This window comes from Coptis chinensis, chromosome 4, assembly GCF_015680905.1.
Source record: "Coptis chinensis isolate HL-2020 chromosome 4, ASM1568090v1, whole genome shotgun sequence".
In the NCBI taxonomy this organism is placed as follows: domain Eukaryota; kingdom Viridiplantae; phylum Streptophyta; class Magnoliopsida; order Ranunculales; family Ranunculaceae; genus Coptis; species Coptis chinensis.
Window position 1 is genome coordinate 5822957 of NC_141459.1, and position 60948 is coordinate 5883904.

General features: G+C 34.0%; 1 protein-coding gene, 2 long non-coding RNA genes and 1 pseudogene across 9 annotated transcripts; 3 read left to right on the plus strand and 1 right to left on the minus strand.

The window, feature by feature from the left end:
* Nucleotides 1-7421: 7421 nt before the first annotated feature.
* LOC147501445 (uncharacterized) lies at nucleotides 7422-19569 on the minus strand. The gene is made up of 2 exons (XR_015219814.1): nucleotides 19235-19569; nucleotides 7422-8453 (listed from the first exon to the last, which is right to left on the minus strand). It is a non-coding gene; the product is annotated as an uncharacterized LOC147501445 (long non-coding RNA).
* A 3151-nt stretch (nucleotides 19570-22720) lies between these two features.
* On the plus strand, nucleotides 22721-24493 carry LOC147501446 (putative acetyltransferase At3g50280 pseudogene; annotated as a pseudogene). Its single transcript, XR_015219815.1, has one exon. The product of XR_015219815.1 is annotated as a putative acetyltransferase At3g50280 pseudogene (transcript).
* Nucleotides 24494-37508: 13015 nt separating this feature from the next.
* LOC147501447 (uncharacterized) lies at nucleotides 37509-41005 on the plus strand. The gene is made up of 2 exons (XR_015219816.1): nucleotides 37509-37589; nucleotides 40696-41005. It is a non-coding gene; the product is annotated as an uncharacterized LOC147501447 (long non-coding RNA).
* A 5215-nt stretch (nucleotides 41006-46220) lies between these two features.
* LOC147501448 (F-box/FBD/LRR-repeat protein At1g13570-like) lies at nucleotides 46221-57920 on the plus strand. Of its 6 annotated transcripts, none has more exons than XM_086606506.1 (7): nucleotides 46221-46447; nucleotides 47412-48228; nucleotides 48352-48461; nucleotides 54620-54699; nucleotides 55959-56850; nucleotides 57125-57280; nucleotides 57370-57920. In XM_086606506.1, exons 5-7 carry the CDS (start codon nucleotides 55963-55965, stop codon nucleotides 57688-57690), a joined length of 1365 nt encoding a protein of 454 aa, XP_086462632.1. In that variant the 5' UTR covers nucleotides 46221-46447; nucleotides 47412-48228; nucleotides 48352-48461; nucleotides 54620-54699; nucleotides 55959-55962; the 3' UTR covers nucleotides 57691-57920. The 6 variants fall into 6 exon arrangements, with proteins under 6 accessions (XP_086462632.1, XP_086462631.1, XP_086462629.1 ...); XM_086606505.1 differs by having other exon boundaries at nucleotides 54624-54699; XM_086606503.1 differs by lacking the exon at nucleotides 54620-54699.
* The last annotated feature ends 3028 nt before the right edge of the window (nucleotides 57921-60948 follow it).

Genomic DNA, 60948 nt, shown 5'->3' on the forward strand with positions numbered 1-60948 from the left:
TGAACATGTTTAGTGACAATCAAGCCACCCTTCATCTCTCTCAAAATCCAGTTTTTCATGAACGAACGAAGCACATCGAATTGGACTGTCATTTCATACGCGACAAGATACAAGCCAAGTTACTATCTCCTACATTCGTTCCATCCTCAGATCAGGTGGCTGACGCCATCACTAAACCTCTCGGCAAGGATACCTTTCTGAGATTAATTCACAAGTTGGGAGTTCTTGACATTCACTCTCCAACTTGAGGGGGAGTATTAGAAGTTGTTCTTCACGTTATAGTGCAGAGCGCGCACGCGCTCTATTCAAAACACAATTAGAGAGCGCTCGATCCTCATGCTTAACAATCTTCTAGTAGATAGAGCGTGCCCGGCCTCAACCAGAGTGCACCCGCACCTCGAGTCAAATACACCGCACCGTTTGTTTTGTTCCTATTTAGAAACTTGTAATCTCTATATAAACAATTGTAATCTCCTTAGAAATTAATCAAGTAAATATTCTCAAATCTCTCTCTCTCCCTAATTTATCACTAAATATGTATACACTAAATATGTTTAATACTAGCAAACTTGGTTTGGAGATGTATAATTATTGTTTTTTTTTTAACATTGTTTATCAATTGATGAAACAATCACATGCACACAATATGGAATCAATGAAATTGAATAACCTTTTGCATGTTTTGAGGAGAGATCTTCATCAAACATGGCCGAGAAGATGAATCAATCTAGACAGATTGTCAAGATTTTAATCTCTAAACATTGGGAAAAGAGGATCCCAGTAGAAGTCGGGCATTGTATTTTCAGTCTTTGATTGATTATTGAATGCTGAATTCTACAAATTACATCACTTAAATGATGTGAAAGAGAAATGGTCAGAATATTCAAGCAATGGTCATAATTATTCAAGCAGAAAAATCAACTGAGTTCGAGCAACTGAGCTCACAAGTAGGTGCTAGAAGAATGTCTTCAGAATGAAATCAATAATAAGTGCATAAGTACCAAAATAATATGTTGTCAAATGAATGCCATATAGCAATATGGCACATAATAAATAAGTTCTTCCATTCCTGAACCACATGGAAACATGGAAACTGGCTTCAAAGATGATACTCCAGCCATTGTCAACAAAAATCAGCTCATTCTAACCCTTTCTAAACTAATAGAAGAGTCAAAGTTGGGAATTTCTAAAGCACAAAATCTGACACAACATGTCAACATTCCATAGAGATAAAATTATGCAAGTGAGCTGATTTTTTGTGAATGAGTATAGTGCAGCAGGCATCTTCATGAGTAATCAGCCCATAATTCTTTTACATGGAAACTTGACTCAAAGCTTCTTAAGACATTGAGGATTGTTTGTTTAACCCATCCTTGAGCCGTTCTGGCAAAAGGTCAAAAACATAGTATGAAAGCACAGTAATAGTGAAATTGAAGCGAGCTATTTGTTGTACCCCTGTTACCAGTACATTGTATTGAAGATCTAGTGTAATGCAGAATTTGGTAATATCCACGAGATGCATGTTATATTGTTAATAGTGTCTTATCGTTGCAAGAAGACGGGTAGCTCAATTTTGGCTACTAGAACATACCCTTAAAACACACACCGATTTTCCTTTAGTTTTACATATTAGTTCCACATATTAAGGGCTCACCCATAATGACAATTGAGTATGGTGTGATATAAGTGGTCAAGGAATCATGGATTCATGGTATTTCTATTGTTGCTCCTAGAAGCATGCTCATATATAAGGAATCCTGTAACTTGCATATTCTCTATTAAATGGTTTCTCAATGCCAAGGCATGAATGTCAATATCAAAACACATTGAAGTAGTACCACTATTGAACTTATTAGAAGATCAATGTTTTCAAAGTGGCATCCACGCAATGAAGAAGGTTGCGAATTCCCAATAAGCTATTAATCTCCATGAAAATCAATTTTATCTGAATGATCATTGGTTTCTCAATACCATGACACGAACATCAATATCAAAAGAGCAAAAAGCACATTGAAACTAATTAGGAGCACCACAAATATAATTTAATAGTATTATTTTTAAGTGGCATGTGTTTTCCGAAGTAATTAGACATGCTACGTACACTCTGCTTTTGGATGAACAAATTGTTCTCAATACATATACTCGGCCAAGATTATTTTCTAAGGCATATACTCGGCCAAGATGTTCTCAATATATATATATAATTCTGCTGTAAAAGTTAAATTTACATGTATTTATTTAATTATGACTCAAGTGGCATAGCCATTATGTAAAAGTTAAATTTATTATGTATTCTAGCCATTCTAGATTATAGACTAGAATGGCTATGCCACTTGAGTCATAATTAAATAAATACATGTAAATTTAACTTTTACAGCAGAATTATATATATATATATATATATATATATATATATATATATATATATATATATATATATATATATATATATATATATAGCCATTCTAGTCTATAATACAAAACAGCTAAGTTTTCAAGCAAGTTATAAATACTTTATAAAGGCTTAAGTGGTGGTTCTTATTTTCTCGGGATTTGTGCTAAAAATACTTAGAGAGTCATATTTAGTATATACTACTAAAAACAGGTTAAACCAAAGTAGACCTTCCGAATTAAAACTCTTCCTACCAAATAAGGAAAGCTAAACCCAACAAAAAAGGCTTTTACGAGTAAACATTTTATTTCATTTTCTAAAAATTCGACTACTTACAAAGAAATTTGATTTGATCGGTTTCTTACGAAAAGAAAAAACCTTCTCTTCAGGTGTGCTATGTTTTTTTTTTCTTTAGTTTGTTTGGATTTCTTTTATCTTTTTTGATAGGCTATAGTTTCCTCATTCAAGAACCTCAAGCTTGATGTCTAAAGGTTATCATCTTGGTTTAACTTTGAAACTTTGTTCTATGTATCATTTTTAATCCTTCTTTGTGTCCTTGGATGGAGGGTTCTTGCTTGCAGAGAGTACTCATTGATGGAGTAAGAATGGCCACTAACTCTAAAACTTGAAGCATTAAGCATTAAGCATGAAGACTAAAACCTTAATTAATTAGGATATGTTTTTAAGCAAGTTATAAGGACTTAAGTGGTGGTCTTGATTTTCTCAGGATTTGTGCTAAAAATACTTTGAGAGTCATATTTAGTATATACTACTAAAAACAGGTTAAACCAAAGCAGTCCTTCCGGATTGAAACTCTTCCTACCCAAAAAGGAAAGCTAAACCCAACAAAAAAGGTTTTTACGAGTAAACATTTTATTTCCTTCTCTAAAAATTTGACTACTTACAAAGAAATTTGATTCGATTGGTTTCTTACGAAAAGAAAAACCTTCTCTTCAGGTGCGCTATGTTTTTTTTCTTTAGTTTGTTTGGATTTCTTTTATCTTTTTTGATAGGCTATAGTTTCCTCATTCAAGAACCTCAAGTTTGATGTCTAAAGGTTATCATCCGGGTTTAACTTTGAAACTTTGTTCTATGTTTCATTTTTAATCCTTATGTGTCCCTAGATGGAGGGTCTTGCTTGTAGAGAGTACTCATTGATGGAGTAAGAATGGCCACTAACTCTGAAGCGTGAAGCATTAAGCATTAATCATGAAGACTAAACCTTAATTAATTAGGATATGTTTTTTTTTATGAGTTTCATCACCTTTATTTTTTTGTTTTTGAAGTTTGAGTTCGCACAAATCAAGCTCTTTCAAACTCTTGGTGAGTAAGAATTTCCTTTTTTAATTTTTTATGTGCCAAAAAGTTAGAGAGAAGCCAATTTTGCAGTCAGATTTGAGAGTGTCCGGGGGGATATATGCCATAGATGGTATAGTAAGCATGGGTAGGGCGAAAGACGAGCCACCATATGCTACTAGAGTGCCATGTGTAGCATTGCAACGCCTCAAAATAACTTGGTTTTTTTTAAGTTGTTATATTAGATTGCCAAGGAGAAAACAGTTTTGGCATAATCTAATGGTGAAGTACGTAAGCTTAACAATTGCCTCTAGTGAACTCTTCAATCTTCATTCATCAAAGGTAGTCAATACTTTTTTTCTGAAATCACCTCATTCAATGAAGTGGGTCTTGAGTTCTATATATTCATCCATTTTTCTTCAATGGTCATGTCCCCTCTCCCACTCAAAAGCTAAAAAGCTAAGAACCTTATTAAAAACATATACACTATTAAAAATAATGGCGTGGTCTCAAAACTCAATGATAGCCAAAAGTATTTGGTCTCCCTCAAAACTCGGGGATAGTATAATGACTTAGGTAATGGAGTTACTAGAGTATGTTGCTTCTCCTACAAAGTTCAACTAGTGAAGTAATCAACTAATGATATATAGATAGACCCCCTCTCCCTCAAAGCAGGAGCTTTTTTTATAATTTAATTTATTATTTCATTGTTAAATATGTTGAATTGTTTGTATTCTCTAATCTCTACCTTTTCCTTTCTGTTATAATTTAATTTAATTTAACTTTCTCTTTTAAATCATGGAAATACGTGATGGATAATGGAGTAATAATTGCTTCATATATACAAATAAACTAACCACAATTACCAAGTCCACTAATGCCATCCACAATTTTCCTCAAACCCAGTTAACACGCACACCTAACTAAGCTCCAAGACAATTAAAGTACAAACAAAACCATACTTTAAATATCAAATAAATACATCCACAATCGACCATATGAAAGTAAGGCATTTATATAATTGGGAAGCGAGGAGCTAAGTTAGCATTTGTGAGTGCAAGTTAAGTATATGCTTTGGTCATTTAAATAAGTCAAAATCGAGTTTAGTTAGAAAAAATATCCCACAAATGTTTCTAAGGAATTTGTGGATGTTTAGAGGTGTCTTTGAGGAAAGAGTGGCGTAGCCACGGGTTATAGCTAGTCTACTTTACAACTCGATTTCCTAACTCGCAGCTGGGATTTGATTTCAGGGGGTATAAATCGACGGTCACAATGCCCTGAGTGAGATTAGAGTCTTAATTAATTGTGGAAATAAACGAAAAACCCTTCCTTCTCCATATATAGTTACAAAACCCTTCGGGTGCTCCAAATTCTCCCCATTGAAGCCCTTTAATTTTCTTAAACCCTTACTAATCAATCAATCAAATCAGAAAGAATAACATGATCAGTCTCTCTCCACCAAGCACCTACCCAACAAAACACGATCTAACACCCTCTCTCTCTCTCTCTCTTAATCGTTTTGAAGGAGAAGGCCAGAGGGCGCTATCTACGTTAAAAACTTTCAAATAGGCAAGAGTCATCCTCTCTTCCCAATTTTAATATTACTCTGAGAGTGTGAGCTTCTGTTAATGGAGGTCTTAATTCAAACTTATGTGGTTCAGTGAACTTAGAAAGTGTAGTTCCTTTATTTGTTACTATGTCTTTTTTGTGTTTTTATTATTCACTTTTGATTAGTTTGGTGATAAATCTAATTAGACACCATGGGAACAAGCAGATTCAAAGCAAATCTATTGTTTATGGACGGGAACAATAATGCAGCTGCTGACACCAAGGAAGTGACTCAGATCAGATAACTACTCATGATATGGTATATGGGTTTGTACACATACATTTTACTTCGTGCAGAGTGGATTGTCTAGTTAACTATTACCCGAGGTATTAATTTAACATTTTAGTTTGGAATACCTTTAATCCTCAATGTTTTATTTGATTACCACCTAACAGATGTAGACAACAAAAGTTCGAGGTGAAAAGAATGCTTTCAAAGCTTGATTTTTTTGAGGAAGCTATTCAAAGATAAGTTCTCTAACCCTTTTACTCTATAGTTTTCATTTCTTTTTCTTTTATAAAAGTTTGTTTAATGTGGGGTCTCTACACTATTTGCAATGTTATATGAAGTTTCTGATAAATACGAGACTAAATATGTTTAATACAAGGAAACTTGGTTTGGAGATGTATAGTTTCCTCATTATCGTTTGTTTTTTGTTAACATTGTTTATCAATTGATGAAAAGTCTCAAACTAGCCTTCGACAATCACATGCACACAATATGGAATCAATGAAATTGAATAACCTTTTGCATGTTTTGAGGAGAGATCTTCATCATCCATGGCCGAGAAGATGAATCAATCTAGACATATTGTCAAGATTTTAATCCCTAAACATTGGGAAAAGAGGATCTATCCTAGCAGAAGTCGGGCATTGTATTTTTAGTTTTTGATTGATTATTGAATGTTGAATTTTGCAAATTACGTCACTTAAATGATGCGAAGAGAAATGGTCATAATTATTCAAGCAGTGGTCATAATTATTCAAGCAGAACAATCAGCTGAGTTCGAGCAACTGAGCTCACAAGTAGCTCAAATTGGTGCTAGAAGTATGTCTTCAGAATGAAATCAATAATAAGTGGCCAAACTCTCTCTCTCTCTCTCTCTCTCTCTCTCTCTCTCTCTCTCTCTCTCTCTCTCTCTCTCTCTCTCTCTCTCTCTAAAGTTTTGTGGGTGAGCAACTCAATTGAGAAAAATATCACTGAAGTAATGGAATCCCCATTTTTTTTTTTGGGTTTTTTGAGATCAAGTGAGCTCCACAAAATCTTAACCAGGTATCATTCTTCTTCGTTCTCCACTTTATATGTTTTCCCATTCCAATAATTCTACTATAGTTATGACTTATGAACGACTAATTATTTTTATCAAATTTAATTGGTATTGTACTTGGTCTGATCCTCTATAGTTGATGTATGAGTAGGCTTCTCCTTTCGATTTTGGTTGATAAGAGTAATTCGAAGGTAACAGTTTGGGTAACCTTATTCCTTATTGCTTTATCAAATTTTAATTTCGAACTTTACAGCTTAAATTGTATGTTGGTCGCAAGATGTGAGTTTTGTTTGATCGAGGGTTTAAGTGCAAAAGCAATTTGTTATGTGAGGTTTGTCTTTCTGTAGTTACATATCCAAAAGCCTATTTTCATTTTTTGTTTGTCACCTTAGTCTAAATCAGTGTGACTTATATCTTTGTTGTCGCCTTACTTTATTATGTTCTCCCTTCAAAATAAAACTAATTTAAAAAAAAAAAAACAATTAATTAAACTCTTAATGCAAAATAGAGCAAAAACAAACAAAGTATAGGCAAACAAAGAAAAAATTATTGATTTGGGTACTGAACTATAGCGGATTTTACAAAATGGGTATTGTATTATTTTTTTTTGCAAAATAGGATACCGTAGATTTCAAATATTGCTAAAATGGGTACCATCTATATATATTGTAAAGTATGTATACATATTTGATGATTTATCATACATAATGTGTACACATGGCAACTTAGTTTCCACATAAGTAGCGCATGCACCAAATCAAATGCCTAAGTCCAAAAGTTAACTAAAACCCACTAATAACAAATCAAACAAACAAGCCCAAACTTTATAACACTCAAACATAATTGCTACAGTTCGCACATTATTGGTAGTTGGTTCATGTGTTTAGCCTATCTTAGCTTCATTCCAATTCTTATGCATCATTCTCCCAATGTTTAGGTACTAAAGGCAAAAGATTGGGGAGAGGTGTTCCAAAACATTCATTACCTGAAATCTATTGAGATTCAGGACATTGAAGGTTGTACAACGGAACTAAAGTTCATTGAGTTTGTGCTAAAAGCAGTAGTTTTGCTAGAGGAATTGACAGTCACTACCTACAAGGTATGCTCACTTCATAAAGAGAAAGAGCTGGAGAAGCTTAGAAAGAAGATGCAGTCTATACCTCCAGCGTCAGCAGGTGTCAGAATTCTTTTCCAGTTAAAAACTTCATCTTATGATGCTTGAGCTTGACTAAATTCCTATACCTTTGGAGTGTTGATATGTTAATTTGGTTGATACCCCATGGATTCGTCGCTTTCTCTTTCGGGAAAGGTTGTTCAAAAGAGAAAACTCAACTGTTGGGGGAGATGAAGGTGATGAGGATACCGTGCTCCCCACAACAAGTTAGAAAGGTGCATCCGGTTTTATCTGATCTAGATCAGATTAAAAGTTAGTTGGGTTGGGCCGGTTTGAGTGTTATAAAGTTTGGACGGGTTTGATTTGTTATCAGTGGGCTTTAGTTAACTTTTGGGCTTAGGCCTTTGATTTGGTGCATGCGCTACTTACGTGGAGACTGAGTTGCCATGTGTACGCATTATGTTTCCAAATCATCAAATCCGTATGCCAAATCATCAAATACGTATACATACTTCACAGAATACATAGACGGTACCCATTTTAGCAATACTTCTAATCTACGGTACCCTATTTAGCAAAAAAAATAATATAGTACCCATAATGTAAAATCCACTATAGTTCAGTACCTATATCAATAATTTTTTTTGGCAAACAAATAAAATGAGAGATTTTCCATTACATTCCCCGGAGAAGGCTCATGACCATTCCAAAAGACGTAAGTCTGAATTACATCCAAGGCTCCATCTTCGGCTTTCTCAATAAGATCTGGCCACATCTGCAAAATCCCAACAACAAATCCATAATACAAAATACAAAATACAAAATACAAAAATAGTAATAACAATAAATTGAGACTACTCAATAAACTGCAAAAACTCAGGCACCCTTTTGTTATAATTCAACACATTAGCATTCATACCTAAGGAGTACTTTGAGGGTAGTGAATAGAACCAGAAAAAGAATTCTTCTTTCACCATTTATAATTATAGCTTTACTATCATAGCTAACAGAAGCAGTAACACTTATATGTTTACTTGAATGCAAATCACACTTATATGTTTACTTGAATGCAAGTTTTGTTAACAGGCTTTTAATGTGCACATTATTTTAATCCTCATGTATGGATTATATTTTGGGCATGGTTTTCTAACACATTTTTCCTCAGTTTCCTAAAGAGGTGATCTGTTATAAAACCACACTTTTTGTTCTTATCAAGTTTCTTGCTGTAATGTTAGGTTTGTCGTTGTGGCTTATGCAATTTGAAATGGGTGAATTTATGAAAATCTTCTTTGTTAATTTTAGATATATTTGAAAGTCTTAAACTATAACATGTGATCTTCTAGCAAAATACGTCATATCATGTACTTTTTCAATTCATCACCAGAAGTTATTTTTTGGTAGAATTTGCATGTTTTTTCTCGACATGTAAGAACTCATTATACACTTTTCTAGTTTCTTTTTTTACCATAGAGGAGTTAGTTCTATTTTTGCTCAACACTGAAAGGATGTTGGTGGTTTTGATCGCTAGAAGCTTTATTTAGAACATAATGCGATATTAAGCTGTTTGTCATTAAGAATGTTTCGCAGGCTGTTGGAGAAGTTGAAATCGTGAGGTCCTCTTTAAAGCAGGTCATATTTGTGTTTTTTTTTCCATCTTAGAATTATGTGATAGGTGCTAAGCTATTTTTTTTTAAATGGATTTATAGGCCATATTAAGTTTTAGCTGGTCTGGGACTCAAATTCAAGTACATATAAGTATGGCCTAATTTCTTTATAAGGACGCCTGGACAATATGACAAGACAAATCGTAACTCAAATGTCATGATCTTTTTTGTTTCAAGGAATTGGACACTCGAAGTAGGTTGCCTATATTGTTTGAGATGAGATGTGTGATCTCTTTACTATATACTAATGCTATATAGATTCTATGGTCCTGGAATCTGGATTAGGTGCATCTTCATAGAACTTTTCAAGCATGTATCTTAGCAGACGTCTAACTACCGAGTTAACTTCTATTTGATACTTACTATTTACCCTCTCGGAAGATTTCTAGCAATATCAATTTTTGGGTAGCATGATTCAGGAATTTGCAATATAGTAACATGTCCTCTTTCATATTTGAAACTGAAACTGGTGGAAGTGTAGGTCATTACATGGTTCTTTGTGCTTCTTTTCCTCCTTACGTACCATTGCAATGTATCATTAGTCACACACAAAACCTTTTAGTTGTTGAATGTAGCTAATTATTTAATGTATGAGTTCTCTACGTGTGTAATTAGATATATTAGTATTTCTTCCTAGCTGGTGCTATTTAGCCGTTGACCTTATTTAAAATACTAAGAAATGGTGTTCATCCTGCAGTGGAAGAGGTGCTTCAATAAGCATCCTTCAATCCATTTGTTTTGTGTATGGTTTTTGTGAAGGATGTATTGAACGATTAAAATTTTACCCACTTTTCTCTTATATAGCCAGTGATACTATATATTTGGTATGAATTTGGTCGTTGTAATGGCTTGTTTTTTCTCATTTCTATTAGTTTTTTCTTATGTCCGGCTTATACTCTCAAATAGGAACTCAAATTGTTGATTTTTAAGGTAAGTTTCAGGTTTGAGCAGATGTTGTATGTGGACCAACAAAGGTGGTGTTGACGATCTTAAATGGTTCTTATGAAGAGTAGGTTATGGCGCTTATGAAAGAAATGTACTATCCCATTTCTCTATTTGTTACATGTTTTTAGAATTACTATCCCACCTTTTTTTTTTTACTTTAAGTGTAAGTGCAATCCTTTTGACGAGTAAGAATCTTTTTGACACATAAGTGTAACTATAATGAAGTCATTATCATCCATAAGCAAAAAAATCCTTCTTTACTACTATACTTTAAGATGCTCACCTAAACCTTTATGTTAACTTTATTGTAACTATTCTTCTTTTATGTTATGTTTCTGGCCATGGCGCTTTTACTGAACTCATATGAGTATACATTTGAAAATTGTTGGTATGGAATTAAGTCTGCACCACCAATGTCTTTTTGTAATTGCTATAAGTGTTTTAATCCCAATTTAATTTTTTAATTAGAAGCTAGCGTCAAGCAAAAGTGAATCTTTTCATGATGATTTAAATCATTTCAAGTAATGTGCTTCAAGACTTAATATTGTTACCATGACATTATTTTGTTGGGTGTCCATGAGCAATGCATGAGGATATACTTTTTTGTTTATAATTTGTTTCGATGACGTTGTAAACATATTTAAAAACTCTGTTTTTTCGATAAAATTTATGAAACTCTATTATTGGCTAATGTTCTTGCTTTTCGCTGGGGAGGGGGGGGGGGGGGGGATATTGGACTAGAGTTGGAATAGAGCTAGAAATACTTTTCAAGCATAGAGATATGGTGTAAGATGTTTGTAAGGTGCTTCTTTGCCAAGATCTTTGGTGTAATTTTGGTCTACATTTCTTTTCAAGTAATTTGTAAATATTTTTATGTGCTCTTTTTCCAAAACCTGAGGTCTACATTTATCTAAGATGTTTTTTTATGAAATCCGTGCCGAAGGCATGGGCATTAACTAGTCTATTATAACAAAACAAAATGGCAATGCAAAGGGTGGTCGGGATCGCATAAAGATTTGAGTTAGATGTGCGTGGGGATTTGCGTGGATCTCTTTTGAGTTTTGAAACATTTTTTTTTTAATGGTAATTTAAAATGGATTTAATAGAGATTAAGACGTTTCCATAGAGGTTAAGTAAATATTTGGGTTATAATTAAACATTGGATGCGATCTTCCATATTTGTGTTAACAAAACTATTATTGGTTATAATTAACCAACTTTCCCATTTGGTACTACTCTTTCCATTTCCTATTTGGCTCGTTAGTACTCATAACGAGCTAACATTGTGCCAGTTTGTTATGAAAAACCGAGCTAACCAACCGTGCTAACTAGGTCTGATTCGTATTAGTTATTCCATTTCTACTATCATTCTCTCTATGATGGCAGTCTATTGCCAAAACCATGTAGATGGGGGGATATGGATTGTTGCATTAGATAAGAACAAACCTATAGTACTAAGGCTAAGTCCAATAGTTTGGTGTGGCAAAATACCAAACTACAATAGCACGGTGTATAGTGTTAGCGGGATAGCGAACCCAGTCCCCAATGGTTTTTTTTAGCTGCCAATGGTAGAGGCGTACAGCAGAAAACCCAAAAAAAATTAGCCCATGCCTATCCGCCACTGGTAATGGATTAGCTAGCTTATTTTCAGACTTAAATTATTATTGTTGTTGTACGTGCGCTTGTGTTTTATAAATAAACTAGTGCTTTATCTTACGCTGCTTAGAAAGAACCTTCTAAAAATTCAGGAGTTTACAGCTATGCCGCACTCTAAAATCCACTCATAAAAGCATAGTTAGAGATAGCAGTTTATGATTCTGGAGATTATATCTAGGTTCTAGTTAAACTCCCTGGTTATAGGGGCTTATAATAGTAATAGTACTGGAAAGGAAAAGGAGTCTTGTATATCTACAAGAAAGATTATATGTTAGTACTCCTAGTACTCTCTTATTCGAGATGAGAATAGGCCCAACTTCGCCTTTGCATCGATAGCAAAGGAAACCGGCACTTAAACTAGATATCCCTCGGCCGGAGACTCGGGATGAAATGACTCTTATGATAGTTAGATGGCGAAGAGTTAGAACGTGGCTAATCCGCTTTCTCCCATTTCTCTCTACTCTATCTATGAGCGAAGGAGCTAAGCCGGTTAAGTAGAAACTACTAAGATCGAGACCTGAATAGATCTTTGAAGATCAAGGAAGAAAGACCTTATCAAGCAAAGATAACGCCGGCTTCCTCACGGTTTCACACTATCCAGAGTGACCAACATAGTTCTGGTACCCAAGAAACTACGGGACAACCTACTCTATACAATCACAAATATGAAGCTATAAACAAAAAGAAGAAAAAGGGTAAGCCGAAGAGGATAAAACCCCCTCCTTAAGCGCTAAGTCTGCTGCTATGGCAGCTAAAGCGCGGGTGAACTCTAATTCTAAACAAGCTCCTGCCCCACCTAGCTGGCATTTTAGATACATTAAAAGCCTATTTAGTCCTGCTCATGGGTAAAGACAACACACAGGGGTTAAACATGTGATTATGCCTATCTAAATGAAGTTCTTGGTTCTGATCCTGGGCTATTCATTATATTCGACTAGGACTAGTTAGAAGGGAATCTAAGTCAGCTTTCTTAGCTGCTAAAGCATGGGTCCTAATCTAAACAAGCTCCAGTCCCGCTGATGCTAGCTGGGTTTTGAAGCGAATGAAATGCTAGTTTAGCACCGCTTATGGGTAAATTTTTTTTTTAGTAGTGATGTGAGAAGGTTACACTCATAAATCTTGCAGCCATATCATGAATAGCCGCTTTGATGTTCAGGAAGTAACATGCATGGTGCTCTTTCTTTGAATCATGGTCCTATCTCAATTGTTGTTTTGAATCATGCTTTATGGTACTATTATAACATTTATGAGGAAACACATATTTAGCGCACTTTACATCTTCTAACCTTGTTATACATGAAAGATTAGGGGCATTTTTGTTTAGTTTTAGAACTATAAATGTGCATAAATCAACATTTTTTTCCCCTTATTTTTTGCTTTCATCATACTTGTATGAAGTTCACAAGGTATTCAATTTCTTCTGTATGCTATATATGTCAATTCCTTTATGTCCCGTTATGTTTGTGTTTGTCATGCAAATTTTTGCAAGCATGGCATCATGCATATACACAATACACACTGATTCACTCCTCTTGTTGCGTGTTTTAGGTAATGATCGAGGAGAGCCTAGGGGATCCCAAGCTTCGAGGAGTTCAGCTCCTCCAAAGATCTTACCCATTGAAATGCCAGCAATATCTTTGGATGAACTGAAGAGGTTGACTTCTAACTTTGGGACAAAGGCTTTAGTTGGAGAAGGGTCTTATAATTGAGTTTTCTTTGCGACCCCAAGTACTGGTGAGTCTGCAGCTGTAAAGAAGCTAGATCCCGATAACACACAAGAGCCAGATTCTGATTTTGCCGCTCAGGTGACTTGAGTAATAAAATGAAATATGTATAGCTCTTTGAAGGGGCAGTATATGAGGTTTAAGCCTGATTCACTGTCTTTAAGCCTGATTCATTGTCTTGACTTTAAAATTTGTTGGCTGCAGTTATCAACAGTTTCTAGACTAAAGCATGAGCATTTTGTGGAATTGTTGGGCTACTGTTTGGAGGCAAATAATCGAATTTTGATATATCAAGATATGCAACGAAGGGTTCTTTACATGACATTCTACATGGTATATCTAATCGTTCCCTATAAGTTGGACTTGTTAGCTTTTATCGATCATATATGTGATGACTTACTATTTTTGTTCTCATTTTCATCTCTTTGAACTTAAATTGCTAAGTCACTAATTTCTTTATGTAGGAAGGAAGGGAGTCTGAGGGGGCTACACGCCCCTCGTTCTCATTTGGAACCAAAGAGTCAACCTTTCACATCACTTCTCACATGTTAAGTCACTAATTCATGTTGAGTGTAACCTTCTCACATCACTTGGTTTCTTACTTTTTTTTTTGCTTGGTAATTTCTTACGTTCTTTCCTTTGCATATTAGGTAAAGGGTTATTTGTGTATACAGATCAGATATCCTATAGTGGTGTACGTTTGGGGCTTAACCAACATGATTCTCTGTTATAGTAGCGTTGCTCGTAACTCTTTCATTTAGTAGTTATATGATTATATTTTTAGTTTATTTATTAAACAAACTAACACATTCTTCTTTACATTGTTTTTTAGGTTATAAGTGAGATAGCATGGTAGCTCAATTAAGTTTGTTTGAGATAGATCAGTTGATTAGCAATTTGTTGGATGGGTTATGTAAATTGCATTATTGTTGGATTATGACTTGATTTTGAATCAAGTGTTTGAGTTATTTAATTTTTTTTCTTTGTGAATAAATCATGTAATATGAACAAGTTCTTGGAATGATTTATGTTGGTAGTAAAAGTATGATTCTTGTTTCCGTAATGGACTTGAGTTGTCAAGGTGTATGAATGCATTGGGTTTATAGGAATTTCAAATTTACAGGAATTTTCAGATTTACAGGAAAAAAAAAATGAAGAAGTTATGACGGCTTCCAAAGAACTGTCGTGTTACATACCAATTCTTGACAGTTTTTCATGTTAATTTATTGACACTTTTGTTTCTCATGGTGATGCTTAAATAAAAACAATCATAAAGAAGGTTTATTTCTTGACGCTTTTTTTTAGTAAAACTATAACGGTTAAGTAAAACATGTCACGCAAAAGGATCTAATTATGACATTTATAAATGAATTTTTGGCATATTAAGTTCGAGCATTAATGTCAGCTTCTTCAGAATCGTCATCAAAATTATGACGCTTTTGGTTAATTTTTATGACGGGCTCTATAATGACGGTAGTTTTTTTAATGAAAAAATGTCATTAAACCTGTTCCATGACGGCTAAAAGCCGTCATCACAAGTCATTTTTTAGTAGTGGCCGTTATGGGCATGATCCGATTAAAATTTTTAGTCTTATTCTTCATAATTTTTCTCCACCATATATTTCTATTACCTTATGCAATATTGCAATATTTATTTAAAGTTCCAAAATAAGATATGTCAAATACATATGTAATATTACGATATTTTTTTACATAATTAAAATATGGTTTCTATCTAAAGGAAAATCCCCCTTTACAAATTTGGATTTCAAATCATTCATTATGTCTTTTGGATTTGTGTACCTTGTTTTTGTGTTTAGCAAAAAAAATTATTTAATATTTATATAACGAAAATTATGATCTAATTATAAAAAAAAACTCGATTCATCGGGTTGAAATTGAGCTTATTGGTTCGGAACGGATCGGATCCGGAATCAAAAAAAAGTTTTCGGTTCAGTTCTAGTTCTCTAACTCAAATATCCATTCGGGTCGGGTCCGGTTCTGAGTCTGTATTGTTGAAAAGCGGATCGGTTTTGGATTTGCATATATCCGGACCGATCCAACCCATTGCTAGCCCTACTGATGTCTGCTTGATGTTTTGTAATCATTAGATTTCTTCTTTTTTCTTTCAGTGTTTGGGATGTTGTAAATGACTTGGTTTCTTTTGCTTTAATTCCCTCTTGCATATATATAAAGCTGCCAAGTTTACTTATTCATTGTTGAGTCTGCAAGAAGTTATCAACTATAAATATATAATATTGCTATATATTTGTTATACAACTCTTGATTTTACACATGAATATGCTAGTTGACATGTTTGTCGTATTGAGATTTTCTTATTACTTCATATTTTGTTCATCGCAGACAACTGGTCATTCATTATCTAGGCGACTAATGGTATCATGTTCTGTACAAACGTGTGAGCTGCAAAGCATGGGGGGAAGAGTGGTTGCCATTGGAAGAATGTTTGGTGATCGAGAGGATGTACCTGAGAATGCATATCGGATTATAGTGGACAAGATCCTAGAATTTAATGCTGAGTTGTTTGGTGCTAGAGGAAAGACCTTTAGTGACATTGACATGGGATCTTCTATTACATGGCCTAAAGCCTTTACTAATGTAATCTAAACTACTTTCTTAAGTTATATGAAAGACTTGGTTATGTACAAAGTTTAGGATTTGTTCAAGTTGTTGGATGGGATTTTTTTGTTAAAGTTTCAAGTATCCAATGAAAATATTTTGCTTTGATTTAGGTTCTTGTTATGTTTTATATTTTGTTACTGTTCTTCAATTATAGCTTTATAGGAATATATTTTGTTTCTATTAGGTACAAAAAAAAATGCTAAATAAATAAATGACAGCAAGAAGCACTAAAACATTTCGCCCATAAACAACGGCTTGACTCTGTTGTTCTATTCCAAATATAGGTGGGACGAATTTAAAGGGAAACATGTGCTGACGACCGTCGTTATTTTAAAAGTGTTAAAAGCCGTCGTTGTTTTTTAAACTTTACAAGTGTCCCGGGCCGTTGTATATAAAAAACTACAGTGATTTTTGTGACGGCCGTAACAACGGAATATATCACATGTTTTCTTCTTAAACAACAGCTATCGGTCGTTGTTTCTCAAATCATTAAGTGTTTTAATAAAAGAAGCACATATGCAAGGGATAGAAACATATTAACAGTGCTTGAAGAAGGAGAATAGTCCCATGATTTGTTTGAATTTTAGTGGAGTTGTTACGCATAATTTAACTAAGGAGATGAAAGTGGAAGGCCTTTGGGGTTGAGGGAGATGTAAGGCCCTTGTTTGTTTTTTTTTCAGTTTCGGTTTAAGCAGCACTACGTGGATGTGAGTACCCTGTTGATGCGTATGACAAAGAATGATTAAGTAGAATCCATAATCTATATGAACATCATGTGAACATGTGTAATAAAATCGTAGTGGTTACCTTAGAATCCATAAATAAAAATTCATATTAGTAGACTTTACAAAATTAGATTGGCAGCGGTCTAATTTAGTAGAGTTTACACACCATGGTTACAAAACTGCCAATCTTAAATTGGTTAATACTCGAGCGCATTTCAAGCTTACATCTCGTGATTTAATATATTTCAAAATCATACATAATATAGATGAAGACTTGTCAAATGTGTATTTAATGTATTAAGTAAACACTTTAAATGTTATTTATGAGACCTTTCAAATGTCCCCATTACCTCATAGGTGTCAAAAAATGTTCAATGTATGTATTGAACACAAAATATTTTTTCTCTATTAATTTTTTTATTAATTAAAATATTAATTATGGTTAGGAATGCAATGTATGCATTGAACACAAATTATTTTTAATTAATTGAAATATTAATTACATTAGGCATCTAATGTATGCATTGAATTTGTATTTAAAAACCCTCTTTATGCAAATCCCCACGCACATCTAACTCAGATCCCCACGCGATCCCAACCACTCTTTGTCTACCCATTTTGTTTTATTATAATAGATTTAGATTCCCATATCTAGAAATTCAACAGTTAAAGATTGCATGCATATATGGTAAAAAGAAGAGAGAAACAACTCACCTGTTGTTATAAAAATTGAAGCTACATATGCATGGGATTGCTAATGTTGGCTTTAGCCTTTCGATTTGTCCTTTTGTAATATCAACTACATTGGACGTGAGTGCAAAAGAGGTTTGGACTTCATAGAGAAGTTATGTAATAAGGTAGTAAGTAAAGAAGAGTGAGGATATTGGGGTTTGCAGAGGTCATGCGTTTTTGAAAGTTTTAAGCATTGGAAGTGTTTTACAATTTTTGGAGAGGATTGAATTAGAATGAACTGAATTATAGGTTCCATTAAAAGCCCAATTGTTATGAACCCAACCGTTTCACTAATACTGAACCCCCATACACAACGTGCACCTTCTCATCTGCCCATTGATTGACATCATCATGTGTTTACCCTCTGTAACATTTAAATATAAGTTTAATCAACCTGTATCCAAACAAATAATGTGTGAAGACTCAATCTCGACTGTTTCTGTACGACATTTTTTCTAAAATCCAAGAGTTCCGAGTATTTATTGTGTCATTTATCACACCCTTCTCAAATCATTAAGTGTTTTAATAAAAGAAGCCTATATGCAAGGGATAGAAACATATTAACAGTGCTTGAAGAAAGAGAAGAGTCCCATGATTTGATTGAATTTTAGTGGAGTTGTTACGCATAAATTTAACGAAGGAGATGAAGGTGGAAGGCCTTTGGGGTTGAGGGAGATGTAAGGCCCTAGTTTTTGTTCAGTTTCGGTTTAAGCAGCACTACGTGGATGTGAGTACCCAGTTGATGCGTATGACAAAGAATGATTAAGTAGAATCCATAATCTATATGAACATCATGTGAACATGTGTAATAAAGTCGTAGTGGTTACCTTAGAATCCACAAATAAATTTTTTTATTAGTAGACTTTACAAATTAGATTGGCAGCGCTCTAATTTAGTAGACTTTACACACCATGGTTACAAACTGCCAATCTTAAATTGGTTAATACTCGAGCGTATTTCAAGCTTACATCTCGGGATTTAATATATTTCAAAATCATACATAATATAGATGAAGACTTGTCAAATGTGTATTTAATGTATTAAGTAAACACTTTAAATGTTATTTAGGAGACCTTTCAAATGTCCCCATTACCCCATAGGTGTCAAAAAATATTCAATGTATGTATTGAACACAAAATATTTTTTCTCTATTAAATTTTTATTAATTAAAATATTAATTACGGTTAGGAATCCAATGTATAAGCAACGTACGCATTGAACACAAATTATTTTTAATTAATTGAAATATTGATTACATTAGGCATCTAATGTATGCATTGAATTTGTATTTGAAAACCCTCTTTATGCAAATCCCCACGCTCATCTAACTCAGATCTCCACGCGATCCCGACCCCTCGTTGTCTACCCATTTTGTTTTATTGTAATAGATTTAGATTCCCATATCTAGAAATTCGACAATTAAAGATTGCATGCATATATGGTAAAAAGAAGAGAGAAACAACTCACCTGTTGTTATAAAAATTGAAGCTACATATGCATAGGATTGTTAATGTTGGCGTTAGCCTTTCAATTTGTCCTCTTCGTAATATCAACTACATTGGATGTGAGTGGAAGAGAGGTTTGGACTTCGGAGAGAAGTTATGTAATAAGGTAGTAAAGAAGAGAGAGGATATTGGGGTTTGCAGAGGTCATGCGTTTTTTAAGGTTTTAAGCATTGGAAGTGTTTTGCAATTTTTGGATGGGATTGAATTAGAATGAACTGAATGATAGGTTTCATTAAAAGCCCAATTGTTATGAAACCAACTGTTTCACTAATACTGAATCCCCATACACAACGTGCACCTTCTCATCTGCCCACTGATTGACATCATCGTGCGTTTTACCCTCTGTAACATTTAAATATGAGTTTAATCAACCTGTATCCAAACAAATAATGTGTGAAGACTCAATCTCGACTGTTTCTGTACGGCATTTTTTCTAAAACCCAAGAGTTTCGAGTATTTATTGTGTCATTTATCACACCCTTCTCAAATCATTAAGTGTTTTAATAAAAGAAGCCCATCTATGCAAGGGATAGAAACATATTAACAGTGCTTGAAGAAGGAGAAGAGTCCCATGATTTGTTTGAATTTTAGTGGAGTTGTTACACATAAATTTAACTAAGGAGATGAAGGTGGAAGGCCTTTGGGTTGAGGGAGATGTAAGGCCCTAGTTTTTTTTTAGTTTCGGTTTAAGCAGCACTACGTGGATGTGAGTACCCTGTTGATGCGTATGACAAAGAATGATTAAGTAGAATCCATAATCTATATGAACATCATGTGAACATGTGTAATAAAGTCGTAGTGGTTACCTTAGAATCCATAAATAAAAATTCCTATTAGTAGACTTTACAAATTAGATTGGCAGCGATCTAATTTAGTAGACTTTACACACCATGGTTACAAATAGGGCTGGCAATGGGTCGGGTAAGAATCGATACCCGATCCTGTCCGAACCAATAAAAGCGGGTCTGGGACAGGTAGTTAGCATATTGGACAGGTTCTGGGTCTTGAAAATCAGAACTGGACTTTTATTGGATTGGTTCTGGATTAAGTATGTACCGAACCGTTATGGGCCTGATCCGATTAAAATTTTTAGTCTTATTCTTCTTAATTTTCCTCCACCATATATTTCTATTACCTTATGCAACATTACAATATTTAAAGTTCCAAAATAAAATATGCAAAATACATATGTAATATTACGATATTTTTTTACATAATAAAAATATGGTTTCTATCTAAAGGAAAATCCTCTCTTACAAATTTGGATTTCAAATCATTCATTATGCCTTTTTGATTTGTGTACCTTGTTTTTGTGTTTAGCAAAAAAAAAATTATTTAATATTTATATATCGAAAATTAGGATCCAATTATTAAAAACTCGGTTCACCGGATTGAAATTGAGCTTATTGGTTCGAAACGGATCGGATTCGGAATCAAAAAAAAGTTTTCGGTTCGGTTCTGGTTCTCTAACTCAAATATCCATTCGGGTCGGGTCCGATTCTAGGTCTATATTGTTGAAAAGTGTTTCGGTTTTGGATTTGCATATATCCGAACCTAACCGAACCAACCCATTGTCAGCCCTAGTTACAAACTGCCAATCTTAAATTGGTTAATACTCGAGCATATTTCAAGCTTACATCTCGGGGTTTAATATATTTCAAAATCATACATAATATAGATGAAGACTTGTCAAAGGTGTATTTAATGTGTTAAGTAAACACTTTAAATGTTATTTAGGAGACCTTTCAAATGTCCCCATTACCCCATAGGTGTCAAAAAATGTTCAATGTATGTATTGACCACAATATATTTTTTCTGTATTAAATTTTTATTAATTAAAATATTAATTACGGTTAGAAATCCAATGTATAAGCAATGTATACATTGAACACAAATTATTTTTAATTAATTGAAATATTGATTACATTAGGCATCTAGTGTATGCATTGAATTTGTATTTAAAAACCCTCTTTATGCAAATCCCTACACACATCTAACTCAGATCCCCACGCGATCCCGACCACTCTATGTCTACCCATTTGGTTTTATTATAATAGATTTAGATTCCCAGATCTAGAAATTTGACAGTTAAAGATGGCATGCATGCATATATGGTAAAAAGAAGAGAGTAACTAACTCACCTATTGTTATAAAAATTGAAGCTACATATGCATGGGATTGCTAATGTTGGCTTTAGCCTTTCGATTTGTCTTCTTCGTAATATCAACTACATTGGACGTGAGTGCAAGAGGGGTTTGGACTTCAGAGAGAAGTTATGTAATAAGGTAGTAAAGAAGAGAGAGGATATTGGGGTTTGTAGAGGTCATGCGTTTTTTAAGGTTTTAAGCATTGGAAGTGTTTTCCAATTTTTGGAGGGGATTGAATTAGAATGAACTGAATGAAAGCTTTAATTAAAAACCCAATTGTTATGAACCCAACCGTTTCACTAATACTGAACCCCCATACACAACGTGCACCTTCTCATCTGTTGTGCGTTTACCCTCTGTAACATTTAAATATGAGTTTAATCAATCTGTATCCAATAAATAATGTGTGAAGACTCAATCACACCCTTCTCAAATCATTAAGTGTTTTAATAAAAGAAGCCCATGCAAGGGATAGAAACATATTTATAGTGCTTGAAGAAGGAGAAGAGCTCCATGATTTGTTTAAATTTTAGTGGAGTTGTTACGCATAAATTTAACTAAGGAGATGAAGGTGGAAGGCCTTTGTGGTTGAGGGAGATGTAAGGCCTTAGTTTTTTTTCAGTTTCGGTTTAAGCATCACTACATGGATGTGAGTACCCTGTTGATGCGTATTACAAGGAATGATTAAGTAGAATCCATAATCCATATGAACATCATGTGAACATGTGTAATAAAGTCGTAGTGGTTATCTTAGAATCTCTTAAATAAAAATTCATATTAGTAGACTTTACAAATTAGATTGGCAGCGGTCTAATTTAGTAGACTTTACACACCATGGTTACAAACTGCCAATCTTAATTTGGTTAATACTGGAGCGTATTCCAAGCTTACATCTTGGGGTTTAATATATTTCAAAATCATACATAATATAGATGAAGACTTGTCAAAAGTGTATTTAATGTGTTAAGTAAACACTTTAAATGTTATTTATGAGACCTTTCAAATGTCCACATTACCCCATAGGTGTCAAAAAACGTTCAATGTATGAATTGAACACAAAATATTTTTTCTCTATTAAATTTTTATTAATTAAAATATTAATTACGGTTAGGAATCCAATGTATAACCAATGTATGCATTGAACACAAATTATTTTTAATTAATTGAAATATTGATTACATTAGGCATCTAATATATGCATTGAATTTGTATTTAAAAACCCTCTTTATACAAATCCCCACACACATCTAACTCAGATTCCCACGCGATCCCGACCACTCTTTGTGTATCCATTTTGTTTAATTATAATAGATATACATATATACCACCCAAGTTTTTTTTTTTTTTTATCATTTTTTTTTTCTAATCAACTTTCTTTTGACAAGATAGCAGGACAGTGAACCCAGGCCCTCATTTTTTTTGACAATTTAAAAAGAGATTGATTCGGAGAGGCTACCCCCACACAGTCACACGAGCAACAATCAACAATATTTATCAATTTACACCACCACCACCCCCAAATACTATTTAAGCTTCGGAATGAAGACACACAGAGACAGAGAGAGCGAAAATGAGTTCTGCAAATACCAAAGTTCGGTTCATTTCCACTTCGTCCATTCGTCCAGCGACTCATACCGAGTCAATTCAGCGTCTTGATTTAACACCATGGGAGCTGAGCCATCTCGCTCTCAACACCATTCAAAAAGGCCTTCTCTTCCACAAACCCAATGATGACACGTGGATCACTCAACTGAAAACTTCTCTATCTTGCACACTCGATCATTTTTTCCCTCTCGCAGGTCGTTTAGCTACTGAAACACATGATGACAATACCATCTCAGTTTTTATCCTATGCAACGATGCTGGAGCTGAGTTCGTCCACGCTACTGTTGATCTCACAGTAGCCGACATTCTGGACCCACTTTATGTACCCCATATTGTTGACGATTTTTTTCGTCTCAACGATACAATTAATTTCGATGGTCAATCTCGACCGTTACTTTCGGTTCAAGTCACTGAGTTAACCGATGGTATTTTTCTTGGGTGCACCATGAATCATTCTGTCGTTGACGGTTCGTCTTTTTGGCATTTTATAAACTCATGGTCTGAAATTAGTAGAAATCGCTCAGCCCATCAGATTTCTCGTCCGCCTAATTTCAACCGTTGCTTTCATAATTTACCCATTCGAATTCCTGTGCCGAGATCTGAAAAACTCACTAGATCACACATGCCCGCACTGGAACAACGAGTTTTTTATTTCTCACCCCAAAATATAGCAAAACTCAAAGCAAAAGCAAACCTCGATATAACAAACAACAACATAATAATATCTTCTTTACAAGCAGTATTAGCACACGTTTGGCGAGCTGTCACACGTGCGAGGAAAGTTGACTCTGATGTGGAAGTAATTTATATGGTGTTAACAGGGAACCGAGCCCGGTTAAACCCTCCATTACACGAAGACTACTTTGGTAGCGCAACTGGCTCGGGTTTGGCGAGTGCAAAGGCTACTGAGTTGGTGAACCAGGGACTCGGATTTGGAGCTGAGTTGTTAAACCGAGGGGTCAATTTGCATAATGATGCAATGATTCGCGACCGTTGGGATAATTGGGTGAAAGAACCAAAATTTTATTTGGATGGTTTGCCTACTGATAAGCCTCTTTTAATTACGGGGAGTTCACCAAGGTTTAACATGTATGGGAACGATTTTGGATGGGGGTGCCCTATAGGGGTGCGGAGTGGGTGTGGTAATAAGTTTGACGGGAAAATGACTGTTTTCCCAGGTGTAGCTAAAGGAAGTATGGAAATTGAAGCTTGTGTTTCCCCTAAAACGTTGACGGCTTTAGGAGAAGATTCCGAGTTCATGCAGTTTGTAGGTATGTAGGTAAGGGTATTACAAAATCCAAGGATTGGCGGGTCTGAGCTCCTTGGTTCAAATCCAGTTATATGTAAACCCTAAAACCCCTCCTTTTCAGGTTGTATAATATAACCTCCTTATTATTATGCCGCCAGCAAATAATTTTATTGTTTCAGGTTGTATCAACTTCATGTGTATTAAAAGAGAATTAATTGTGCAACTTTATCTTCTTCAAATGGTGGGGTTGATTTGTATGCTATTATTCTCTATTTGACACATTTTTCCTACTTTTCATATGAACTTGGTGCTCTTTTGATGTTATTTTTGCTATGTAATTTATTTTTGCATATCAATTTGACTATATAAATTATTTTAGTATAGCAATTTGACTAGTACAAATTTAATTTTTTTGCATGTGTAGCAATTTGACAATGCAAAATTACTATTGCATAGAATTTGTCGAATGCAACTTGTAAGGGACATCCCATCAGTTATGTCTCAACATAATGCGACCCCTAGACATACGAACGCTCATCGCAATCGTTACATCGGAGCACTCATATACTCAGCAGATTAGTGACTCGTCACTCGACTTCATCTTGTGACATCATCACCTACTACTGTCATCATTATCACCTTATCTTTAAGCCATTTTTCCACTGTAATACGTGCACCATTACAATCATGCACCATCATTACGGAGAACACCATCATTACATTCTATGTCACTTCAGATAGACCTATAGCTGCTATCTACGTGCCTCTCATAGGCACATATCATCCATCTCGACCGCACATCTGTACTCATCAGTACACGTATCACACCCGATGCTCACTCTCAATAACTATAAAAGCCACCCTTCAGAGCTACGTGTGGCTTAATTCCAGTTTCACTAACACGGTGCTGGATACGTAGCCATCTTCTTACTCATGAAGAGCAGCCATTAACACTTAACAAAACCATCCCCTCCTTATTATCCCAACTTAAGAACTAAGTCTTAATCCTTGATGTAAATTTAGACATTTATATTTGGCTCCATCAATGTTTGATTCCTTTAGAATCCCACAACTCACTCAACTCTACCCCCAACAATAATCCAAGCCTCTCCCCACTTTTTTCGATAGAAGATGAAACACCTCCCCCTACCACAACCGAACTTGCCGATCAGTTACGATTACTACATGAACAATACGATGCCTTTAAGACTATTCACCCCGATCCACATGCTAACGGTTATGAAGCAGACAATCAAGTTGAAGCTGTCACTTTAGCCATCGCACCACGTTTCCCCACCGTCACTAATCAGCATGGAAGCAAAGATATGTCTCATGGTGTCCTGCACACCCTCCAAAAATTCGATGATTCTCCCCTCACTGCACCAAAGAGATCCAAGAGACCGCCGCCCTCTTACACTTCCAACAGCCCAAGTTCACGATGTACAATGGCTCCACCTGCCCTTTTGAGCACATAAAGAGTTTCCTCCAATATTTGACGATGTACACTCACCTAGACGGATTACTATGTCGTCTTTTTCACTCTACCTTTAAGGGTCCAACCCTTAAATGGTTCTTCAACCTACCCGCCACCTCCATTGCTAGATTCTCTACCTTCAAACACCTGTTTGCCCAGGAATTTTATCATAATCGTGCCAAATAACCCACCATGGCCACCATCTTCAAAACCCAACAGCGACCTTACAAACCACTTGAATCTTACCTCCAACGCGTCAAGAAAGCCATTCTGTCACTTGACCACTTTGCTCCTGAGTCGGTCATCATTATTGCCTTAAGGAATGGCCTAACCCCCACTTCTCCACTCAGTCATTCTTTGCTACAAGGCGACCCAACCACTTTGAGCGATCTTTATAAGAAAATGGATAAGTACATCATGGAAAAAAGTGGCCACCGCATTCATAGAACGAACTGAGCATGTTGCCGCTACATCAGATCGCGAGCCCGGACCTAAACACCCCCGGGACCCCAACACTGATCTTTATCCCAGTCAGCCCCCACGCTCTTCACCATTTCCTTCCACCCAACCTTTATATATGATATTGCCCCTTTGGTTTTACAAGTATGCGAACCATGCTACACATCAGTGTTTTTTCAAGTCTTTAAACCTGTCGCTTTAACATCTTTCCGATAGTTCAATTTTTTGAATTCTAGTTCAATTTTTTGAATTCTAGTTCTAATCTAAAAAATAATATAAAAACATTAGGAGGGGTTGAATATAATTTCAATAATGTGAAGGAGGGTTTTTAAATTATTTTAAATAATATGAAGATAATTCTAATTTCAGTAAAGTGAAGGAGTTTTTATAAATTGTTTAAAAAGAAGGGAGCTTATTATAATAATTAAGGGAGGTGGTTCTAAAATCTTAAAATAGAGAGATTAGAAATACACTGTTCGGTTGAGAAGTGTGCCTCCTAAAGACCAGGCTATCATATAGTATAAATTCCTCAAACAAAACAATTATTCACCAAAAATGTAAATACTAAGTTATTCCATTTTCAGTTTTGAGTTTATATGCTTGTCTTATTGACAATTTACCATCATAATTTCATACCTCAAAATCAAGTAGACAATCTATTAGAATTTGTTAGTCTGTTAATATCATGGACAACTTCTTACTCTAATTTAGATTTAACTTTGAGTTGAGTCTTATCAAACATATCTCAATCCCAAATCGAATTGGGTTCATTGTAGAATTTTCTTCTTCAAATAGTTTTCATTACTGTAAAAAAAAAAAAAAAAAAAAAAAAATAATTAAGCTCTTTAGTAATATTTCAAAAAAATTTACTTAAATAAAAATTTTAATGTAAGGTGTATGTTGTTTGTGATGGAGACCAGGAAGGAGAGAAGAAGACGAAGAGCTTTGGGTATTTTGTTTCGTAAAAGAAAATAGGGGAAAGGGATGGAGTGTTAACGGGCTCGTTAACTAGTTAATATTATAGACACGTGGATTGCATTTTGTCACAGTTACGGTTATTATTAGAATATGTCAGTATTAGAATATGTCATATATGTAAAGTCCCACGTTTCTATAAGTGTGGACATCTATATTTAGTAGTTTCCATTATCATGATTTGGGTTACTTCATACCCAAGATAGGTTAGTATAAATATGTAACTCTCATAGCCCACAATCACTCTAACACTAATCAATCTCTCTCTCTCTCTCTGAATCAATCAATTTATATTATTCTCCATTGTTCTTCTTCTTGGTTTATCTCAATATATCAATACGACAACTTTCCTAACATCACCACTAACATAGAATTTAACATGGTATCAGAACGTCAGGTTCAAATCAAATCAAAGTTTAGTGGTATGTTAGGAGAGGAATCTCTCAAAATCAATCTCCAAGAAAAATCAAAATCAATTCTTTTTCAATTTTTAGTATTCAATTCAAGTCAAGTTTCAATCTTTCTTACAAGAAGAAGTTCTTCTACCTCGATTCAAGTTTCAATCTTTCTCTGGATGGATTAATTCTGTTCGTGGTACTGTTCACCGGTACTATTAATTGTCATGTTCATGGCACTGTTCATCATTACTGTTCATGACACTGTTCAAGGTTCTAGTTTCATATTATTATCAGTTCTCAGTATTAGTTTCTAAGTATTGTTTCGCATCCGCAATCTCTGTCTTCCGCCATGCATCTCTCTGTCTCAGTATTGATAATGAGGTGCACGTTCTCTTCAAGTAAGTTTTTTTTTTTTTTTAGAAGGCATAACCTCTCAGTATCTCCGCAGTTTTGTTTTAAAATCTTGCTATAGGCACACCCAGCTCAAGATTGCCTTTCGTCAAAGCGGCTTTCGGCGCTTTCTCTCTGTATCATACACTTACTATAGGCATGCCCACGCTCAAGATTGCCTTCATCAAGGCGCACCCGCGCCCTTCTCTCTGTATCACGCACTCGCTATAGGGGCGCCCACACTCAAGATTGCCTTCGTCAAGGCGCACTTGCGCCCTCCTCTCTGTATCTCGCACTAACTGTTCAGTTTTGTTGCATGGGGCGCATGCGCTCGATTTAGTCTTGCTCAAGGCGCGCCCACGCCCGCGCCCTTGCCTAAACATATCTGGTCCAGTTTTTCATATTCTTCAGAAGTTTCTCCTCGTCTCAACTAATATGATTTGGATAGAATTCCTGATTATTGGTTGGTTGATAAGTTCTATCCTTTATAAGGGTTTGACTCCCTATCATGTCATGGTTATGAGTTCTATGGTGTTTCACCGGCTTTCTATTTTATCCTTCTTATTGAGGAGCTTCTCATATGCTGCTGTCGTTGATGGTTCAGCCGCTTTTCAAGTTTTGATTCCTTTTATGTCGCAGTGGTGCCCGGTACTCAGGTGTTTCATTGACTTTTACTATCTCTTGTTGAGCTCTTTGGTTGAAAAGCACGAGCTTTATATTCATCTCTCAGGTTGCAGTCACATTATCACTGCACTATTCAATATTAATCTCTCAGGTTGCAGTCACATCATCACTGCACTATTCAGATTCATCTCTCAGGTTGCAATCATCTCACAGGTGTTTTGTTTCCAGTTTGTACCTGTGGTACAACTTCAGTATTCAGGTTAGGCCATTGTGTACACCGACAGTTTCACTTTCCAGAACATCTCGTCTCAACAGTTGTTTGAGTTCTTCAACTAAAGGCAGTTCTTTGCGAAAGGGGGAGCTGTATTCTTATCTTTTCTTTATGTCATTCAAGCTATAATTTGCAAGTTTACCTCTCTCTCAATATATCAATGTCACAACTCTCCTAGTATCACCACTAACATGGAATTTAACAGTTATTGCATAGCCGGACTCGTCCCCTATTTGTGCTCAGGAGTCCGGCTCCTTTATAACCGGGTATAAAGATGACATCTCTACAATTGTTATTAGAAATGATGCCACGTGTCCACCTTAACAACAACAAACTATGACGTTAGCTTCGTTTTTTCTTTTTCTTTTTTTGATGCTTTTATTTTATTAAGTTACTAGCAAGGTGTCTTTACATTTCTTGGTATGCATTGTTGTTAGAAAAACAAAGTTAATATACTCAATATATTCCTATCAAACACGTCAATTTTAACATTCAATTTTTTTCTAAATTGAATAATTTTGTATTATATTATTTTGAACCCTTGTGGTAGACACATATTTACCACCAGTTGCTCCACTATTACAAAATATGAAGTAAATTATTACATAATCTTTGCTGCACCGGTTCACTATTCACCTTAAAAAAAATTATACATTCACAAATGACTTTGGTAAGTAAATAGAGTAAGCATATATTAGATGAAAAAAAAAATAATGAATGGAAATTAAAATGAGAAAGTAAATTGTAAAGATATATGAATGATTTGTAGCTTGTTGGACTCTCTAAAATTATGCACAACAATTACATGGTGTATCTAGTTGATGTGTAAGCGTTTATTGGAAAAAAAATAAAAATAAAATTGATGTGTAAGCATGTTTTTGCTACCAGATTATTGTACAATACCATTGTAGCTTATCCATCTTGTTGTCGGTGTTAACTACTCTTTAGGAGTCAATTCTGAATGAACTGTTGCAAGTCTCGCCTGAATTATAGTGTTGGCTAGATGTTAAGGATTAATTATTCTGTCTTTCATTTTCCTTTCAGACCATATTTCCTACACGGTTGCACACAAATTTCATAATGTTCATAGCACCAATGACAAACCAATCAAAAGGGAAAAAACATAAATATCAAAGGAAAAATAGTATTTTAGGACAGTGACATAGTGTTCATGGTGCCAATGACAAACTTAAAGAGAAAACGAAACACATCTGAATCAATGAAAACTTATAGCATATAACAATATAATTTTATGAATTTACCAAGAGAATCGAATTCGTAATAAATGAAAAGCTAATGACAATATATGCAAAAAGATGCTAATTTTAGTGGTACAAATCATATCTCACTATTGCATTTGTGCTTGAATCCATGCAAATACCCTTACGGATGGTTATCAGTGTGCCTTGTTATTTTCATTAATTCCTATGCAAATACACAATAGTCTAAATTCAATGTTGTTAATAACTAATCCGTTTCTTTAGAACTAATAGCAATTGTTAGATATATGAAATTGATATATAAATGGTTCACACACACACACACACACACACTAGATGAGCCAATTAGGGCTGACCGTGTTTTTTTGTGTGTGTATTTAGGGGGGAGACCCTAATTTCCAATCAGGGGGATCCTAATTGGCTCATCGGGGGTAATATTCGTTAACCCTATATAAATATATCTAACGTATTTAAGCTTAGAAATAATGCAAACTAGCTTTCGAACCCGTCCTACAAACGGGTGCCTTTATATTAAATTATTCTAAAAAAAATTAGCAATTATGTATATATGCATAATTAGCTATGCATAGTTATGAGATCGATATGAAAATTATATTAATCACTCATTCAAATTTCTTGCACCACTCTCTATAAAAAGGAAGCACCAAACCTTGATAAAACCCATCAACTTCTTTTTGTTGTTAGGGTTAATAAGTTTGATTGAAGTTTTGTGAGAATGTTAAATATGGCGAAAATAATATTGAAGCTACTTGAATAACAAGACATTCCCAATCATAATAAAAAAAATTATGATAAACACTACTTAAAATACAAAACTATATTTTTCAAGACATTTATTCCCCCTACATATAATACAAACATATTTTAGGGTTATTAGTTCAATGCATTTGCATCAAGTTTCTGATTTTCCATTAATTATTCTTTAAGGTTAGTTCAATGTAGTACGTTGCATCCAGTTTCCAATTTATCATTAATTATTCTTTGAATATAATTCAATGCAATAATTGCATCAAGTTTTCAATTTCCTGTTAATTATTATTTGAGGTTAGTTCAATGCAATTGCATCCACTTTATGATTTCCCATTTGTTATTCATTAAGGTTAATTCAGTACAGTTGCATCCAGTTTTCGATATTTCGTTAATTAGTCTTTGAGATTAGTTCATTGCATTTGTATCCAGGTTTCAATCTCCTGTTAATTACTCTTTGAGGTTAGTTCAATACATATGCATCCAATTTATGATTTCCCATTAATTATTTTTCTAGGTTAGTTCGATAGTTTATAATTTCTAGTTATTTATACTTTGAGGTCAGTGTGATACAGTTACATCCGGCTTTCAATTTCCAGTTAACTATTCTTTGAGGTTATTTCAATACATTTGCATATAATTTATGATTTCCTGTTAGTTAATCTCTTATTTTAGTTTAATGCAGCTGCATCCAGTTTCTGATTTTCAGTTAATTATTCTTTGAGTTAGTTCAATGCAGTTGCATCCAATTTTCGTTTTTATATTAATTGTTCTTTGAGGTTAGTTCAATGTTTTTGCATCAAGTTTTTGATCTCCCGTTAATTATTTTTTGAGTTTAGTTCATTGCAATTACATCAAATTTATAATTTCATGTTAATTATTCATTTAGGTTAGTTCAGTGCAGTTTCATCCATTTTTCAATATTTTGTTAGTTAGTCTTTGAGATTAGTTCATTGCATTTGCATCCAGTTTCCGATTTCCCGTTAATAACTCTTTAAGGTTAGTTTAATACATCTGCATCTAGTTTCTGATTATTTATATTTTGAGGTAAGTTCGGTGCAATTACATCCGGTTTCTGATTTCCTGTTAACTATTCTTTGAGGTTATTTCAATGCATTTGCATTTAGTTTATGATTTCTCACAAATTATTCTATGAGGTTAGTTCAATACAGTTGCATTTGGTTTTTGATTTTTTGTTAATTATTTTTTGAGTTTAGTTCAATGCATTTGTATCTAGTTTCAGTTTCCCATTAGTTATTATTTGAGGTTTGTTTGATGTATTTGCATACTATTTCCAATTTCCCGTTAAATATTTTTTAAGGATTTGCATCCAATTTCTAATTTCCTGTTAGTTATTCTCTGACGTTAGTTTAATGCAATTGCATCCAGTTTCCGATTTTTGGTTAATTACTTTTTGAGTTTAGTTTATTGCATTTGCATAAAGTTTTCAATTTTCTTTTAATTATCCAATGTGGTGTGTAATACCAACTTCTACTGATCCATCGGTAGTGTCCTTGCAAACATGACATAAAAAATAAATTATGCTTGATTTATTATGTGGGATCATCGAAGATTATCCAGTTCTCAATTTCCCGTCAATTATTATTTAAATTATATGCATTACTCACTATGTAGAATCTTCAAATATTATCTAGGAATGAGTGTTGTTATATTAATTATTCTGAAAAATATTTGCAAATATGTAGAACTATTATATATTAATATTATATTGATCACTCATCCAAATTTCTTATAATGTGAAAACCTCATTCTCCAAAAAAAAAAAAAAAAAACTCGTCTTTGATAAAACCCTTCAATTCAACTTCATTTTGTTGTTTAATAATAGAAGTTTGATTGAAGTTTTGTGAGATTGCCTAATAAGGCAAAGTTCATATATATTGAAGCTACTTGAATAGTAAGGAGTTCTCAATCATACGGAAAGATATAAGATAAACACCATTTTAAATACAAAACTGTACTTATAGAGACATTCCCACAACATATAACCCAACTATGTTTTGAGATTAGTTCAATGCATTTGCATTTAATTTCTGATTTTCTGTTATTTATATTTTGAGGTTGGTTCAATGCAGTTGCATCCAATTTCTGATTTTCTGTTATTTATATTTTGAGGTTGGTTTGCACGGTTGCATCCGATTTCGATTTTTCGTTAATTAGTTAGTTCAATACATTTGCATCCAATTTCCAATTTCTTGTTAATTATTTTTTGAGGTCACCCAATGCATTTGCATCCGGTTCTGATTTTTCATTAATTATTATGTGAGATTAGTTTAATGCATTTGCATCCAGTTTCCGATTTCCGATTTCTCGTTTATTATTTGATAAGGTTGCATTTGCATCTAGTTTTCGATTTCTCGTTAACTATTGTTTGAGGTTAGTTCAATGAATTTGCATCCAGTTTCCGATTTCCCGTTAATTATTTATTGAGATTAGTTCAATGTATTTGCATCCAGTTTATTTTTTGAGATTAGTTCAGTACAGTTGCATCTGGTTTCCGATTTCCCGTTAATTATTCTTTAAGGTTAGTTCCATGCATTTGCATCATGTTTCCAATTTACAATTAATTTTTCTTTGAGGTTAGTTCAATGGAGTTGCATCCAATTTTTGATTTCCCATTAATTAAATATTTGAGGGTTAGTTCAATGCATTTTGCATCCAATTTCCGATTTCCCGATAATTATTTTTTTATGTTAGTTCGATGTATTTGCATCCAAGTTTTGATTTCCTGTTAATTATTCTTTGAGATTAGTTTAATACAGTTGTATCCACATTCTGATTTTTTATTAATTACTTTTTAAGATTAGTTTAATGCTTGTATTTGCATCCAGTTTTCGATTTTCTGTTAAATATTATTTGATGTTAGTTCGATGCATTTGCATCCGGTTTTCGGTTCCCCATTAATTGTTCTTTGACGTTAGTTTCATTCAGTATTATATATATTTTAAAATATTTGTCATTATTGTTTTGCCGTTATTTTTTTTTTCATTTTCTATTATATATTTTGTGATATTATTTTTTGTATAATTTAATTTTCCACATGTAATTTGTTTTGGTTTGGTATATAAGTTATTTAAATCCAATGTCCACTTTAACTGAATCTCGTTATTCCGCCAAATATATGATATTATAGAGTTGAAAATTTATATTATAGTGTTGAAAAATTATAAATTCATAAATTTAATTGGAATATGTCATAATTATTATGGTTTAGAATTGTGATTTTTGGAATCCTTAACTATGAATAAATGTCTAAATCTCACAGTGGATGACGCATCAAATCTAAAGGGTTTTAGGAAAATCGTTTTCGGTAGAAACTATTGTTTTTAGCAATTTAGTTTTTTGTATGATATTTTTTTTTCCGTAATTAGTTATATTGTTTAGGAAAAGTTGGAGACTTTGTGAAACTCTAGATAAGATTGTTTTTTCGTATTTAGCTATAGTGTTTAGGAAAAGTTAGAGACTCTGTGAAACTCTAAATGAGATTGTTTCCTTATTTATATCATATTTTTTTTATAATTAGTAATAGAGTTTAGAAAAAACTGGAGTCTCTCCGAGTGTTCAAAAAAATAGATTGGTGAGGGTATAACTATAATATATATATCTAAGGAATTGGAATATGTCGTAATTATTGTTGTCAGAATTATGATTTTTGAAATCCTTAACTATGGATAAATGTCTAAATCACACAGTGGATGACACATCAAATCGAAAGGGTTTTAAAAAAATCATATTTAATGGAAACTATTGTTTTTAGCAATTTAGTTTTTTGTCTCCGATTTTTTTTTCATAATTAGCTATATTGTTTAGGAAAAGTTGGAGACTCTATGAAACTCTAGATGGGGTTGTTTTTTCATAATTAGCTATAGTGTTTAGAAAAAGTTAGAGATTCTGTGAAACTCTATATGTGATTATTTCCTTATTTATATCCTACTTTTTTATAATTAGTAATAGAATTTAGAAAAAATTGGAGTCTCTGCAAGTGTTCCAAAAAAATAGATTGGTGAGGATATAACTATAATATATATCTAAGGATAAAGATAAATATTTGTTTTCTATTTTATCTCCTACTTTTTCTTAATTAGTCATAACACATGGACACCCAAAAAATAGATTGGTGAGGATATAGCTATAATATATATGTAAGGATAAAGATAAATATTTGTTTCCTATTTTATCTCCTACTTTTTCTTAATTAGTCATGACATGTGGACACTCTAAAAACGCTTCCTCAATTGAAGAGAGTAGAGATATCTATTATAATAAAACACAATGGCAAGACAAAGAGAGGTCGGGATCGCGTGGGGATCTGAGTTAGATTGGGGCAGATGTACGATCTAGAACATTTTGAAACTCCTATTCAATGTCATTTAAAAGTATTAATGACATTTATTAAGTGCTTTTAAGGATTGTATTAAAAAAAGTTAATCAATTACTAAAAAAATACAGCTGTATTAATAGTTATATTTAAATTTCTACACCATTTAAGAAATTTTGAAACGTCCATTTCCACCATAATACAATGGAATTTTTTTGGGTGGATGAATTGAATGGCTTTTGAAATCTAAAAGTTTTCTCTCAAACAATATATTTTGAACCCTTAATGCTTTCCATCTAATTACTATGGTCAGTTGGTGAGGTCAAGTTTAAAGCCCCAAAATTGTTCATCTCTCCCACTGCCTTCTCCAAAAATGGGTGGCCAAGATTGTATTAGGATTTAGGCCTAAGATATGATGGAGGATTCAAGTGAGATGAACGGCTTGGGCTTGGGCTTGGGCTTGGATAAGAGTAAAACATGTATTTTAGAAAAGAAACCCCGACGCCCAATTTTAAAGACCCGCGAACTTCTTGGGCAATTAAACTCTCTTTGCCGTAACTCCCTCTCTAATCTCTATTCACTTCTTCTTTATTGACTTGAAAACCGAAAATGCCTCTAATGGAGTCTCTTAACTCTCCCACTATAAATATAAGCCTATACACAATCACTCCCATGTTTAGTGAGATATTCCATCTGTTCTTGATTTCCAAAAAGTTACTTGCTGTAACCATCTCATGAAAGGTCTTCAAAAGGTACGAATTGCGAAAGTATTCCCTAAATTTAAGTAGTTCAATATTATGGGATTTGATATAATTATTGTGATTTTGTTTTATTTTCATCCAAATTTCAGAATTTCTTTGGTACATAGCTCTTTCTAAATTCTAATGAGTTTCAAGATAGTACATAACTATAAATGTGAAAACTGTTTTTTTTTTTTCAATGTACGCGTTTCCATGATTGATCCTTTTTATATTTTTTGTTGTTCTAATTAAGTAGGAATTTCATTATTCCCTTTACCGAACAATTTCAGTTCTAATGGAGGAAAGGAGAGTTACATCAGGGAAGTCCTTGGATTGTACATCGAAGATTAAATCATCGTGGCAATTTGTCACCTCTATCCATTGCTTTTGGTATCGTAGTGATGTTCTAGAAGAAACATAAGCCTTTATGTTTGCACCACGATTTTTCGGGGAACCTGGTGTCTGAGATAGATTTAGGTATTTTTGTTCCTACATTGCACATAACTTTTGGGCTGACATTTTAATATATTTTTTTGGGTGCGTATTGGTTTGCGATTCATGTGATTTTTATTATTTTTGTGGTTTGTGGGCTGAATGCGAATATTTTTCTTCCACTCTGCCATAATTTGATGTAGCACTCACGGAGAAAGAAATATGCTAAGAGAAGTTACCTAAATGGCTAGACAGGGGAAAGATAAGAACGACAAGAAGTAAAAGAGACATAAATGTATGTTTAATTAGGAACAAAATTAGTAGAAAAAACACAAGAAATCAGTGGCCTTTTACTGAGGTTTGGTTGGAACTAGAAACTTAAGGAAAGAAAGAGTAAGGTAGAGAGAAATGAGAGATGGGCTAATTAGTTTGTGTTGAATACTAGCACTTGTGCTTTCTCTCTTCTTGATTTGCGATCATTGTGGGTTAGCACTATGGTGTCTTTGAGTCCTTCCTTTGCTTTGATTAGTATCAATTTGATGAAATTGATCTTCAATTATTTATACAGACTTTGTGCAATCTGGACTATGATTCATCCTTTTATTACATGTCTTTCTAAAATGTTACATAGGGACAATTTTTCAAGCAATGACTCCGATGAAATATGCATCAATTTAGTTGCCTAACTAACTACTCTAACCCATTCTCTCTTTTTTTTTATATAAAAGTGTGTACTTTACCAATTGTATTTTTTCCATTTTTTTTGTCGTATTATGCTATTTATTTTAGTACAAGTGCTACATTGTGTAGAAACTATTGATAAGCTTAAGAGGTCATCCATTGTTGGTCAACTTATACTCTAGCAGAACCATGCATTTGTGGACTGGATCTTAACACGTTGGGATTGAGTACAGTCAACATGTGTAGAAGATGGACCACCTGAGGTCACACTAGAAACTTCCATGGGTCCATTCACTATCGAGTTGTACTACAAACATGCTCCAAGAACTTGTAGAAACTTCATTGAGCTATCTCAAAGAGGTTATTACGACAATGTCAAATTCCACCGCATTATTGAGGATTTTGTTGTGCAAGGTGGAGATCCTGCATGGGCACAGTCGTGGTGGCTTAATCAATATATGGTTCAAATTTGAAGATGAGATAAAACCCAAGTTGAAACATACTGGTGCTGGTATTCTCTCCATGGCAAATAATTTATATCCACCCAGGTTTGATATTAAATAGAGTTTTTGTTGTATTGTTTTGCCATATCAATTTTTAATATGTAGTTTGCGATTTTGTTCCTATCGTTTGTCGAGGTATCTCGCTTACATCACATGAAATTTTATTAGATCGTGCGTGTTTGAATTTATCTATTAAGAATATTTTTATCATCATTGTTCAGATAGTGATAGTGACGACTTATTTTACATCACTATCCATAAGCAATTATTTGATCTAGCTAAAAAAAATTAGTACATGCTAATTTTCAGAGTAGTTATGAATGTTGATGGTGTAGGTGACATTATCAAGGAGTAGAAGACAATATGAATTGGGAATGAGTTTATAGTGTTATCTTGAAAAGTACCATTATCAAGGATAATAAACTCAAAACAACACTTTAATAGTATCCATAGGATGTCTTCTTAAACAACCATTGCAATAGTTACCACCTAAAACCACTATAGTATAACACTCACATGAGCATCACTCCCTTTTTTTTGGGGCACGCAACAAAAACCACTAATTTTCTTTTGCTTTTATTTTTTCTTTTGAAAGGACTAAGCTCGGTAGATTTTAATGTTTAGTTGGCATGAATATTGGACTATATACTTTTGTTTCTTACTGTACTTTATTTGAGTTGAAGACGAGACTTATCCCACTTCATCGGGTTCTCATGGATCTCGATTTCTTTGGGGTGAAGTGTCATACTTGCTCACGAGCTTGTTTACGGTTTCTTAATTATGTTTTTTCTTTTTTTTTTATTTTTGTAGTATTTTTCTAAACTTTGGTTTTTCTAAACAAGGTATACTACTCATGAAAAAATTACATACTATATAGCCTTTATTTTACCAAAAGATTTGGAAAAAAAAAAAAGCAAAAGTGAAAGATGACATTAATTTTAGATGTTCCTCCTTAATTTATTGCTTTGACTTCATATATTAAGGAAAAAGCTGGCATGAATATTGAAAGAACACAAAACACAAGAAGTTGGTTGAGTAGTATTTTTCTAAACTTTGGTTTTGAGCCTTAAAGCGAGACAAGAAGCATTGTAAGAAAACATAGGCTTCTAGGTTTTATTTTATTCCATAGATTTTATTCCATAGAAAATGGTATGGGCATCCTATTTCTAATTTTAATTGTTCCAATCACACATACACTCAAAGTCTTGCAACCGGCAGTTGTTTGATCCTTACATAGACTTTGTTATGTTTCATATTTATTTTTCTTTTCCAGTATGCTTAAGACTATACTTTCCATGGTTTGTCATGTTGTTTCTACATGGGTCAGATTTTCTTAATTATTTTTCTAAATGTTTGCAAAATAGTATGGTTTGAACTAAAAGAACTATGCCCTTTGGGTTGCCATAGTATATAGTGGTCGTGTTTGCATACTTAATTGTGTATTCATGAGAGGCAAGTTGGTAGTTGAAAAGGTTGGCAAACATACAAGCGATACTACCTAAGCAGAGGCGGGCAACACAAAGCATGGGGTGGTAACCTTAAAACAATAATAGCTTAAGCGGGGTGAGTAGGAAGATAATATGAGAGGATTATTGTTGTACAAGGGATACTCGATCTCATCTCCTAATAATTGTAGTGGCCATTGTTTCATGTTTAAACCGGTTGGTCTCCGTAGGCAAATTGTTATCAAAAACACAATTTGGGGAGCCTAGAGCTCCAGGCATTCCCTTTCACCTGATAATATTGGATAGAAATACTCATGTTCCTTATCTCAATATGTTATTTTCTAATATACATATAGCTTAGTGGGGTTGAGGCATTTGGGTGTCATTTATATTAGTTTGTTTTATGTGGTTCATATATGGTTGAAGAATGAATTTGTTTATTCATAATATGACCAATTTTGTACTTCGTGTGTTTGTGGTTTAGCATTTTTTTATGTGTGGATGTTCATTCTAAACTTTTGTTGAATCTTATACTTTCAGGTCCACATCTTTAAGAATAATAGTTTATGTATGCGCTTAAGATTACAATCGAGAAGTGTTCATGCATTGAGTGCTGACATATCGTGTTTGGTCGAGGTTAGCACCAACCTATTATTGATGAATAGGGTTATGATCCTAAATTAATTGAAAATGTTTTGACTTTGTTTTTATATAGCATGTATCCAAGAAAATGGTAGGAAGCACTTTTGTTTTCTTTGTTAGCACGTTTTCAATTTTAATTGCATTGAGGGTCATCATATAAGCATAATGGTTTGCCCTGATTTAGTTAGAATTTGTTCGTGGAAGAAGTAGTGGCTAGCATGGTAGGTGTTAATGATTCTTGCTAGGGTTTTTTGAGTAGTAGAATATTATATGGACCAGAGGTATATAAGAAGCTAGCAATGACAACATGTCTATAAAACCAATTTTTGGTTCGGGAATGATTTGTGTGTATTCATTGTAGTCACTCTTCACCATTTGAAGTCAGACTTTTTATTTTCCTTTTTTTTTAAAGGTATGTTTGTGACTTCCACAATAGTGGTTTCCAAGATAAGGGTCATTTTCTTTTCTTTATAGATTTTGAAATGAAATGAATGTGTTTTTTTTTTTTTTTATCATATATGCTAACTAATTTGTTGAAAGGATTTCATTTTTGTGTTGTTGTCGTTACTCATCCTCCATTGTTGGATTAAATGGTTTCATGAGTGGTGTCATGTAGAACCAAAATTTTCAGAAGGTAGCGTAAATAGGTTTTCACAATCCCCATACCTAATTTGGGACTAAAGGTACACATTTGCATCTCTTTTTCACAATACAATAAGAATCCCTAGGACTCTTCTCAAGAAAGCCGGGAAAAAAATCTATGAATTATAGAATTCTTATGTTATTTGAAATCGATACAATTTTCGAATCAACTGGGAACAAAAAACAGTTATTGTAGTGCAGACTTTTTGAGATTTGACTAAGTTGATGGCTAGGAACAAAGACAACACTATTGTTGATGGCTATATCTGTTTTTATAAGTACTTTCAAATAGTGGAAATTTCACTAAGCTGAGTCGACTTGATCGAGCTTAAAGTCTAGCGATGTTAAATTGCTCTTTTTTTCCCGATAATCCTAGATGAGAAATTTAGCCTCCTAAAGTCTAACATTATTATTTTCCACAGGACTGCAACACCTAGGTAATGCATATATTGGAATGGGTATTCACCCAGTTGCATCGAACACACGTCTCAGTCAAGAATGCCCAAGAGAAATTAGTATAAGGTGTTTGCATTGGCTTGACAACAAGGTACCACCAACCTTATAGTCCATCGAATACAAGTGGATTGTGGAAATTGAGTGAGTTTAACTTAATGCACATTTGGTTAATATTGTATTGTTGTGTATTTTATTTCATCAAAGTTTTTTACTTTTATCTGTACAAAAAGTAGACACATCTTTAATGAAGTTTATTGAAGGTGATATTTGGTGGGAGTCATAGTTGTACAAGCTGCATTGCTTGCAAATTGTAAGCATTAAATAGCTCTTTAACCATATATTGTGTCTTTGTATGCAATATATTTAATTAAAGAGGTCTATTTTGCAAAATACATATGCCATTGTCAAGTTTCTAGACATATTCCATGATTTAAAAAACTATACCAATAAGCATGGCCACTAGAGATGTAGATCAATTGGATATAATAACATCATTAACAATTAGCTATATTTTTTTTTTTAAAAAAATCCTCGCTAAAGTATCTAAATAAAAATATGTAATTGTGTTGACCATAAGAGCTCATATTAATATAATTAAAAATTATTCAATTAAGTTAAAAACTGCAACTACACATGTTAAAGTTGACATGTCTTATAGGAATATATGTTTTTTTTTTTTTGTGAACATTAAACAAATTATATTGAGTAATTATATATATTAACTTTGTTTTTTTAAGAAACCTAAAGACAACCGTGCCGAAGGCATGGGTTATACCTAGTAATATATATATAAAGACTATAAGACAACATTTTCATTTATATGCATCTATATAATAAAAAACAGTGGTTTAGACAAAGGGTGGTGGGGATTAATTACCCGAATTACTATCAAATTACCAATCATATGCATGCTTCTGAATTCTTATCAACAACTACAAAATCCATGCATGTCATACAAAAATTAAAGCAAGCTAGCACCACTTGTTGATAAGGGTGGAATTTGAGCCGAGGGCTCGGAGCTCGGCTTGGGCTTGGCTCGTTTAAGCTCGGCTCGAGCTCGCTCGTTTACTATATGAGCCGAGCTCGAGCTCAAATAAAAGCTCGTGTAACAAATGAGTTTGATGAAGCTCGGTTCGTTTAGTTCAAATAACATATTTATAGTGTAAAATAACCGAGGGCTCGGAGCTCGGCTTGGGCTTGGCTCGTTTAAGCTCGGCTCGAGCTCACTCGTTTAACTATATGAGCCGAGCTCGACCTCAATTTAAAGCTCGTATAATTAGTGAGCCGAGCTTGAGCATGGTAAAGCTCGGCTTGTTTAGCTCGAATTCCACCCTTACTTGTTGACCAGACATAAGGATAGAGTGTTTGCATTAATTACCACATAAAAAGGCACAAGTTACCAAGACAAAAGGTCACATAAAATAAAATACCACGTACATTAACCGTACTTTAAAAACATTGATCCAGATGAGCACTAATAATACATACATGGAGAAGCAGAACATGTGTGCATGAAACCACTTAGAAACAAAAGAAGAACATAATTTTTTGAGAAAGTACCAATTCACCACCCTCATCTGCAAATTTCAGATAAGATATTTAGCTGCGTCAACTGCAACAAATCACCCAACATGTTTAGCAATTATAGATAGTGTCACTTGATGCATAAAACTTAAAGGAGTAAAAAATTAAATGACGCTTGAATTTCAGCGAAAAATGAAAGAGCAACTTGATAAAGATGATAGGGATTTACTCAAATTTAACCCATAAAACAATTGAAATTGCAAACCTCAATGAAGAGAATTTAGCAAGGTCGGCTTAAAATGGAAATACATTGGAATTTTTTACCCTTTAATTGTAGTCTCAAAATGAATTGTCTCCACATAAAAAAATATGTACTGGGAGTCCCTACAAAGAAACCAACAAATAATAGCTTAGCTATGAATTCATACGCCAAAATAACTACAAATTAATTTAAAAAACATAACCAAAATGGGCAAACATCAAACAATAGTAAAGGTTTTCTCAAATGAATTTAGTGAACGTAAGAGATACACATGTTAACAATACCAAGTGGTTGAACTTTTGAATCAATGAAGTCGTACCTTCTATCAAACTTTTCAATTTTCACTAAACATCAAGTGTCAGTGTTGGAGATGCTCTAAATGAATTCCATATATTTTTTTCCTAGCGTGCTAAATGAAATGAAACAACAAAAGGTGTCATTAATATGTTTCTTACTAATGTGTTGTACTTATTCCCAATTAATGTCTGATTTGGGTGGTCAACAATGGGAGTTAAGCATAGGGGTTTATCTTCACATGCATCACTGAGCAAATGAAATGGTTGTGCTCTAAGCATAGGCATTTTATTGTACAAAACATGCAGATTTGAGAATAAAATTTATTGTTGCAAAGAAAATAGATAAATATAATGAATAATTATTATTTTTTTCTTTTATTGTGACAAAAGAAACAAAAGGAGTGAAATAGGAAGCTATAGCCTAGGCATTTTATTAGTGCCGACTAGCAAAGTCGGTAAAATCTTTGGGTGATGATACTAGAGGTTTGGGGCTCGAATCCCGCCAGCATCAAAGAGTTAGTGACGATCTCATTTAAAACAGGCTTATCAAAAAAAAAAAAAAAATATATATATATATATATATATATATATATATATATATATATATATATATATATATATATATATATATAGTGGAGACTACGGTGTGCACGGGTCGGTTCGGTTTGGTTCAGTTTTAGTACCGAACCGATCTGATAAGAAATAAAAACCAATCCGATATTTCAGATAAGATGTGTCGGTTTTATCGGTTAGTAGCACAAAAATCTCATTTTCATACCCAATCAAATTTAAAACCGAATGAAAAAAAAAAACTTTAGATAGATCTTTGCAAAACCGGAATAGATCTTTTCATTCTTACAATAGATCCATACAAACCATCCAAAGTTTAAGAAAAAAATTAGAGTGAGAGAAAGAATAAATTGGTTCTTTGGGAGAGAGAAAAAGAGAGAAATAAAAAAAATAAAAAGACTAATATAAAGTATAGGAGATGATTGGTTGATTGAGGGAGAGATGTTAGAGTTTTGGAGAGGAAGAAATGGTGGTTGAGAGTTGAGAAAGAGAAGGGAGGTAGTAGTGAGAACTGAAAAGTGAAGGTGGAAAGTAGTTTAGGGTTAGTTCTATTTTTGGGTTTTAGATCGGACCGTCCAAAGTTAAGATCTAAGGGCTATAAATGAAAATTCTTTTATAAATAAATTGAAACCGGTTCGGATCGGGTTTTAACTGTTCAAATTTTAAAAAACTGCATACTTAACCGACTAGGTCGGGTTTCAACTTTAACTAACCAAACCGAATCACTAGTACTTAAAAACCGATTGAAACCGGTCGGTTCGGGTCGGTTCTCACATGTAGTTTGGTTTTTTGCACACCCCTAGTGGAGACCGAAGAATAAGTGAATAACCGAGAGCAATGTGCAGATAAGAAAGGATTAGTGGTAGATAGAAAGTTTAGTTAACGAGTGTCAATAGTTTATGGGTCCTGTTATTGGCGGACCCCATTTTGTGTTGGGCAGACCCCGACCTAATTTGGGGTCTGTAATTGTGTTGGGCGCAACATAAAGTGTTGGGCAGATCCCATCACCAAACCCGATCAAACAATAACAAACTGGAAATAACCAGTTACCACCCTTAGTCTCCACAAATTCACCAAAAACCTACCAAAACCAAAAACCAAAAATTGATTCGGTCTCCTGCCAAATTAAAGATTGATTCGGTCTAATCTCTCAGTTTCTCTTTGCGGCAAATTCTCGATCTCTCTTTGCAGGGGCAGTCTCTCACTCTTGGTCTATCTCTCTCCAAATTATCTTGCAAGTGATAGATGTTTGCCGAATGTATTCCAAAAAATGAACTCAGTGGGGAAAAGTCTTTTGACCGTTGTCTGTATTAAATTAAAGGTCCAATGAGTGGCATTTTTATGAGAGGGTTCAGTTAAACAGTTAGGCTGTGTTTTTGAAATATGCTATTTGTAGATATCTGCCTCTTCTCTTGCTCCAACTTGCATCTCATTCATTTGTCTCAATATGAGCACATCCAAATCCCTTTTAGTATTGCTTTTTATGTACCAGATTTATATGTGATGATCTCAATACTGGTTTTAGTCGTTTCTCTGCTAATCTGGGGAAGTTGTCCACATAATGTAAGGACTTGGTAGAGAGTTCCCAATCTACTCTATTTTGCGGTAACGAGAGAAACTAAGTAGTTGTGCGACCTAACAAGAGATGTTGCACCGTAATCTATCACATTTCTAGTACTTTGTAAAAACCACAAAAAAAATAGGTCTCTGTTGTGACAAGGGATTCTGAAGGCAACATTGCAATTGCAGCAGCCCAGGCGGAGAAGCCAATAAAAAAGATGGAAGGAAAACTTTTGGCAGCTGAATTAGCCGTGAGTGTAGCCAAGCATAAAGGATTAATTGTAGCTATATCTGATGGAGAATTAAAAAAAGTGATGCAGATTCCAGCGATGTGGTGAAGTCGGTGGTAAGTACTTCCTACGATGTGGCTAGCCCAACCAAAACTCTCAAGTGATGAACCGTCATATCGTTCGGGCTTAGCTTCTGCGACATAGCCGAGTCGTTTGGGAATTGGATTCAATACTTGACGGTGTCCCAACGATTTAGCAGTGTCGCTCTAGCTTCTCCTAGATGACTTCACTAGGTCAATTAAGCGAACTACATAGCGGTATTTATGACCGTCTAGATATGTTTGTTTTTGGAAATTCTTGGACTGAGAATTGTTTTCTGGAATTAGATTTTAAGAATTATCTTAGAAAAGGGAAGCCATTTTCACATTTGAATTTGTAAAATTTCAAACATTTTTTCAAATTTCTTATTTTTATTGACCAAATTTTGAGTGGATTATTTTTTAATTGATTACAATTTATTAATATGGGATGAAGCTAGTTTTTTCGCGAATTTCAAATAACTGTGTATTCTGTAATTTGTGTGGTTCAAATTTCAAATTACACTGTGGTGTAGTGAAAGTGGGGCTTAAACTACACAACGGTGTAGAGAAAGTGGAGTTCAAAGTACACTATGGTGTAGTGGTTTTTTTTTTTTGGATGTGGAGTATTTTAGGATAAGGGCAATAGGAGGTTGCAACAATTTACTTTTGATGTAGGTGGGGGTGCCTAACACAAAATATGTTTTTTAAGTTAATGGCAAATTATATTTTTTGGAGTCTGCCCAACACAAAATAGATGGTGCCCATAGCGAGTATCTAGTTTATTTAAATCACTAATTAATACTAACTAATGAACAAATTAGCGTTATTAAAGACTGGGCCTGTAGCTGTAGGAAACAATGTCTATTTGGGCTTAAGAGGAGGAGAAAAAACACAAAATAGTACCCAAAATAAAATTGGGCCGAACATAATTAAAGTGAGGAGCCCACTTATATAGGGTGAAGAAGTCTCGATCACCTTGCCTTCAAGCTTCAAACTAAATAATAAATTGGAATGTTATTTTATCGTAACGTTGAAAAATTGAAATCTGAAATGTGTGGTGTCAGCTTTAATTGTGTTAGCTTACGTAAGCGGCAAGTCCAAAACAATAAATATATTTCTCAAAAGAATTTATACAGCCACTTCAGTTGAAAGCCAACATCCTTGCCTTGCGTTCTGCCCTTTGCCCGTCTTGTCCAGTGAGTTTTACATTGTTTGATTATTAGATATGGTCTTCTTTTTACACTAATTCACTATGACTTCGTCTGTTTTGGGGAGGGTAATTTGAACAAATTAAGTGCTTCGTTATTTTCTTATTGTAATGTTGCTCCGTTGTAGGATTTTAGACCGAAAAAGTTATAAACAATTGGGTGTATGCTATGATTATTTAGGAGTAATTTACACCGATGCATGCCTATGTTGTATATACCACGCGTCCACGCCTAGGGAGGCTGCTACTGTCACCTAGGATAAATGGTGCCACAGCAATTTAGAAGTGTTTATTTCTTTTACCAAGGCAATCATCTTCTAAGCATTTTATTTTTGATTATCTACCTAGTCATGTATAAGGCTCTACGCACTTTCCTATCAGGAAAGGTTGTAGCGTTTGTTGGTTAGGATGTATTTTTTGTTTCATTACAAGGATTCTTGTAGATTGTTGTTGTTCATAATTTATGTTAAATTATAGACCTGATATAAACCTAAAGCTAGTAATGAACATGGTAATGAGTCTTATCATTATTATTTTTTTTCCATTTCTTGGAAATTCGTTCACAATGCTGAATTGTTTATTGCCTACTCTTAAATGTGGCGAGTAGAAAGGAGAAGCTTACTTTTTTCTGCCTAGCTATATGAATTTAATCTATGCAAAATAAAGGAGCGTCCTCCAGTTTTTCAACCTCTTTCCTGTCCTCCTTCACTAAGTATCCAGTAATTATCCACCACGACTCCATCACCTAGCGGGTTCCAAAATCTATTTATACAGTTTCCCCATGTAAGTGCATTTGATGTTTTCCAAGAGAATTAAGAGATCTAGAGATCTCCTATCTGTCCTGGACTCCTTTTTATTTAAATACTAAAACATGTTTTCTCATTGATATTGATATTGATATTGTATAGCTTTGTGATTGTTTCTTGACTAAGTTCTTTAGTGTCTCAATGTAGGAGATGTCCGCTGCATGCTCGTCAAGCTGAAGGAGATAAGCTTAGCTGTTTACCGGTAGAACTAAACCACATGATCACTAAGCGTGTGCCTGTAAGGGATATTGTGAGGACAAGTGCATTGTCAAGGAGTTGGAGGTTTGGATGGATGTCCATTTCCGAACTTGTATTCAATGCTCGCTCTGTCCCGCCTTCAGTTGAAGGCCAAAGAAACAGAAAGTGTGTCGACTTCATTAATCATGTGCGTTTACTTCACAATGGAACAATTTCTTGATTCGAAATTAAAACTACTTGGTTTGTTGTCGACCTGATGTTGATAAATGGATGCTCTTGCTTGCAAGAAAATTGGCAAGTGAACTCATCTTAGAGTTCCACCATAGGCCGCGCTATAAGGTTGCTTCTTCTTTCTTCTCGTGTCAAAGGTTTAACAACACTAAAATTGCATCTTTGCAAATTGAACTTGACCTTTGATGGAAGAGGGTTTCAGAGTTTAGTTGATCTTCATCTCTGTGAAGTAGCCTTTAGAACTGTGACAATTTAATGCATCATACTCAACAGCCCACTTGAAAAGTTGAAACTGATTAGCTGTGATGGTTTTAATCGCCTTAAGCTTTGTGCTCCTAATCTTCGGTTATTTCATATTTGTGGATATTCTGTGATGATCAACTTTAGTAATACAACAAAACTAGAATCTGTGCATATGGAATTGCTATCTTCTGGTGTTTGGGGTCTGTTTCCTTGGAAAGGACGCGCATTGGAAGATGTTCTTGGTGGTCTAATTTATGCTGAGAAGCTTAATGTTCTTAATCATTTCATGAAGGTATCTGGTTCCATATACCGAATATAGTTTATCTTTTTTAATATTGTCTTTTTTAACTGTTTCATGATGGTATTAGCTACTTCATTTAATAATACCCCTTTCGTAACTTTGCTGGAATATCAGATTTTACCTAAGCTATATATCATTGGTGGTCAACTTTGAAGACTCCAAGGAAATCTCCACTGCTCTGTCTTCTAAGAAGTGCAGTTTTCTGAAAAGCAATTTCTATCCAGGTAAGTCTTCAAGTCTTCCTCGACCAAGCAGAAATAGTGGCCTTGAAAACTTTGAACCTATGACTGTACGTATTTGGTATAAGCAGTAGTAGATTGTAGAGAATTTCTGATTTATCATGTCAATATTAGGCATTATGGTTTTTTCATGGTATACTTCTCACTCTAAATCATTGAGAAGAGAAGAAATCTGTCCAAGTATCAGACTATTAGTACATTGGTACTGTACAAAGTTTTGATTGCATCTTGTTGATAACTACCTTTGGCTGTGGAACTTCCTAACTAGACCCAACCAAAGCCCACGTAACACATCTTTGATTTTTCTAACTCATACTTACCCCAATAACATATACTCAATTTGCTTTTATACCAAGCATAGCCTACCTGTATACATCTTTGATTGTTGTGGTTTTGTGTTGGATTTCCATACTTTAAAGAGCTACCATTCCAACGGACAGTTGGTGCATTTTTTTTTAATGGTTATGGGGTTAAGGCAGGCCCCCATGGCCCACCTGTATTTATTAAAAGTTGAAACTTACAAAGCCTCCCTAAAGGTTAGATCATTATAGGGAAGCGTACAATAATTTACAAGATCCACAATTGATACATTTAGATAACAATGAATCCAATGATATCTCATTCTCCTACTTTCTGGCCATGAATTGCTTCACTATCTTTAGGTGATCCTTTCTTAGATGAGTCTGCGCTTTCTCATAGTCACAGAAGAAACCCTCGCAAGCACAACATTCGTAAATGATTCCTAGAGTGTCTTCTCAGAACTCTTTAGTGTAGTCCTTAATTCCTCATCCTTCTGTTTTTAACTATTGACTTTACATTTGTCATCGTTGCAAGGGTAGGCTCTACTTCACCCAAGAACGCTCTTGTATTCTTTTGGTTCTTTTTGGTTCACAACACTCCTTTCACTTTGATCCTTATACGGTGTTGTAGACTTGTAGATCCTGACGTACTCTTAGGAACATGATCTGTGAAAATTTCTAAAGACAGTTGGTACATTTAGATGAAAGGGACTCTTGGAACCACAAGTACATCTGGAAAACGTCCTTCCCAAACTTGAAACCTTGGAACTAACTGAATTCAAGAGAACACAGCATGAAATGAAATTTACATTCTGATGAATGCAGTGATGTTTCAGAGTGGGATGACCGTAGGTAGAAGAACACATGTATTGGAACTATTGATCCAATTGGCACAGATCGAACAAAAGCTATATTATCAAGCCAAGCGTAGAAACTAGTGCAAGTCTCATAAAAAGAATAACTGACAACAACTATGCTAGGAACCATATTTACTAACACAAGGACTTGAAGACAAATCATTTATCACATTAGGATAATTTAATTTGAGTCTTCCGACTTAGTTTTTGGAAGGAAACCTCTAGTTTTTTGTAACTCGAAAGTCCACATTCTAGCTATGTGAACTGAAAAGGCGGTACTGACAACTACTGTACTAGGATTCATCTCTAAAGTCTAATATGAACTGCAGAATTCTCCAAAGTCAAAGAAAAAAAACAGGCATATTTTAAATTGTACCGATACTATTAATCAATTAAAGTTATTTCGAAGAACTAATAGGATCATCAAGGGGCATTAAGGGTATAAATGAGTTAGAAATGTTCCATGGATTTTCCCTTGGGGCCACTAGAGTGGTATACTAATCATATGCAAGGACCAAAAATACTAAAACCTACGATGCCATTGGCACTCTAGGCTAAGCACTTAATATTGGTTTTGTTTTTGGAGTTAATCCGTCAATAAGCGATACGCAGTTACTCGGTTTATGGAAGATTACTAACTGAATTAATGGGTACATATTTGGCCTTGCCAAAATATACAATAAAAACTAGAAAGTAGAACCGTGCATATGCACCGACTCTTTTGAAAACTTGCTCAACAATCATAAATATACATATTATACATATATAAATTTTCTAACAAATCGTGATTTTCATTTTAGTCGCTAATCTCCGTTTTAATTTCCTAACAAATTGTTTTAATTAAATTTTAAAAACCCATTTTTTAATATGAGAGAGATCTCGTTTTAATAGAAAAATTATTCTCGCTTTAATTAGATATGTTAGATTTTTCCTTTTCAATAGGGGAGGAATTCCTGTTTTAATAATAGGAAAATAATTCTCGTTTTAATTATAAGTGTTAGAATTTCTTTTTCTAATAAGAGAAAAATTCTCGTTTTAATAGAAGAAAATGATGTGAAATTTTAATAGAGTTCAAAAAATACCCTTTGTGGGAGCTTTAATATTAAAATATAGATATTGTCGTTCCAATATATATATATTAGAATTTTCCACGCTCACTTTTCACACTTCCCCGGATTGTTAAGGAACATGACCAAAATGCCCTCACGTTTTGCCAAACACCAAAAAGCCACCTGTCCTCTCTAGTCTGCACCCACATTTTTCCTTAAGACCTTAATGGTTAAACACCCCAAAACAAAATCACAAGAAATCCTACCTCCATCATAACGGCATAACCCAGTTCTTAAAAACCCACAAAAAACGGATCTGTCAATAGAGGAAGAAAAAGGTGGAAGATGGTGGCTTGAACTCACACCTCAACGTACCCTCATGTTCACAAATCACACAAGGCGGAAGATGGGGTTTTCAATTTCGAGCGGTGTCGATAGAATTAGGAGTGAGAGCAACTTGTTGCAGGGTAAGCCAGTTTTCAAATGGTCTATTAAAGCAAGTATGGTGCTAGCCTTTGCTATTGCTACCTTACCTACTTGGTGACTAGCAAAAACATAAAATATTGGCAGAGCTTCATCAACCATGGATCGGAATTGCTCAAGTCTGTGAACATCTTCATTAGTGGAACAAGAATACCTCACCCTCACTGCACGACTGGACCACCCTTATTCCCCTGATTATATTCACAAGTTAAAAAATTAATGTTGTTGCACTGTTGATTGGTTAGGTGATCAAAGAATGCTTCAATTAATTAAAAGATGAAAGAAAGGTAATTGTTTGATCGAGTAAGCTTTGGATACCATTCGAGCAACATCAAATGAAAAATTGGTAATCAACTTGAAGTAAGAAAAGCTTAAAAGATGGTGAAGGTTTTAATATTGGAATTTTCCGTACAAATGATGATGAAGGAGCTGCAGCTAGATAAATGAAACGTAAATACTCAAACGTATATTTAGTAAAAAATAATAAAAAAGAAAAAAGAATGCAACACTTTTGTCCAATTCTCACTAAATACATGACACGTGTTGACCATGCACCTAAGAGGCGATATGGAGTATTCAGCATAAAAGTAAGTAGAGAGGCAGCTGACTGTTGGTGCTTGCAAAAGATAATAGCATTTTGGTCAAGTTGCTTTACATTCTAGGGAAGTGTAAAAAATGGGCGTGAAAAATTCCTCTCTATCTATCTATCTATATATAAGCAATGGATCTTAGAAGAATACCATCATACTTGAGCTCTTTTATTATTTTTTCTTTTTGCCCTATCTAGTATATATATATATATATACAATAGTATAAACACTAATATTTTCCAAATTTAATTGGGTATCAGAGATGCAACAAACAATATCATATTTCCATAATCACATCCAACCAACTCAATCTTAGAGTAGAATAGTAGAATGGAGCATCAAACACAAAAAACAGTAAAAATTAATATATAAAAATAAAAATAAAAATAAAATAAAATAAAATTACAAGAGATGAGAAGAAAAAGATAGAATATATATATGTACCAGTACATTTAGCCTTCTTTACAATAGGACCAAAAAAAAAATGTAAAAATAACTTATCTTTGTTTTTTTTATTACGTTTCTTTTCTTTCAGAATTCCATTGTTAATTGTATGTATTTCTTTGTTTTTGGTGGGGGACCGATATTTTTAGTTATTTTTCTTTGCTTGGTTAGGTGAGAAATTGGTGATCTGACGATTAATAGGTCCGTTTGGCAAGAGATTGGTCAATGAAAAAGAATGGGAAATTGTGAATATTTAATTGTTCAACCAGTGATATGCGATAACCGGTGATTAATCTGTTGACTAAACTTCCTAAATCAATTAGGACTCTTAATAGAAATAACCACAATTTTCCTAATAATAATAATAGACTAGTTTCCTAACATAATCGACGATTAATCATGATATTAATTGCTTAGCACCTTGGGTGTTTTCACAATGCTCATGTTTTCAACGCCCGAAGGCTTGTTTGTAGCTTTTGATATTTTAAAAGAACTCAGGGAAGTATCGTTTCCAACACTACCTATTTTATAAATCTTCAATATTTAGGTAAAAGTTTATGATACTTGTATGTAACTAATTTTTCATAAAAATTTCTTATTACATTGCATTATTAAATTGTGTTCGTTACTATTTTAACTTGATATAATTTTTACCATTTTTTTTACCTTACATAATGTGATCTATTGTTAATAAATTTCTATTTTTATATATATATATGGATAATAATGTTCCTAAAGTGTATTTGTTGTTTTTATTGTGTTACTTAAACTGTTCATAAAAAAAATGATGTTAAAATTGGTAGATTTAGCTGCTTACCTAAAAGTTTGAAGATTTAATCATTTTCCTAAGAAGTTTTACAAAAAATGAATGATATTTTTACCTAACAACAACATTATTAATATGAATTGTATCGAAAATTGTGGATGCAACGAGAAGTCAAAAAGTCCCTACATTGTACTTCTATACTATTTACACTACTGTTTTGCTCGACTTCGTGGCCATTCTTAAAACCTTTTTTTTTTTCTCCCTATTCTTAAATATTAGATTCACGTCCCTACTAAAATATCATTTTTAGATATTATCATTATGTAATTGTTTTGGGCTTAAATTAAAATTAAGAATTGTTGTGTAGGACTGGTGTGAATACTATGTTATATGTGGACGTGACATGCAAAAAAAATAAATAAATAAATAAGTAAATAAAATGCAGTTTTCCTCCTTAAACAACAATTAAACGCTTGTAAATTGAAAATTTTCACTTTTAAAAAGATTACTAGTCCCAATACAAAGATGAATTCATATTTACATATGAATTTCATCCAAAAACATAGTGCCACATTATGGCTACACGAATGTATGTAAATGGTTAACTTGGTGAAACACGCATGCACACATATAATAAATAGTTGGCCAAACTTATTAGACACATGACAAACATGAATGATAATTTAAAAATGGAGAAATAAAAAATGCTCACTTATGGTTGCTCAAAAAATCGGTCTTATGACTAGGATATGATATCCATCCAGTGCGTCAAGCACAACATTAGTGTATTAGATGTACACCAATGTTTAGAAAACCCCTCCGATTGGATTTAGCAATATTCTCAGTTCGCTTTTGTGAAAACCAGAATTTTTGGTTTGACCTTACAAATGAAATGAATTTTTTTGTCTAGAGTTAGCTCTAATTCGAAATAAACCGGACCTTACAGTTTTTTTTTGGTTAAGTGGTTGTTTAGGGGAATTGAACTTAGAACCATGCATAACAAACTAATACATTGACCATTTTATTGTGCAATTTCAAGTTAGTATTCTTTAGTGATATCAACTCTAATATCAGTAATTATTTGGAACTTTAAATTTGTTATTCTTATTGAATTTATAATTATGAAATAACGTAATCCACATAAAATACCGTAAACATATGCAAATCGGTTTGACCAAATCCAACCATGGTTAAACTAGGGTCGACCATTTGAACAAAAAAATTGGTTCGATTACCAGTTTGATTTTCTAAACATTGACTCGCATACTGTGTTCAACACAACAAGGTGCAAAAAGACTGCATCCTAATATAAATGCCAAATCAACTAAAAGTGAGGTATTAGATCATAAATTGATTCTCACGAAAATTTGAATTTCAGAAGTGGGATTTTACATACGATAATTATTTTTAAACAATTAAAACGTGACTAATATTGTCCAACTTTACTCCATATATTCAAATCATATCTAAAAAGGCAACTTTTGTAAATGTCTATCCGAAGATGCCTCGTTAAATGAATTGAAATCTTTTGATATCACGTTTCTCATAAAGTTTTTGTCTCTTTTTAAACAAAACTGCTCTTACTAGCCGTCTACTTGTCACTCTTCTGTTCTTTTTTTCCTCCATTTCTTTCCAAAAAAAAAAAAAAAAACTAGGAAGGCTCTGGAAAGACGTTCCCTGAAGAATTTCACGAAGCGAATTGAGAATTGAAAAAAATAGCAAAAGCTAAATCAAGGTAAGAATACTAAAACCTTGACTTAAAATTTGTTTTCCAATTGATGCATTTGTTAACTCAAGTTAATTATAACTACTCAAGTAATTTTTGTTTCCTTCAAATGTCTCACATTTCTTTTGTTTCCCATTATCCTTCTACCTTGATAGTTAATACAGGTAGTAGCAAAATAAAAAATTTAATAATAATGTTAATTAAAAAAATTAAAAATTAAAACTTGTATATTTTTTATTCAAATCCCATTTTATATCCTTCTTATTATAACAAATTTAGTTCAAATTACGGTTTGACAAAACAGTTTCATCTAAAACCTTACTTTCCTCTTTATTTTTTCTTTTTTACTACTTTTACGATTAGTATTGGATTGGATTTGATTAGTGGGCCAATGCGATCGAGCACGATGAAAATAGATTTGGATCAACATACTAGATTGTTCTACTAGAAAGTCGAAAAAAAAATAACTTATTTTCTGGATAGTCCATTTCCGATTTGATATATTTAGCCATCCCTCCATTACTCTAGCATCCTTATGTCAATAAATTCAAATATATATAAGACACAAATATCCATACATTTAATACTGGAACCTAAAGGAAAAAATAGGCAACACGATAGCAGAATATATCTTGTGTCTATCCTGCTCGGTCATTAATATAAAAAGTCTCTCCTGCAAGATAGAGAGAGGAGCAGTGGGGCCTATCTTTTTTTTTTGCTGATGATCGCCTTTCCTGTTCTTCAATACAACAGTTAAGTGAGTTCAATCCAAAGTTCATTGTATCATCATGTCACCCAAAACGTAATTCGTGACACTTTTAAATTGGCGTAAAGCATGTTGTACTTTTATTTTTGTCTACTTTTGTATGAAAAATAGGTAAAAAGAGGGGGCATTGGCTCTAAAACACAAAGTGGAGCCTTGATAGTACTTGTCGTAAGGAATATTTTGTGTATGTATATATTCATCTGTGTACATTGGTATAAAAGTGTACATATAGCGCTTTTTAATCTGTGTACATCTGGTGAGGTTTGAGTTAGTCCTACTCCTGTACCAAAAATGACTGAACGAGAAAATTTTACATTTTCATATAAAGATACAAGACATTATTTCAGCAGGAACTTGTTGCTACACATTGTTGAATGACAAAGAGGGACAAAATTTAAGCATTAGTTTTTCGTTTATTGTTAACATATGTCATTGTTACGAGTTTTGTTATCTTGGTTTTTCAATATTTGGTATGACAGTCTTTTTCCCGCTTTCTCATTAGATCAATGATTTATTGGATGCACCCACAAGGCTGTTCTCAACGTAGAAGAAAGCTCACTGTTAGGAGACCTCCAGATTATATAAGCAATCTCCCTGATGGGATTATAGAGGAAATTATTCAACGTTTGCCGATAAAAGATTCTGTAAGGACTAGTGTATTATCCACCAAGTGGAAGAACAGGTGGATGACGATTCCAAACTTGATATTCGATGAGCACTGTATGAGACAGTCGTCTAGGAAAGTACTCACTGACAAGTTTGCAGGTATTATTGATCAAGTCTTAGTGCAACACACAGGTCGAATTGATAAGTTCAAACTCTCTGTTTACTACCTCAAAGCAGAATATGCTTGTTCATACATAGATCATTGGATTGATGTTCTCTCCAAGAAAAGGATACAAGACTTGTCAATAGAAATCGACAAAGGTTGTGTTTTTGTGGTGACAGATTCCCTGTTTTCTTGCAAAAATCTAAGAATTCTGAAGTTAAGACAGGTCTTAATCCGACACCTACCTGCTGCGTTTAATGGTTTCAAACATCTCAAGGATCTTTATTTGGATTATGTCATAATCCATTGTGAAGATGACTTCTATAGCTTATTGGCATCTAAATGTCCTCTTCTTGAGAAGTTGACAATGAAAGACATGGGCAAGGCTCCATTTGTAGTTCAAGTTCCTCCTACTCTTAAATACTTGCATCTAATTGGAATGTTCACCAATATGCGCATTGAAAATGCAGAGTTTTTAACTGTTTTTGTGATTCGTGTCTCGACGAGGACAAGGAGCTTGTACGAAGTTAAGCGTCTCCAGAAAAAAGAAACATGCAACTTAAGTATTGTTCTTGCTTTTCTACCACGCATTGAGAAACTTGAATTGTGGTCATATGCTATGGAGGTAATTGGTTATTTTTCTTTATTTAAAACTATGTTACATGGACACGCCATATTTTGAACAAAATTCCGTGTCGGATACGTATCCACGTGTCCGTGTCGGACACATATGGGACACATATTGCATGTGATTTACCTCAATTTTCAATATTTTGCCGTGTCAGAGACTTGCTATCCATGTTGGATACGGACACACCTATCCGTGTCAATGTAACTTAGATTTAAAATAAGACCTCCTTCATAAATCTCTAATTCTAATATTTTACATTTGCTTTCAGTATCTCTCAATTGGATTCATACCTGTAAAGCTTCCAACAATGCTCATTTATCTGAAGGAGATTTTCTTGGTCATGGATATTGGAAACATAAACGACCTGGCATCTGCTTTTTGCTTGTTCAGAAGCGCACCAAATCTTGAACGAGTCCGAATTGGTGTAAGTAAATGTTTGTATATGTCGATGTACTTCCGTCGTATTGGATTTCATTAAGTTCTAAACTTTCCTTTTTTCATATAATCTCATAGGAATGGTTCAGCACTCCAACTAGCATGGAATATGCTGATCTGTTCTGGCATATACAGAAAAAGTTCCTTTATAGATTCAATAAACTTAAATTTTTGAGGCTGGAGCAATTGTCATGTTGGACTTCTGAAGTGTTGCTGATTGATTATATGATGAGGTACTCGCCACACCTGGAAGAATTGATTATTGAAGTGAAAGAGACCGTAAATACACAAGGATTCTTGTGGTTCAAACATATAGTGGGACGCTATAGGTCTCCACGGACAAGAGTTGTAGTAAAAGTGGTGAAAGTGCACGACCGTTTTGAAAAAGGTTTGTCATGAAGGGGACATTTACACTACTCTGCTTGTCTAAGAGCTGATGTTTCATGTACCCCTTTCTCTGTTTCCTTGTCCAGTTTATTTAGTATTCAGGAAAAACTATGATACCATTTTAGCTTAAAGTTTGACAGAATAAGTCATTTGGCAAAACATTAGTTTAAACTTAGAACAGCCATGTTTCTGTTATGCAGTTTTCAGTTCTTTTTCTAATAATAATACTGATTTTATCAGTACATTCAGTCTTACTTACTTTATTCTTTTTATAACTGAATCTGGTAGTGAAAAGTATGTTATGCCTGAAACTCATAGTTAATTTTTTTCTGTGTCTTTATTATTAACCTTGATTACAAGAAAATAGATTGGTAAATACTATCTTACCAGTATTGCTTATGTACCATATGCCAGCAGAAGATTTTTCCTAGGACTGTTGGTTGTTAGAAACACAGAAAAATGAAGCACAGAGTGACACAAATAGAAAAAAGATGGAGTACTATTGCTAAAAGTGAATCTACTTCCAAGGTTTTACTCTGAGTAATTCTGAAAAGCTAGTGTAGTACAAACTTAACAGATCCCTGAAGTCAGAAAACTGAACCATAGATTCGTACTTGCCCTAAAACCTAGAAGCAGTAAAACCCCTATAATGTTCTACCCCGTTAATGCCCTATAATGTTATTAACACGGATGGGGAACGATAAGAACAAAAGAGGAAACCACATGGGTGAATTAAACCACATAGATTCGTAGTGGCTAATTTGTGAACTTCGGACGGGATGCTTGATTCTGTCTCGTGTTTTTAAAAAAAATGGTTTTTTTTTTCTGATAGAATGTTTCATTGTTTCATTCCGTCTCGCGTGTTTTGTCGACTTTTTTCGGTTTTTTTTAACTTAAGACAAAATACCTCCGGACGGAATCCAGCATCCCGTCCAAAATTATTTTTCACATTTGCATTTTCACCTAACTTTTCGCCAAAACGGTAGAAAAATGGAAAAATACTGCCTATGAGGTGAAAAGAGGGGAATTATAGTCGACTGGATTGGGAATGCTATAAAGGAACTGAAATTAAAGCCTGTTACGCCTGGCGAAGTATCTTTATGTTTTTAAACCCGACAGACTCGTACTGTATAATTGGGTTCTTCTGATATGAAACTATTTGTTGGTTTTATTTATTTATTTATCTATTTTTAATGTTATTATTTCTAAAATTTGGAAAATACATGTTGATTTCTTTATTTTCTTTTGGTATCTTTTGCTCATTGAGATGTGAATGTCAACTAGGGGTGGGCAATGGGCCGGTCGGGATAGCCTAACCCTAAACATTTAAACCCCTTCAGATATTAAGATCGGGTTGGCCCAGCCTTAAAGTCAATATAGGGTCGGGTCGGGTAGGGTCACAAGTCTAAATCTTAAGCCCTGACCCTATCCTAAGCCTTCTTTAAAGGCTTTAGGGTCGGGCCTATACATTTTATTCTTTTTACAAATGTTATTTTTCAGACAAAAGTTGTTTTTGGGTTTCTGTGTTACAAATTTACGCTGTATTTCGCTTTAATAGTGTGGAAGAAAACCTTTTAGTTTAGACTTGGCACGGATGTGAATAAAACTATAATTTATAGAAAATAAGTGGAAAAAGAAATCGGAATAATAAGTTCTAGAATTTGATTTGATGATCAAATAAGAAATAAAGTCTTATTTTTATTAGGCTAGTGCTTCATTGTTCTTCACAATGCTAGGTTGACAAATTTTTTGTTATATAAGACAAGTTATTGGAAGTATTCTTGGATGTAAGTGATAAATTTACAGCGACAATGTTATTTTAATTGAAAATATTTAACAAAGAGTTAGACAATTATGATATGTGTATTTATAATAAAAGTGTGAAACTATAACTAGGGCTTGGTTAGGGTCGGGCCTATATTTCAGAATCTTAGCCCTAGCCCTGTCCTATATGGCATTAGGGCCGGGTCGGCCCTGCCCTAAACTCTATGAGGGCTTTAGTTGTGAGGGCTTTATAGGGCTTAGAGTCGGGTCGGTTAGGGCCGGGTTAGAGTCGTTAGGGCCAAATTCCCACCCCTAATGTCAACAGATCTGTCGGTCTGTCCGATCTGTATATCCCGTTTCGTTTCTTGTTTTCTTCATCTTTGATATCCTTGTGTACATTATTAAGTAGTTTTAGTCACAAGAATTTTGATCTAGTTCTTCGCCATGTTTTTTTTGTTTTCTGTCCTTGTCTTATTTATGGTGTGCTTTATTTATGCTTCAATTGTTGGTCGGTGCCTGATGCTGATGAAATTGATCATAGCTCATGAATGTATCCCATTATTAAAAAAAAAAAACTTAGTTTTTGTTAATTTTGGAACCTTAATAAGTTTTCTTTTAGAATGGGAATTGAAAGTATAATTTCAAGTAGTTAACATTCTTGACTATATGAAAATCTCAAGTTTTTGTCATAAACTTAGAATTATTTGATTTTGGGGGATTTGAGGTTTCAATTCCGGTGTAGAAAGTGTGGCCAAATAGGATGATTATTAATTTTCGGAAATATATTTTGAATTCCACTTTTTGGTTGCCAAACACACCCTAAGTAGAAATCTCTTAAAAAGAGAATTGTGATTGGTCAGGGAGGGATTGAATAAGGCCGACCCTGTGTTTCAAAAGGCCCAATACAAAGTCTGAAAAATTGGGCTTTTGTTTCTTTTTTTCTTTGGGGTTTTTGACTAACACCCCAAAAGTAGACCCCTTTTTGAGATAACCCCTATTTTGAGAATCATTACTAATTGCCCCCCCCTCCGTCTATTTTGTGAGTACCGTTAGTTGATATTTTTCATATTGGCCATTTTACCCCTACCGGGAATATTTTTGGATTAATTTTGAGAGAGAAAAAAAACCCCACAATACAAACTTTAATTTTGAGAGGTAGTCTCAAATTGTAAAATGTCAACAACACTATCACTCTAAGCTTCACCAGCTCCAACAACACCACCATCAACACCAGCCCATCTCCCAATGCAACCTCCTCACCACCAGCTACAACACCACCCTCCGCCTCTCCACCGCCACCTAAGGCATCACTACCGCCCACACCTCCTACCACCTCCTACAACACCTGCAGGCTCTCTATCGCCTTCGGTGACACCGACACCGACACCAACACCGACCACACCTTCACAATCTCTACCGCCACCTCCTAGAAATACAAATAGTCCATCATCACTTCCCACGCTGGTTTCTGGAAGACCACCACCCTCGCCGCCATCGCTATTGTAG

Bases quoted from the DNA above. Each gene is read 5' to 3' on its own strand.
- LOC147501448 (XM_086606506.1), top strand. From the start codon at position 55,963: ATGATTTATTGGATGCACCCACAAGGCTGTTCTCAACGTAGAAGAAAG. The intron at 56,851-57,124 runs GTAATTGGTTAT...ATTTGCTTTCAG, and splicing joins TGTGGTCATATGCTATGGAG to TATCTCTCAATTGGATTCAT. The intron at 57,281-57,369 runs GTAAGTAAATGT...ATAATCTCATAG, and splicing joins TTGAACGAGTCCGAATTGGT to GAATGGTTCAGCACTCCAAC.